General features: G+C 40.3%; 2 protein-coding genes across 5 annotated transcripts; both read left to right on the top strand.

The window, feature by feature from the left end:
- The first annotated feature begins 9,906 nt into the window (after positions 1 to 9,906).
- Positions 9,907 to 20,306, top strand: LOC115788393 (uncharacterized). Of its 3 annotated transcripts, XM_030741397.1 has the most exons (5): positions 9,907 to 10,988; positions 14,850 to 15,350; positions 17,271 to 17,426; positions 18,087 to 18,183; positions 18,899 to 19,514. In XM_030741397.1, the coding sequence occupies exons 2-4, from the start codon at positions 14,856 to 14,858 to the stop codon at positions 18,171 to 18,173; spliced, it is 738 nt and encodes a 245-aa protein (XP_030597257.1). In that variant the 5' UTR covers positions 9,907 to 10,988; positions 14,850 to 14,855; the 3' UTR covers positions 18,174 to 18,183; positions 18,899 to 19,514. The 3 variants fall into 3 exon arrangements, with proteins under 3 accessions (XP_030597257.1, XP_030597256.1, XP_030597254.1); XM_030741396.1 differs by lacking the exons at positions 9,907 to 10,988; positions 18,899 to 19,514 and adding an exon at positions 19,915 to 20,306 and having other exon boundaries at positions 14,772 to 15,350; XM_030741394.1 differs by lacking the exon at positions 9,907 to 10,988 and having other exon boundaries at positions 14,772 to 15,350.
- Positions 20,307 to 27,217: 6,911 nt separating this feature from the next.
- LOC115788158 (terminal nucleotidyltransferase 5C-like) lies at positions 27,218 to 39,071 on the top strand. 2 transcript variants are annotated; one of them, XM_030741098.1, is made up of 3 exons: positions 27,218 to 27,664; positions 36,587 to 37,324; positions 37,400 to 39,071. In XM_030741098.1, exons 1-3 carry the CDS (start codon positions 27,341 to 27,343, stop codon positions 37,610 to 37,612), a joined length of 1,275 nt encoding a protein of 424 aa, XP_030596958.1. In that variant the 5' UTR covers positions 27,218 to 27,340; the 3' UTR covers positions 37,613 to 39,071. The 2 variants fall into 2 exon arrangements, with proteins under 2 accessions (XP_030596958.1, XP_030596957.1); XM_030741097.1 differs by having other exon boundaries at positions 27,220 to 27,664; positions 36,587 to 39,071.
- The last annotated feature ends 33,018 nt before the right edge of the window (positions 39,072 to 72,089 follow it).

Here is a 72,089-nt window from a genome sequence, read left to right on the forward strand (position 1 = left end):
GAGGACAATATACAGGAAAAAGCATGGCGTAAATTATTGGGGATAACTCTGGTTTCACTTGGCCTATCAATGTAATTTAAAAACTGGTACATAGTTTGAAGTCTGCACTTTCGATTCATGGCAGCAGCGTCCCGATGCTACGTCATCTAAAATCGGCGATGTGCGCGTCCGTGCACTCCGGAGGGTTAAGCCAGTCTTTGCTGGGTCATCGAGCCAAAGTTGTGAAAACTACATTTTCCCATGACGAGGTGCAAAATGACTCCGCGCATGCGCACAGCAGATCGGACAGTGGAACCGCTCGTCAACAACGTCAGCTCAGGTCCTGCTGAATAATTATATTTCTATACAGATCTTATAGTTAAACCTACTTAAACAAAAAGTCTGCATCAATGGAAAAGTCCAAATATATTGAAGGGGTGATGAAAAATTTACTACCAAGTCAAATTCTGTTTACTACCTTTTACTAGCCTTAATTTGACCTCATTTTACTACCCTGCGGCAACCCTGATCAGGACTCGGTTTGGACACAAACCACATATAAAAAAACAAGATACTTCACACATGAATGGCAAGTTTGACCTGCTAACAGCTAAAACTGTCATGTGCTGCAGGTTCAAGCTCAGTAGGTCAGACTCAATTTGTACACCTTTTGCACAGGAATGAACCAGAGTAGAAGCTAAAGAAACTTCCAGAATGTATTTAACATATTTCTTTCTCCTTACAATGCAGCTATAAAGACTCATTTAAAAGGCCACCTTTAAAGCTGGACCCGATTTCCAGTCAGTCTCCTTTCTCTTGTGGTAATGGATTCAGGAGGTAGTGCAATTTGCATCCACACCAGGGATTTTGTCCAGACAATGTAGGGATGCAGCACCATGGCAACAAAGAAAAACTGAGCTATCTGCTGAAAATCAGCAACCTCTCACGTGATATGTAGCAGACACTGATCAATTTATCAGTTATTTTTAATTTAATTATCATTTGTCTTTTATTCAAATATGGCTTTTATGTTCATTGAATTTTTTTGTCATTGTTTTCAAAGTTCCGAGACACTCCACAACTCCAGATTTGAGTCACATAATTACCTATTAAAAATATACATTTTCATAAGCCCTTAGGCCTTTCCCCATAACTACACAAATAACTGGACTCTATTGACTGTATTTTTTTCATTTTTTTTGCTTTTTTTAAATTTATTGTAGTCATTACAGCTGTAGTATAAACAAAACAGATTATAGAAAACTTTGTTTTGTTAATAAAATCTGAAATGTGCAGCTTAATTCAACAATGCCAGTTCACAGCAACAGTTATATGGCAAAGTAAAGACCTTGCCATATAACTGTTGTTGTGAATATTGTAGAAAAACCCCAACAATCATATGATCCCCTCTGAGCAAGCACATGGCAACAGTGGGGAGGAAAAACTCCCTTTTTAATAGGAAGAGACCTCCAGCAGAACCAGGCTCAGGAGGGGCAGCCATCTGCCAAGACCGGTTGGGGGTAAAATAAATATACATGTATATTTATTTTACACAATAGATTTTGACACATAAATGCTTCAAATCAGGCGGGGAACATAAGGAGGGACTGGAATGTATTTCCTCTTGGAAATGTGTGGAAGGGGTGCAGGTTTGGCAGCCTTTGGTTGATGGCAGGGAGGGTGGTGACTCGTTTGGCAATGCCAGGTAAATCCTTTATTCCAGACGTCTTCCTGGCTTGTCCTTTAACTCCTGCTTTTACTTGCTGTCTGCCGGCGTGTTCCTCATAATGGTTGAAATGAGTGCGGCCAGGAGCAATTTTGGGCAGAGGAGCTTGGGACTTTATGTTCAAGCAGTTTGGACACATGCAATTTGGACACTTGCCGTCTAAACGGAGGCCGTGCCTTCCCACATTAGTGTTTAAAGTGGGAAGATTTTCATGTGCAACATTGAGTGGGGAGGCCGTATCGTCATGCCAGTACGGTTTCTCGGCAGACTGTCGCTGAGACTCTAAAAGACACCACTCTCTTTGAGAGCGCTTCTCAAGCTCAGCTCGGGCACGACTTTCTTTAGCCATGGCCAAATTGGCCTTACTGACTTCAATGTTTTTTTTCACGCATCTTTTGAGCGACTTCCTTTTGGTGCAGGACATACATCATGTGAGCCTTCCTGTCAAAGTCAGCCCACTCCTGTTCTTTCCTTTGTTCGGCCTGCTTCCTCTCCTCTTTCATTCTGATTGTTTTCTGTCTGCCCTCGTGTACAGACAGAAGTCTTGCGGCTTTTTCGCTCTCCTCCTTAGTGCGCCTTTTCTCTGCCTCTTCGGCTTGTTTTTGCAAGAATTGCTCTATGGACAGATTCTCCTTCTTCAGTGCCATCTTGGCAGCCTGTTCTTTCTGTGGCGCTAATTTGTTTGCTTCCCTTTCTGCGGTTATTTGGCGTTTTCTCACTTTATTCATGGTGTGAGCCATGGTTAGCCCCATCTTTCTGTCTACTTCAGCTTGAAGAAGTAGCCTCTGTTCATAGTCCGCCGCCTCTTTCTGCTTTTGCAGTTCTCTCTGCTGCGCTCTCACAGCATTCGCTTCAAGCTGTTCTTTCAAGAGCTGCTTCTTAACCTGTGGCATTTTTTCTTTTTGGTACCTTGCCTCCTTCTTTTTCATTAGTTTTTCTTTTTCTATGAGTTCATTTTTCTGCCACATTTGTTCTTTCTGGAACCCTGAAACTGCCCTCCTGTCACGCAGTTTCTGACGAGCAAGTTCTTGATCTCTAGCCAATGTATGGATCATGTCCTCATCAAAGTTTCGCGCTATTTTTTTTCCCTCTTGTTTTTTATTTGTCCTTGCCTGTGGTGCTTGGTAAGGACTTTGAGTCCTGGTGAAATGGAGGTCCTGGCTGAAGTTTTGAACAGAAGTGTTCTGTTGAAACCTCAGATTACCTCCTTTAAGCTCTAGCTGTGTTTGCCTCTGGTGTAATTCCACCGGCTTTCCTTCAAGCAGGAGCTCGTGTTCCTCTTTCACTCGGAGGTATTTTCTTAAGCCACTGTCAGTTGTAGAAACTGACATGTACGTTGAAGTGTGGCTTCTTCCACGGGGTGTACTCCGAAAGGCCATTTCTAACAAACAGTGGAGAAAGTTTTTCTGAAATTTCTCTTGAGCGTGTTTGTATATTGTTTGCTCGTCTGTTGAATGTACTGTCTTGCTTAAACTAATTCCACCCCTATCTAAGTGATTGCATGTGACGTCATTTCTAAAGTCCTTAATGTGTGAAAATTCTAGACTTTGATGTGTGAACGTTGCCGCATTTCTTGCGGTAGGTATCCTTTGATTTCTGAACATTCTAAAGGCCCCGCCCACTGTGTAGCTCTGCGTGTATTCTATGTTATGACAATTATTTAAATATGTCGGCAATGTGACTAATAATAATCATAATCATCTCCAATAAATGTCCTTGGCTCTGTAAACCTCCGAACGTGTGGAACACCACAGCATTTGTCAAAAGTGCCGCCTTTCGCGGATTTACAAATACCGTAAAACCCCTATACGGATGTGAAGTGCAATTTCCGAGCGTTCAGGAGCCGATCGAATTTTTCCGATAGGACAAACGGTTGCTGAGTTACGGCAAAAAGCCAGCTGATCAAAGTTCCTGTGATCAGCCGACTCGGCGGTGATATGCTACATTTTAACCAGCTGTTCGGCAAGTAGGGTCATGTGTGGAACTGATAACCCCAAGCCAGGGTTCGGAACGGATCACACGGTTACTGTACCGTCTGTGTTTTAGCCCTGTTTACCCCAAAGCTGCCGTCACCCCGGCCAATGTATGGATCGAGCTAATGCTAATGCTAGCAAGCTAATGCTAACCGCAGCTTTTAGCAGTTAGCATTAGCTTTCTAATTAGCGTTAGCATTTCTGGCTAGAACGCTGTTGTGTTAACTTCTCTTTCCAGGCCTGGAAACAAGAATCATCAAACCATATAAGGTGAGCCATATTTGCTTCATAAAGGAATTGCTTAATATCATAAAGCTTCTAATTTAGAAAAAAAAAAAAGTTAAATGCACAATGAATATGCTATATTGATAATATATGAAATACGAGTGGTCTAAACTAATTCATATAGGCTCTATAAATAACATTATTTTAATTTACAGTAAAAGGAATAATAAGTGGGTGGTGACAGAACGAAATGAAATGAATTTCCTCCAAAGGGTCGATGGGCTCTCCCTCAGAGATGAGGTCAGATGCTCAGTCATCAAGGAGAGGCTGAGAGTAGAGCTGTTGCTCCTCCACATCCAGTGGAGACAGTTAAGGTGGCTTGGGCATCTGATTAGGATGCCTCCCTGGAGAGGCTTTCTGGGCACGTACGGCCAGGAGGAGGCTATTGTTGGAATATTCATGGTATATGCCACTTATATATCTTACATACATTTACTTCCCTGAGAAATTTGTCTGGAAAATAACTTAACTGATTAAAAATACAGAAGCTTATAATGTTCCGTGTGATCATGAACTTTGTGTTCTGACTGTACAACGAACCACACTGATGAATACTAAACAATGATAGAAGTGGAGACATCGAGGTCACCCTGTTGTTGAATTTCTCTGTTATCCGATGGTGATGAGTCCAAGGATCGTCTGATCAGCAGTCCGAATTAATACCCTTTTCAGGGGGTTTTTAGGTTTAGAGGGCCTTTGGTTTTTCTGAAGTGAACTGGCCATTTGCCTTTTACCAATGTCCTCCCGTATAGAGAGGTTGGTCTAGCGCGTAAAGACATAGCACTCCTGGTAGAAGTTGACAAGAGTAATAGCTTATGGTTATATGGTTCTTTGATAAGAACCTTCACTTCAGAAATCCATAAAAGCAACTAAAACCCTTTAAAAGCCTCAAAAGATAGAGATAAAGAAAAAAGAATAAAGAAAAAGTAAAAGAATACAGAGAAATGAAGAAATAAAGAGATAAAGAGAAAAAAGAGTTTTTGTAATAAAAGTAAAAATCCTAAAAAAAGAAAATATAAATGGTACCTTGCTAATATTGTTTTTGTTCTTGCAGTTTGGACAGACTGACTGACAAAATGACTGACGACACTGGGTGTAGAAAAGGGGCTCCGATTAAAAAGAGGGTGAAACTTCAAAAATAACTGGTGATGTAAAATGATTTTAGTGTAAACTTCCAAGCACAGATATTAAGCTGAAAGCTAAGTTTAAAGGAGAAATCTCTCCATCCAAATCAGGTCAAGTTGATCTTTGGGTCAAAAACTTTGACTCACCCACCTGAAGTAAGCAATCCCAAAATTAGGTCACTTGGGAAAGAAAAATCTACAGCAATAATGAATATTGAAAAAAAAAAAATCTAATCGATGCTTGAATGTGTGTCTGTGCGTGTGTAAGGAGGCCTCCACGTGTCTGTCTGTGTGACTGAGTACTGCTGTGTATTTGTATTGTCGTGTGTTTCAGAGAGAAATAGGAAGTAAGGACAAAATATTTGGAGGTGAATGTCTTTGCAAAGTATGGTGTTATTTGTTTTTTAAAAGAAATAGGACAATCTTCCAGCGGTCAATATTAGCTGTTTTGTAATCCATTGCTCTGTGTGTGTGTGTGTGTGTGCATTTTTATCTCAAGGATGAGTGCGTGTGGATCAGAGTTATAGCCCTAAGTTTTTTCTCTTCCTTTTTTTAAAAATTTGGATAGATATGGTTGAAGATAAGGTAATACTGGTCAAAAATTCTCGGAAGGAAGGTTTCACTTCCGATACATATGAGAGATAAGCCAACCACAGATGGATAAAAAGACAAAAAAAATTTAAAAATCACAAAAAAAAGGGAGTCAGGAGTTTATTGCTTTAAAAATAAATAATGAATAAACAAAGCCACTAAAATAGATGCCTTGAAAATCTCAGGTTGAAGTATTTTTTGCAAATTATTAGAGGTCATTTTTCCAGAAGATTGTTGTTAAATTTCAAAAAAAGTTTACATGAGGAACTCAGTTTTAGTAAAACCTCAAAAGAAAGGTTAGAAAAAAAAAAAAACAGTGCATGCAAATACTTTGTGAAACAGCTGAATTTGAGACCCAAAACAAAGTGCCAAACTTTGAGCTGCCGCTCTGCTACAAAGCAAAATATAGAGAACTAAAAAACCTATTTATTTGCCCATGCAGGATAAAATACAAGATACTGATTTACACTTTTGTGCATTTACATTTATTTGGTAGATTTGTTTAAAGCTAAGATTATAAGAGAAAAGCAGAGAACATTTGAATTTTGAATGTCTGAACAAGTTGATATTGAATCCAGGAAAAATCCCAGAAGCTAATAATATAAAAATCAGGATGCCTTTTAGATAAATAAGCTAAATTAAGGTAAATTATTGAGACAAAAAATAGAGTTTATGTCTCAAAGGAGGGAGAAGAGTAAAGATTTTTAACTAATAAAGATTTCTCAGTTTCATTGTAACAGGAGCCTGAACAACCAACATCACCGGGGCTGCAGGAGACTGGATCAGCTACCAATAAAGAAACTGGTGCAGATCGAGGTGTTCAAGCTCATCCTAAGACCTCCTGAACGGACTGAGAGCTCCATAAACTCATATAAAAAGGCTCCTGGTGCTCAAGAAGGAGGAGGAGGCCAACCATCTCATGAACAGGTGACCTGAGAGTTCTTGACCGATGATCTTTGTGCACAAGTCTGAGCCCAGGAGGACAGTCATCAACAGGAGGTGTCCTCGGCGTGGGGATTGATAACAACAGGTGCAATCAGTCACAGGGTCAGTGAAGAACCAGAGCACATTAGAGGGTCAAAGGTCAAAGAACTCCCAGGCAGAAAGCAATTGATTTCAAGATTTTAATTTCAGTTATGCTATATTCAGTAGTATGACTCAACTACTATTGTAAGGCCACCCCTACAGGGGCCAGACTTTTGTGGTTTTAAGAGTATAATTTGTTTAATGCTTCCTCCAACACTAACTATTGTTCTCTTATAAATTCCCATGAGGCCTAAGGGGGACACGCCCTGATTTCAGTTTAGACGACCAAAGATGACAAACCTGCAGTGAGCTGCATGTAAGGTCAACAAACAATGGTGTTGTGAGTATGACCTCTGACCCCAAAAGTATCTACGTTTTGACTAAAGACTGTCCATAACATTTGTATTTTTATTTTTGTTTGTGGTGAAAATCCTAGTGCAGGGGTTTAGATTTAAAAGCACAGAATTACACAAAATGAAAAGAAAAAAATAGTTAAAGCCTCTATTTTACTGCTGAACTAGTAACAACTGCTGATGTTGTTTTAGGTCAAGGTTATGCATTTTTCCCTTTACAATTCAGTGACTTGAGGTTTATGAAGCCATATTTTGTCTGCTATAATTATGTTTTTTGGGGTATAGACCCTTACAGAATAAATATAATTTTGAGTACAGTATAATCCTTTGAAATAAGTTTGATTGTCAATCTCTCTAAGATATTTTATTTCCCCAGATTTTCATGCCAAAGGAGTCTGAATTGAACAGTAATTTTACAGGTACAGACAGAGTTATCCAAGAGCTGTTTAAGATTAGAGAACTTTAAAATGATTATTTTTAGATATTTTAAGAATCATCCCACATTTTGTTTTTGTTTTCTTGTGTTCTTTTGTTCCACTCTAGCTTACATAGAAGGTGTGTCAAATTTTAACTTAAGGATATTAATTTTGTGTTTTGAATTTTCTGATGAGTTTGAGACCAAAATGCAAAAGTTAACTTTACAATTGGATGAAAAATGAGAGAGCTGACACTGAGCTTGTACAAAAACACAAACACTTGCAATGAAGAAGCAGCTTACACTCACACACTCACTCAAACACACTCACCCACTCATAGACAGACAGAAGCTCAAATGAGCTTTTTGCTTGATCTGACATTTAACTCTAGGTGCATTAAATCAGGTTCACTTTTGGTGGATTGAATCCACTTACTTAGTAAATTAGCAAACTAGTGGTATATGAAAATTGCAAGCCAATTTTTCTCAGGCTGATAAACAAAATAAAACTGTAACTTGAATTAGAAAGCGCCAGTACTTCATGTCATCTCACGGCATGCAGTCCTGACCCAGATATCTGACTGTTTGAAAATGGCTTTATTAAATTTAATAATTGGACTCCTTATTCTGATTGTCTTATGTCATTCCTGTTCGATGAAACGAACATGCAGAAACATAAAGGCTTAAACAGCAAACACTCTTCCTCTTATTATTTATAATTTCTTCACTCAATCAGCAACCTCTCACGTGATATGTAGCAGACACTGATGAATTTATCAGTTATTTTTAATTTAATTCTCATTTGACTCCACAACTCCAGATTTGAGTCACATAATTACCTATTTAAAAATATACATTTTCATAAGCCCTTAGGCCTTTCCCCATAACTACACAAATAACTGGACTCTATTAGCTGTATTTTTTTTCTTTTTTTTTTTGCTTTTTTTAATTTAATTAATTTTTTAATTTAATTTTAATTTTTTTTTTTTAATTTTTTTGCCTTTTTAATAGGAAGAGACCTCCAGCAGAACCAGGCTCAGGAGGGGCAGCCATCTGCCAAGACCGGTTGGGGGTAAAATAAATATACATGTATATTTATTTTACACAATAGATTTTGACACATAAATGCTTCAAATCAGGCGGGGAACATAAGGAGGGACTGGAATGTATTTCCTCTTGGAAATGTGTGGAAGGGGTGCAGGTTTGGCAGCCTTTGGTTGATGGCAGGGAGGGTGGTGACTCGTTTGGCAATGCCAGGTAAATCCTTTATTCCAGACGTCTTCCTGGCTTGTCCTTTAACTCCTGCTTTTACTTGCTGTCTGCCGGCGTGTTCCTCATAATGGTTGAAATGAGTGCGGCCAGGAGCAATTTTGGGCAGAGGAGCTTGGGACTTTATGTTCAAGCAGTTTGGACACATGCAATTTGGACACTTGCCGTCTAAACGGAGGCCGTGCCTTCCCACATTAGTGTTTAAAGTGGGAAGATTTTCATGTGCAACATTGAGTGGGGAGGCCGTATCGTCATGCCAGTACGGTTTCTCGGCAGACTGTCGCTGAGACTCTAAAAGACACCACTCTCTTTGAGAGCGCTTCTCAAGCTCAGCTCGGGCACGACTTTCTTTAGCCATGGCCAAATTGGCCTTACTGACTTCAATGTTTTTTTCACGCATCTTTTGAGCGACTTCCTTTTGGTGCAGGACATACATCATGTGAGCCTTCCTGTCAAAGTCAGCCCACTCCTGTTCTTTCCTTTGTTCGGCCTGCTTCCTCTCCTCTTTCATTCTGATTGTTTTCTGTCTGCCCTCGTGTACAGACAGAAGTCTTGCGGCTTTTTCGCTCTCCTCCTTAGTGCGCCTTTTCTCTGCCTCTTCGGCTTGTTTTTGCAAGAATTGCTCTATGGACAGATTCTCCTTCTTCAGTGCCATCTTGGCAGCCTGTTCTTTCTGTGGCGCTAATTTGTTTGCTTCCCTTTCTGCGGTTATTTGGCGTTTTCTCACTTTATTCATGGTGTGAGCCATGGTTAGCCCCATCTTTCTGTCTACTTCAGCTTGAAGAAGTAGCCTCTGTTCATAGTCCGCTGCCTCTTTCTGCTTTTGCAGTTCTCTCTGCTGCGCTCTCACAGCATTCGCTTCAAGCTGTTCTTTCAAGAGCTGCTTCTTAACCTGTGGCATTTTTTCTTTTTGGTACCTTGCCTCCTTCTTTTTCATTAGTTTTTCTTTTTCTATGAGTTCATTTTTCTGCCACATTTGTTCTTTCTGGAACCCTGAAACTGCCCTCCTGTCACGCAGTTTCTGATGAGCACGTTCTTGATCTCTAGCCAATGTATGGATCATGTCCTCATCAAAGTTTCGCGCTATTTTTTTTCCCTCTTGTTTTTTATTTGTCCTTGCCTGTGGTGCTTGGTAAGGACTTTGAGGCCTGGTGAAATGGAGGTCCTGGCTGAAGTTTTGAACAGAAGTGTTCTGTTGAAACCTCAGATTACCTCCTTTAAGCTCTAGCTGTGTTTGCCTCTGGTGTAATTCCACCGGCTTTCCTTCAAGCAGGAGCTCGTGTTCCTCTTTCACTCGGAGGTATTTTCTTAAGCCACTGTCAGTTGTAGAAACTGACATGTACGTTGAAGTGTGGCTTCTTCCACGGGGTGTACTCCGAAAGGCCATTTCTAACAAACAGTGGAGAAAGTTTTTCTGAAATTTCTCTTGAGCGTGTTTGTATATTGTTTGCTCGTCTGTTGAATGTACTGTCTTGCTTAAACTAATTCCACCCCTATCTAAGTGATTGCATGTGACGTCATTTCTAAAGTCCTTAATGTGTGAAAATTCTAGACTTTGATGTGTGAACGTTGCCGCATTTCTTGCGGTATCCTTTGATTTCTGAACATTCTAAAGGCCCCGCCCACTGTGTAGCTCTGCGTGTATTCTATGTTATGACAATTATTTAAATATGTCGGCAATGTGACTAATAATAATCATAATCATCTCCAATAAATGTCCTTGGCTCTGTAAACCTCCGAACGTGTGGAACACCACAGCATTTGTCAAAAGTGCCGCCTTTCGCGGATTTACAAATACCGTAAAACCCCTATACGGATGTGAAGTGCAATTTCCGAGCGTTCAGGAGCCGATCGAATTTTTCCGATAGGACAAACGGTTGCTGAGTTACGGCAAAAAGCCAGCTGATCAAAGTTCCTGTGATCAGCCGACTCGGCGGTGATATGCTACATTTTAACCAGCTGTTCGGCAAGTAGGGTCATGTGTGGAACTGATAACCCCAAGCCAGGGTTCGGAACGGATCACACGGTTACTGTACCGTCTGTGTTTTAGCCCTGTGTACCCCAAAGCTGCCGTCACCCCGGCCAATGTATGGATCGAGCTAATGCTAATGCAAGCAAGCTAATGCTAACCGCAGCTTTTAGCAGTTAGCATTAGCTTTCCAATTAGCGTTAGCATTTCTGGCTAGAACGCTGTTGTGTTAACTTCTCTTTCCAGGCCTGGAAACAAGAATCATCAAACCATATAAGGTGAGCCATATTTGCTTCATAAAGGAATTGCTTAATATCATAAAGCTTCTAATTTAGAAAAAAAAAAAAAGTTAAATGCACAATGAATATGCTATATTGATAATATATGAAATACGAGTGGTCTAAACTAATTCATATAGGCTCTATAAATAACATTATTTTAATTTACAGTAAAAGGAATAATAAGTGGGTGGTGACAGAACGAAATGAAATGAATTTCCTCCAAAGGGTCGATGGGCTCTCCCTCAGAGATGAGGTCAGATGCTCAGTCATCAAGGAGAGGCTGAGAGTAGAGTTGTTGCTCCTCCACATCCAGTGGAGACAGTTAAGGTGGCTTGGGCATCTGATTAGGATGCCTCCCTGGAGAGGTTTTCTGGGCACGTACGCCAGGAGGAGGCCAAAGTAGAGGGACTGTCACTCAGCTGGCCTGCAAAGTTTTCAGTATTCACACAGGTAGGGAGGTGGCTAGGGAGAGGGAAGCTGCCCTCACAACCCCACCCTTGATTAAGCAGTGGAGAATTGATTATAGTCAAATAAGCATTTTTTTTCCCACCAATATCTAAAGTTATTGTAATTTCTAACACTAAAGAGTGGACAGATATAAAATAAGAATGGAAATGTCATTTATTGTCCCTCTGTGGGAAAATTCCAGTGCAACAGCAGAAAGTGACAGGCTATTTATTCACACAAACACACATACATACATGTGTGTGCATATACAGACCCATTTCAAAAAATTAGAATGTCATGGAAAAGTTGGTTAATTTCCTAATTCCATTCAAAAAGTTAAACTTTCATAGATTATTGATCCAGGGCCCACAATTTAAACAATTTCAAGTATTTATTTGTTTATTTTTACATAATTTGGGCTTCCAGCTCATAAAGCCCACGAAAACAGGATTTCAAAAAATTAGAATACTGTCGAGAAATCAGCCCAAATTTTGCAGGGCATGATTGTTTTAAACTGAGTGTGACACATTAATCATCTACTAAACTCAAAGCACCTGCACAGGTTTCCCCAGGTGTCATTAAATTGCTTCAGCTTGGTTCAAATGTCAGTTCGGTTCAATGTGGGGAATAACTGAGAGAGACTTTTTTTCAATATCTCAAGAACAAAGAAACTGTCACGTGTGTGTTTCAGGACTGTGTTTATCAAACAAATATTTACGAGAACTACAAAAGTCATAAATACAGAAAACATTCTGACACTAGTAATGCATTTAAGACTGGGATTACTGAAAAAAAGACAATTAGACTGTGGTGAAGAATTGTGTGCTAGTTTTGATACTGATATTTTTGATCAGGAAAGTACTGTACAAGCCAATCCAGATCACACATTTAACAAGAATGATTCTGAAAACTTAGAGAGATATTGAACTTTAACTTGCATCAGTTCTTCTAAAGTTAGAAAGTAGTTTTCTTGTGTCAAATGCAGCTATTGATGAACTATTGCAGGAGTTAAACTATTTAATTGGCTCTTTGTCCCTGCCAGTTACATGCAGAACTATATAAGTCATTCCAGTATGTATCAATCCTAAAGTCTTTGCAGCAAGTTCTTGATTGTGAGGTTATCTTGGATCAGACTGATAATTTAAATTGTGTGAATAAACTACTACAAAGAAGTAGTGTTCATACATATAGGTCTTTCTATGATGGGTCATTTTTCAGTGAAAACAAGCTTTTGTGTAAGGAGGAGAGCATTTCATTAACATTGTATATTGATGATTTTGAAATATGCAACCCTCTTGGTACATCTAAATGGAAGCATAAAATTTGTGGCTTAAACTGGATTCTTGGTAATTTGCCACAGGGGTGTAATTCTAACTTGTCTTCCATTTAGCTGGCTGCTTTAATCAAAACCAATGATTTGAAGTGCTATGGTCACAAGAAGGTTTTAGAACCTTTACTTAATGAGCTTGTGATTTTGGAACAAGAAGGGGTCTTTGTGTCAAAATTGGGTAGAGCTGTAAAAGGCACAGTTCAGTGCGTGGTTGCAGATAATCTTGCTGCCCACAGTATCAGTAGCTTTGTAGAAAACTTCACAGGGTCATACATATGTAGGTTTTGTCTGGCAGTTAAAACAGACATTCAAACTACAGAGGTTAGAAGTGGTGCATTTACCCTGAGAACCAAAAGCATTCATGCAGATCACTTAAAAATTCTCGAGGAACGTGAATTGCCAAGTTATCAGGGTGTGAAATCAGCTTCAATTTTATCGCATTTGTTGTATTTTGACATTACCACAGGTCTTCCTCCAGACATTGTACATGACTTTTTTGAAGGAGTTGTTCCTTTTGAACTAGCTTTGTGCCTGGTGTTTTGATTAAGAAAAATTATTTCACATTCGTATCACTGAATGACGCAATAGTATCTTTTAACTTTAAGGGGATAATAAAACTAATCAACCTAATCCAATTGCTCTTAATTTTGAAGCCAAAAAAAGTGTTGGGGGTAATGCACATGAGAATTGGAGTTTGATCAGACTTTTACCTTTGTTGATTGGACACAGAGTGCAACATGGGAAGCCAGCTTGGCAGATCTTAACAGACTTAAGAGACATTGTTGATCTTGTGGTCTGTCCCATTCACACAGAGGACTCTATTGCCTACCTTGACTTTAAGATCTCAGAGCACAGAACAGAATTCCAGGAGGTTTTTCCTAATTGTGACCTTAAACCAAAACACCATTTCTTGGAACATTACCCGCACTTGAGTCGCCAATTTGGTCCTTTAGCAGCCTTATGGTCCATGCGCTTTGAAGCTAAGCATAGCTTTTTTTAAAAGAGTTGCACGAAATATCAAGTGCTTTAAAAATGTCCTCTGTGCCCTTCCAGAGAGACACCAGTATCTGATGGCACATCATTTGCATTCATGTGGTTTTCCTAAACCACATGAAGTTACAAATGTTTCCACAGTAACAACTGATGTTCTTGACAAGGGAATTGTAAATGCTCTCAAACAGAATTTTTCAAATCTGGCACAGTGTGCATGAGTAAAGGTGCAACATTTAATAGACTAAAGTACAGATACGGGATGATCTTGATCCATGGCTCATTGGGAGGATTACCAGAGTTAATTGAAATCATCCAAATGGTGATCCTGGCAAACCAGTTATTCTTTCTGGTCAGAAAACTTGAGGGGTGGTAATTTGAGCATTACAGATCTTACGATCTCAAAACATCATCAGACAAAGAACTGAAACTGGTTGAGCTACAATACCTAACGGACGTGCATCCGCTGGAAGACTACAAAATTAGAGGAATGTGTCTTGGCAGCACGGTGGCGCAGTGGTTAGCACTGCTGCCTCACAGATAGAATACCATCTGGAAGGCCTGGGTTCGATTCCATCTTGGCCCAGGCCTCTCCCTCTCTCTGTGTGGAGTTTGCATGTTCTCCCCGTGCTTGCGTGGGTTTCCTCCGGGTACTCCGGTTTCCTCCCACATTCCAAAGACATGCACTTACTGGGGTTAGGTTAATTGGCTATTCTAAATTGCCCATAGGTGTGAGTGAGAGTGTGAATGTGAGTGTGAAAGGTTGTTCGTCTCTCTGTGTTGGCCCTGTGACAGGCTGGCGACCCTGAACAGGATAAGCGGAAGCGGATGGATATTACTGTGAAAAGATATATCCACGTTTGAGGGTGAGGTAATATAAGATTGTACAAAAAAATGCGTGGTACAACAGATTTTTGTGTTTTTATGGCTGAACTTAAAATACTGTAATATTTTAATAACTACCTTTATTTTTTTTTTGGCCCTCTACAAGCAAATCTCCAAACATTTGACTAATAATGTGTATAAAATATTTTGTAAAGACTTTAAATAGTGACCAGCATTGCTTAGCTCTGTTTGTGCCCTTTTCTCAGATTGCCATGGCAAGTTCAAAACCTGCAAGACTGAAGGTGATTCTAGCAGAGAGCAACACTGAAAAACTGACTCTTCCAAATGACATACCAGACTCTCTGGATGAGCTTCTCAGCAAGGTGAAGGATACCTTTGGTTTAAAGACCAACATCAGATTGCAATATATGGACAAAGACTTTGGTAATGACTTCTTCAACCTCAGCTCAACTTCTAAACTTGAGGACTTGGGAACAGTCAAGGTGATTCAAGAAAAAGCCATTCAAACTTTTGTTGATGTCATTGAAACAGCTCCATCTTCTTCTACAGTTCACTCTGATGACAGCAGTTCTTTAGCCTCAAATGACACTGTGATCCTCTCCTCCCCTGAATCCTTGTCATCGCAAACACAACAATGGCCAGCCAACTTTCCCATTCCCATATTTTCATATCAGGAGGTGGTGAATGAAGAACCTGGTAGAGAGGATTTCAAGGACAGATGGCCTGCTCTGTTCCAACAGAAAGAGGTAGTTATGCAGATTGAAATTAAATGTTTTTAACTTAGACTTTGGGAATGATTGGTGAGTATTTATTTTAAGTCATTTTTTTGAACATACTAAGTTTTATAAGATAAGATAGTGTTTATTTGTCACATGCGCAGTTATACACAGTACAATGCACAGTGAAATGTATTTTGTACCTGCAACCATATATACACACACATATAAATAAGAAGAATAAAAATAAGTAATTCACACTATATACTATACACACTTTTACATGGAATTATAGATAATATTTACATAGTGCAATAATAGTCCAGTTAGGGCTCAGAGTTGAGCAGACGGATGGCTTGTGGGTAAAAAGTCTTCTTCAACCTTTCAGTCTTAGCCCTCAGGCAGCGGTAACGCCGGCCTGATGGGAGCAGGGAGAAGAGAGAGTGTCCGGGGTGGCTGGGCTGTTTTAGGATCTTCATGGCCCTCAGCCTGCACTGCTTGGTGTAAATGTCCTGTAGGTTGGGGAGGGTGGTTCTGATGGGTCCGTTCAGCTGAACGAACCACCCTTTTTAGGGCCACGAAGTCCTGCTTGGTGCAGTTTCCCATCCAGGTGGTGATGCTCCCACGCATGATGCTCTCGATGGTGCAGGTGTAAAAGTTCCTGAGCATCTTGAGTGGGAGCTTGAAGTCTCTCAGCCGCCTGAGGAGGTAGAGACGCTGTCTGGCCTTCTTCACAGTGATGTTTATATGATGAGTCCAGGACAGGTCCTGTGAGATGGTCACTCCCAGGTATTTGAAAGTGTCCACTCCTTCCACCTCAGCACCACTGATGACAAGTGGATGGTAGTCCCTCTGCTGCTTCCTGCTGAAGTCCACGATCAGTTCCTTTGTTTTGCTGACGTTGAGCAGAAGGTGGTTCTCCCGGCACCAGTTCTCCAGGCGGGAGACCTCTCTTCTGTAGGCTGTCTCTTCATTGTGGGAGATCAGTCCCACAACAGCAGTGTCGTCAGCAAACTTGATGATGACATTAGACTCTGACGTGGCCTCGCAGTCATGGGTGTACAGTGTATACAGCAGAGGGCTGAGCACACAACCTTGGGGGGATCCAGTGTTGAGGGAGGATGAGGTGAGGTGACCCACTCGTACCACCTGTGGTCTGCTGGTCAGGAAGCTGTGAACCCACCTGCACAGTGATGGGCCAGCAGCTTAGAGACCAGCCTGGAGGGAACTATGGTGTTGAATGCTGAGCTGTAATCTACAAACAGCACTCTCACATAGTTCCCCTTACCGGTGTCTATGTGTGAAAGGGTCTTGTGGAGGAGGAAGGTTATGGCGTCATCTGTGGATCTGTCTGGCCGGTATGCAAACTGTAGTGGGTCGAGGGTGGTGGGCAGTGAGGAGGTGATGAATTTTATATAAAGAGTCTCTCAAAGCATTTCATCACCACAGAGGTGAGTGCTATGGGCCTGAAGTCATTGGGGCTGCTGGGGTGTGGTTTCTTTGGGACAGGGACAATGATGGACTTTTTAAAGCAGGTGGGAATCACACACAGTTTCAGTGAGAGGTTGAATATCAGTGTAAACACAGGTGCCAGCTGGTCAGCGCAGGTCTTAAGGACACGTCCACTAATACCGTCTGGTCCAGCCGCTTTCCTGGTGTTTACACTTCTAAACACCCTCCTCACGTCGCGCTCCGTCACAGTGAGTGTCTCCGCCCCTCCGGCCAGGAGCGCAGCGGGCTGTCGGCTTCCCGACTCGAAGCGCGCAAAGAAGTTGTTGAGTTCATCAGCCAGAGAAGCATCGGCACTCACTGGGGGTGTGTGTGGTGCTTTGTAGTCCGTGATGGTGCGTAGTCCCTGCCACAGTCCCCTGGAGTCAGACTGTTGTAGTTGCTGTTCTAGTCTGCGGCCGTAGCGATGTTTAGCCTCTTTCACCGCTCTGTGTTTCTCAGATTAATGCAGAGTTCCAGAGGCTCATGGCTCTTCCCCTTGAGCAGACTTCCTTGGCCCAGTTGGACAGGCACTCAAGTCAGCTGATTGAAGTCATCCAGGCCAAAGGAGGAGCAACACGTGCAAAAATGGTTGGCATCATGAGAAGTTATGATGAGGTATGGATATCATCAATAGGGACGCTGAGTGAACTAAGCTATGGTCATTTACTTTTTTCCATTTAAAACAGAGAACTTAAAGTCACTAGTTACTTTCAGACTCTTTGTTTTAATTATCAATACTTGATACACTTTTTGTGCAAAGCTGATATCATTCGAAGAAAAGCAAGTTTGCCTGTCTTATGTATTTCTGCTGCATTTAGTCGTTATAGTAAGTCTGTATTGTGGTTCATTCATGAATTCAATAAAATACACTTTTCTATCCAACTTGCCAGAAACAGTGCAATTTAGCCAAATTTTTGAGCTTCTGTTGCTTTTAAATTTTAAGATTTTTAAATGTTAGACTTGTATCAATTCTATGCTGTAAGATATCTCTTTAATGGCAAATGATATTCACTAGTTCTGGTAGATTGTGCTAAGAAAAAGCCTTAATCTTAACAATACAGTCTAGTTTCACAAATTGAGACTTGAAGGATTAAAATGTGGCACAGGTGGAATTTGCGTAATTTAGAAGTGCAGCATTAAAACCCAGTGGACATGTGGACTGCACATTATGGCATCTGATAGTCCTTTGCTGTTGTGAACAGGCCAAATATATTACTGTTATATCATGAATCTCTTCAGAGATATGAAATATTGATAATGATAACTTTTCTCCAGGTTTTCTCCAGACATTGGGATTCGAAGGGAATGTGTTCTGAAAGGGCTCATCACCTTTGTTGGAGAGAATGCAAAAGACCTTATTAAGGAATACTGTGTAAGTTTTTTAAAGGTTTAAATCTGCATCTCATCCCATTCAGGCAAATGGACAAATTCAATGTCAATTGTTTTTACCTTCTTAAGTTATTTATGGACTGGCTTTTCTAAATGTGAACATCTGTTTGAATACAGGGGGCAGATTTGGTGTCAGAATTATAAATTTAACATGGCCGTGTCCTGCTTAAATCCAGAAATGGTGTGCTTTGCTGTTCAGCAGAGGGCATTCTCTAACTTCATTATCAACTTCATTTCCTGTTTACCAATATGCCAAACAAGTTAATAAGAATATATGTTTTAGAGTCATGCTATTTTGATACCAGCTCCAAAATATCTGACAAGCAACACAAATATGCATTTTGTGCTGAGTTCCACCCTGGATGATCATTGGCTGGATCTGTATTCTGCTTTGATGTCAAATTTAAGAATTTGGTTTTTAAGCTAAAACCTGCAATATGACGGAACATTTATAAAGCTATATACATGCATTATCTTTTCAAAAACATTAAAAATCACCCTTTGAGTTATTCAATTTGTAATGCAACTTCGAACCAGGAAAATTGATCAAGGATATTTCAAATGCCGTAAACCACTCTCTTCAATTCACAAGCTGTACATCTTATATTTGGTGCTTGCATTTACAAGGGTTTTATTTTCCAAATTCTGTAGTGAGAGATTAGTCTTCAAGTTTTACCATATTGTTGACCTCACTACAGGGCAGCAGCAGAGATAATGTCCAGATGGAACTCGAACAACTCACCATGGCAGTGTTTGATTTGGAAGGAGGGAGAGGGATTGAAAGAACCCCCAGAAGACATTGGCATCGTCATTGAGGGAGTGGAGGTGTTGCATGGCCTGATTTCAGTTGCCTCAGAATGTGCCCTGCTTCTGGGTTTGATATATGCCCTTAACCTGGTTTATCCAAAGGCTCTGCGCTTCACATTTGAAGTGTTCCAAAAAATCTTCATGCAGCTTGAGCAGCACAAGATGTCTCCCAAAGTTCAGAATTTGTTTGGAAGACTTCAGACCTCACAGTAAAGACACTGGCATATTGTGCAGCAGCACAGATTACCTCCTGTCTTCTTTGTTTAAACAGAAGAGTGCCATGTTTTGGACTTTTTGAAGTTCTTTTGGGACAGTGTGCATATTAAAGCCACAAGTAATACAGTTTAATGGATAACAATTGTGACTGGTATTTCTGGAGGATGTTTACTGATGAGTATTATCGTTCTGGGAGTAGGTCTTTTTTGTTGTTGACATTTCATAAAGTTAGATGGTTTATCTCTTTGGTATTGTGTGGGAAAAAAAAATACAGGTCAAGACCACAATGAAAGCAAGAGCAATACCTAAAAAATATTTAGGCCAGGAATCCTCAAATCCAGGCCTTAAGTTCCAGTGTCCTGCATGTTTTAGATGTGTCCCTGATCCAGCACACCTGATTCAAATGGCTGAATTACCTCCTCAGCATGCAGTTAAGTTCTCCAGAGTCCTGCTAATGACTTCTATATTTGACTCAGGTGTGTTGGATCAGGGACACATCTAAAACCTGCAGGACACCGCACCTCGAGGCCTGGATTTGAGAATCCCTGGCCTAAATATTTTTTAGGTATTGCTCTTGCTTTCATTGTGGTCTTGAAGATGTTAAAAATAGTCACTCGTGTTAATACGTTTTATGTCAAAAACATGTCCTTAGCAAATGTTATGGTTTAGGAGTGTGGATTTTCTTTTTTAGGAGGACTTGTGTTAAGTCTGAAAAACCTCATTTTTTTCCTGAGGAATACTTCTGGATTCTACAACCTCACACAGGGCAGGGGTGTCCAAGTCTTGTCCAGGAGAGCTACCATTGTGCGACTTTCAGATGGACCCTATTTCGATACTACCTGAATCAAATTCCTGAATTCACACACCAGCAGACATTCAGCTCAGCAGAGGCGTGGTAATGAGCAGTTCATTTGATTCAGATGTGTCGGAGATGGGATGCATCTGAAAGTTGCAGGATGGTAGCGCTCTAGAACTGGACTTGGGCACCCCTGATCTAGCAGGTTGCTGACCAAAAAGGTAAGTATTCAAAAATACAACCCCAATTAAACAGAAAAGCAATATCCCTTATGAAGTTTCAAAAGATCTGTGTAGTATGTTTAAAGCATAATATTTTGTGAAAAACCTGTAAGTTTGTGATGTTTTCACAATAAAATTTAAAATGTTCCATTTGTGCAATGTAGATTTATTTTAACCAAGTTGACTTTGAGTAGCATAAAGGTATTTTACTCCTATTTGGAAAAACTAAAATAACATGCTAAAACACTTTTAAAATATAGCTTACATTTAAATCATTTTAAGTATAATGTGAGTGATAATGTAATTTGGGGTAGTTTTGTTTTGAGTGTTTATTTTGAGTTGACTTTCTATTAAAATTAAGTAAGAGGGATTTAAAATTCTTATTTGCAGTAAAGTAAATGAATTGAGTAAGACTGACTTAAATTTGTCAAGTTAAACTTAATAAATTAAGTTGGATAGTTAATTGAATTACTTGTTACCAATTGAAGCAGTTCAATTAAGTTGGATCAACTATTTTCTTTTTTTTTTTTTTTAGTGTAGGCCTTTCCCCATAACTGCAATAGTAATTGGACTCACTGTTTTTATTATGAACAAAAGATTATATAAACACAACTTAGTTTTGTTAATAAAATCTGAAATGTGTCCCCATTCAGTTTCATCTAATTCAACAATGTCAGTTATATGGCAAAATAAAGACCTTGCCATATAACTGTTGTTGTGAATATTGTAGAAAAACCCCAACAATCATATGACCCCTCTGAGCAAGCACATGGCAACGGTGGTGAAGAAAAGCTTTTTAATAGGAAGAGACCTACAGCAGAGTCAGACTCAGGAGGGGCAGCCATCTGCTGAGACCAGTTGGGGGTAAAATAAATAAAAGTGTGGCTGTCACAGGAAAGCAACTCAGGCTGGGACCGCAGGAGCCCCTCTCACCTGTTGATAAGACACATTTACACCCACCGTTCTAATAGAATCAACTAATTAACTGAATCTTCATGTCTTTGGACTGCATGAGGAAATCAAAACACACAGTGAGAACATGCCAGTCATCAGGTTCAATTCAAAAACCTTCTTTCCTGGAGCTGACAGTGCTAACCACTCTACTACTCCACTAAGACTGTTACAAATAAAGTTTTGAAAAAGTAGCTCACATGCACCCCATAGCATACCATTTTTTGTGCACATTATATTTTGACATATTTTCACAATATCAGCACTTATCAACAAATCAAGAATAAAAATGTCCCTGTTAATTAAATATTTTACAATATTTTAGCTTTTATTCCCAAGCGAGTGTAGGCTGTGCCCTCTGGTGGATAAATTATGCAATGTCGTCACAACTTAGTTGAAGGGTATTTGTTTTTTTTTTTTCTTTTGTTTTTTGTTACTTTTTAAATTCTCATTTATTAAATGTCCAGAGTGTATTTGATGTACATAATTCTCCTTACAATGGAGCTATGAAGATTTATTTAAAAGGCCAACTTTTAAGCTGTGCATAATTTCCTGTCAGTCTCAGATCAGCTGGTTGTTGTGGCTTTTGCTGCCAAACGTGTGATGCTAACAGAGAAATTAGAAAACTTGATTCAAAACTTCAGTGGCATTAGTTAGATATTTCTCTCAGATATTTCTCTTGTTCAAGATTGAGATGGAACTAAAAGAAGAGAAATAAAAGTTCTCAGGTCAGTAACTCAACTTAAAGCCAAAGTAAAAGTTGCTTCCTGTCTTACACAACTATGCTAATTAATACTACTTGATACCTTGTTATCCATAAACTTACTGAGCACTACCTCAACATGACAGACAAAAGAATTTAATTATTCCTTTTTAAAAGTCATCTGATTGACTTTATTATCAGGTCACCAGTAAGTCAGATACAGAGCACAGTGAATGACAAGCTTATAGCGTCACGGTTTGTTGAATCATGTTCAGCATAGTCTCCTGCAAGCCAAATGTATGATAAAGCTTGCTGTCAAGCTCCAGGTAATCTTCCTTTTGAAGCTCTTGGGTTTAAATCTACCTTGTTTTGATGTTTGAACAAAGCAGTTTTCAATGATTCCCTCAAGTGGATGAATGACAGCAAGCCTTATATACCCTGGGGGGAATTTTTTTCTCATACTGAATTAGAGAAGTGGAAGAGAATGGTTGATTGGACACTTTCTAAAAGCAACTAGACAAAGTCAGAGGATGTTTTTGAGCAGAATTAGAACAATGAGTAAAACAGGAATTCTGCAGTGTAATGGCCAGTGTGAGTGCTGTCACGCACAGAACTATGTACCAAATGAAGGCGCTGCCCTTTTGATGCCAGTGTTTAAATTACAGCCAGTTAATGATTGCATTACTCCATCCTCCACTATAAAACTAATCCCATCTAAATAGGGCTGTAATGTGACAGAAAGCCCTAAAAACCAGGGCATTTGCAACAGCAAACCCCACAGGTGGTTACGATATCAAACCCTAGGTGTTTTGAGTAATTGGGTGGAAATCCTGACGCAAGCCACACATAATATCCACTGGAGATAGGACCAAAAGCAGTGCTTCGGCTTCTTCAAAGGCTTTGGCAGGTGTGCCCGGATCAGCCTCCAGCATCAGCTACTCAGCACTGGGGTGAAGCTGTAGCAGCAAGAGGTCAAACTAGGCCTCTTGGTTGTTTGATGCTATAGAGAAAATTGGTTTACTCCTCATGGAGCATTCATTAGTTTTTACTGGCACATCACACCTCATAAAGCATGTTTTGATCTCTACTCATCGTGTGGAGTGAAGGGCATTCTCTGTGTTTTGGCCCATTTATAGTTAATCTGGTTTTACCCAGAACATTTATGCATGTTCAAATTCAATAACTTCTGTTTGTGTGATGAGCTTCATCTACAGGATGCTTCTAACCGGTGAACAAACTGAACTGGGTCCACGCTCAGAAATGTCCATTTCTGTCTCCACATGTATTAATTTTAGTGTTGGATTTTAAGGTTGGATTAGTTAATTTGAATGAAAAAAGACTCAGCTTGTATAGAAGTCTATGAGAAAGCTGCACTTGCTTCCCTTGCTTCCATGGATCAGACTTGTTTGTCCAGCTCATCCCCACAGATGCTCGATTGGATTGCAATCTGGGGGAATCTGGATGCCAAGTCAACACCTCAAACTTGTTGTCCTCCTCAGACCATTCCTGATCCATTTTTCCTTTGTGGCAAGGTGCATTATACTGCTGAAAGAGGCCACAGTCATCATGGTATACCGTTTCCATGAAAGAGTGTATATGGTCTGCAACGGTGCTCAGGTATGTGTCAAAGTAACATCCACGTGGATGCCAGGACCCAAAGTTTCCCCCAGTAGAACATTCAAAGATAAAATGCTCTTGAGAAAGCATTTTAGTTGTATGGGAATGTAACCAGCAGCCTACAGATTGTAACCATGCTGATGAGAGTGGTGCAACCAAAGCAACACAATGCAGTTGTGGTGTATAAACAAACTGGAAGACACTACACCCTTGTTTGCTTGATGGTTGACTCATGACTATTAAGATTAGCCATTGTAACAGAATTTCCAGTAACCCCGGTTTTAGCTGTGAGCGATTAGAGTCTTTCTTGAGTTATTTTTTTTCAGCCACTCCTTGAAAGGATATCAATAGAATTAAAATTCCTACATTTATATATAGTCTGCCTGAATATAGATTTGTTGCGTCAAAACTTGTGAGATATTTTTTTTTAACCAGCCTAAGAATGAGGCCTAACAGCTCTTTGTCTGAGGTCCTCGGAAAATTGTTTGTGACATAGTGCACTTCCACAAATGTGTGTTATGTAGATCAAATTTGAACCCTGTGATGTGTAAGTCGGGCCTTGAAGCCCACCTCTTCATCCTCTTGAGGATATTTGAGTGTGTGTGGGAGTTTGCCCATCCAGTCTACATGTGTTTTGTGGACCTGGAGAAGGCATTGGACCGCGTTCCTTGAGGTATCCTATGCTGCAGGAGTGTGGGGTGTCTAGCTCGTTGTTGTGGGCCAGAGCGCTAGAGCTTGGTCTGTATTGCTGGCCATAAGTCAGACTCATTTCCTTTTTTTTTTTTTTTTTTAAATAAAAAAGCCAGCGAGTTGAGGATTAGTGGTGAGTGTTAAGTAACACTGATGAAATGATGACCTGTTAGGGGTTTTAAATATGAGGCCTTCTTGCGTTTACTATATGGCTCAGGTGTAGGAATAGCGAACATACTGATCAGAGCTGACAGCAAGGTGAAACAAGGGAAGTTACTGAGAAACTGTATCTCTTTGTCTCGCTTTGTCACTGCCTGGGCAGGTTATTTTTGCTGAAGGCTTTAAGGAAACACCTCAGAGCTTACAGGATCATGTAAAATGACAAGAAACTGATAGAGGATCTCATTGTTCATAACAGAGACACTATGTACTTCTTATAAAATAAATGGGCAGGAAACATCACTTGGTCTTCAAAGCAGTCAGGCAAAGAAAAGGTGCTGAGTCACTGGTTTGTTTGCATTACATGCAGCTTTATGTAACTGGGACATCCACAGCATGTGCTACCCAACAACATTTATGCCAATAATTTATGAAATCATACCAGGCTGCTTGTATTACTCATGTTGTAGAAATGTACCCAGTTTATTGTTCAGTATCTTTGTGTTTGTGTGTCACTGATGGGAGCTGTTTTTTTCCTCTTTGCCACAGGCATGGCGTGCAAACTCATGTTGAGATAATGGAGGGGTGGACAGTGTGACAGTTGCAGGTTTGTTTTTCATGGCTTTAGGGTATTTCAAGGGTAAAGCATCAACATCCCAAACAAGAAACTTCTGAAAAATCTGAATCTGTGATAAAACCCTGGCTCAGATGTTTCTGCATTATTATGATAATGAACTCTACATGAGGATAACTGATTTTTGAAGGATAAATCATGACTGACAGGTCAGTGATAATGATATTTGCTAACATAAATGTTAGTCAAAGTGGATATCAGTGTGAAGAGATAAGGGGATCTGCATTTGTTACATTTAACAAAAGGCTCGTTTAAAATGCCATCGTTTAACCTATCAACACAGTATTCTGCAGTACCCCCCCCCCCCCCCACACACACACACACACATTTTTTCTTTCAGGGATGCAGAGGAGACCCTGTGGGGTTATGTGGAAGAGTGACAAGCCTGCCAATTAGGGCAGGCAGACGCTGCATGGAGGACAAATGCAAATGAACTGAGATGACACACTTGATCTGCGTGTGTTCTCACAGCACTGAACTATGACTTCATATAAAATATAAATTGGTGCTTCTGTTAAATTTAATAGCACCACTTATGTAAGTTTAGTCAGGTATAAAAGAGCCAGAGCAAAAACACAAATGCCTTCAGTTCATTTGTAACACATTTATCATTGCTTTTTGTTTTTTTTTTTGTTGCAGTTTACAAAAATCAATACTTTTTGTAGAGTTGGGCTACTGTAACAGTACAGTGTGTGGTATTTCTGAGTCAGTGTGGGGTAACAGAGCATTTGCAACATCCACATGATGTGCAAACTATGACAATATTTTGCATGCTGTCATTCTGTTTTAAAATGACACTGGGGCTTCCCCACGCTTTTTCTGCCACAGCAGGAGACACGCAAACTCCTCTCATTTAAACAATGACAAAACAACATATGGTCAGCCAGACAGATGATTTCCTCTCATTCCACAGGGGTCAAAAACGATCATGGATGTTCCGTAATCTAACACAGGTCTGTTGGTCAACCACAGCATCCAGGAATGAGTGAGTCTTCATTGATGACCTTATGTGGTACATAATAGCGTCACCAAGTGAATTAGGTCATTTTCCTTTGAGCATGTAGTAGAAAAATGGACATGTCTTCTACTGAGTAAAGCACTTTCCACATTTTCTCTGGTTCTCTATTCTGTGTTTGCAGATGAAAGCAATCGATCCCTCTGTGGAAAAACAGTGTTGCCATAATTCTGTAGATGGTGGTTGGAATCACCATATCATTTTCATGAAATGAATCAGATGATAAGTTTCTGTCTGGGAACAAAGGTGGGCTAGTGAGGGGGAGCAGATCGCCTCGTTGGCAATTATGACATGGAGGAGCATTGGACTTTCTCCCAAAGCCACATCTAGGATGAAGTTTCTGCTATTAGTTGAGAAATTACTGAACAGCTTTTGGATGGATTGCCTTGAAAATGTGTGCATATACTTTGGGGCCACTATAGAATAAATGGTTTAGGGTTTTTCTTTGATCTCCAGATGTTTGAAAGAGAAGAAGAAGGAAAGAAACTATATAATGTCCACAAAAAAAAAAAGAGGTTGGAGTGGATGAATGGGCCTCCAAAATGTCTGGCTATTGAAGACATAACAATGTCAATAACAATAACTGTGATGTAACCATAATAACAATGTTTCTGTAACTTTAATATAGTAGTAATTTGATGATGCTGATTTTTATGTGTGTGTGTGTGTATATATATATATATATATATATATATATATATATATATATATATATATATATATATATATATATATGCTTTTTGCTCAGAAACTTCCACCATTTTCAAAGTAAAACGTTTGCCGTGAGGAAAACAGACACTTCCCCCATCAAATAGTATTTGATTTCATGTATTTTCTGTGTGCATGTATTTACTTATTTTATCTTTTCAATCATTTCTCCCCTTTTGTAAAATGCACGCTGAAATACTCTTTGTCTCTTCTGCTTCGTATAAAACAGAGCAGTGTTGCTCCAGGTCCTGGACACCGCTGGGACAAAGTCTTGGAGCCTCACGCGAGTAGTTCAAGGCAGGATGCGTTTTTTTTTTTTTTATTTGCACATAGTAATTACCATACTTCCTACAGTCATTGAACATGCCATCTGACGCATGGGAAGTAGGTGTCAGTATATGTGCGTCTATGTGTAAGCGGACTGCAGTCCTCTGTATGTTGGAGCATTATTAAGGCTCTGGGCAGCCAAACGGGGCGGTGCGTGTTAATCCCAGCTCGGTTAAAACCCCGTGTGAGTCCAGAGGAGGCTCTAAACTGAACAGAGTGAGCGGACACAGAGAGGGACACAGGCACGGGGTGCTGGAAGTTTAACCACCGCTTTAACGCATTTTGGAGCTTTCTGAATGTTCTTCCACAAGCGGAGACCGAGAGAGAGACGCACTGGGACAGTTTCTCAGCTCATCCACGGTCATCCTAACATCACCGACTCTTCTCGTACGAGGAGAATTGTTTTAAGTTGTTCTAATAGTGCAGCGACACGTTCTCTGGACATCCCGTTGACTCCGGTCGTCATGTCCTCCGGTGATGCCTCGGAGCAGAGTCGGCGGGTGAGCGTGCTGTCTTGGGATCAGGTGCGGCGTTTGGACTCCATCCTTGGAGAGAGCGTACCGATCCACGGCCGAGGAAACTTCCCCACGCTGTCAGTGCAGCCCCGGCAGATCGTTCAGGTGAGACCACGCTTCATCCTCTCTCTCTTTCTGCTATGAAATAAAGTGCAGGGAAAATAGAGCATCTTCTCTCAGTTTCACGCAAAAACGATTTAATGAAAAACGTAAGGTAATTAATTTGTCATATTGTGGTGTGTTAGTGCATTACTTTTTTGTGTGTGTGTGACAGACATTTTTAATGCACTCAATAAGAGGACATTCCTGTAATCCTGCGTCATATGTCAAGTATATAAAAACTTAGTAATGACAAAGCGGCAGTTCACGGTAGTCGCTGACACTGGATGATTACTGTATGTGGAAGCTGCAGTGGTTGTGGAGTTAAATTCTGAACTCACTCTGAACAAGTTAAACTGATGACAATTCACTTGTTGCTCCAAAAATACTGACTAAGGTAACTTCTAAATAATATATACAAGATATACAAGATATACAAAATCAGTCCTGCATATTCACATGTTATGTTTACACAACACTGCTGCAGTTTTTCTGCAGTGGTGAGGATTTGTGGAGCTGATAAGGCTTCAAAAGTTATTTGATCACTCATACTCAGGCACACTTGTGGAGATGATCTAACACTATGACTGCAGTTTTCCACTAGCTCACTAATACTTCTGCGCTCCAAGTCGTTTTTTAACAGCTCTGAGAGATAATGACCACACTGCAGTGTATTTATTAGGACTGAAACATATGCGGATTGGCGTGGGCTGTAATTTTCCCGGACATGAATTAAATGCCAGTAATCCTGGTTTATATTTCACTAGTGTGATTCATATTTTCTGCAGTGATCATATGGGAGGAGGAAAGACCCTTAAACATGCACACACACATACAACATTTCAAGGGCCCCTATAATCAAAGAGGCCTACTACTGTATACAGTCCTCTAGGCACAGGGGCCCTTACCAATTTTTTTTTTTACAGTCAGCGAACCCACAATATGGTGTACTTATATGGTGCTACTAGCCCACCACTTATTTAGAATATTCTGTATCAGTCCTATTTGAACACAAACACACACACACACACACACACACACACACACACACACACACATACATATATATATATATATATATATATATATATATATATATATATATATAAAATGTGAACAAAGAGAGAGGAAAAAATAAAATACACTCCCTGAATGTTTTCTTGTGCTTGTCATGCTAGACCTCAGTGCAGCGTTTGATACTAATGACCATAATATTTTATTATAGAGATTAGAACATACTGTAGGTATTAAAGGAGTTCCACATGGTTCTATGCTGGGACCAATTCTATTTACACTCTACATGCTTCACTTGGGTACAATTATTAGAAGGCATAGCATACATTATCACTGCTACGCAGATGGTACCCAGCTTTTAAAATTAGTCTTAAAACTTACCTTTTGGATCAAGCTTAAAGTTGGGGCTGGATCAGGTGACCCTGAACCCTCCCTTAGTTATGCTGTAATAGGCCTAGACTGCTCGGGGCTTCCCATGATTCACTGTTTCTTCTTCAGTCACCTCTTTTTCACTTTCCACGTGTTTATACAACACCAAACTCCGGCTCTGTCCCATGTGTGTTTTTTGTCGTGTCTCTCTCTGCTCGCGTCTCTTTCCCCTTATCCCCAACCAGTTTTGGCAGATGGCTGCCCTTCCCTAAACCTGGTTCTGCCAGAGGTTTCTTTGTGTTAAAAAAGCAGTTTTTCTTTCCCACTGTTGCCAAGTATTTGCTCATAGGTGGGGGGGGTCATCTGATTGTTGGGATTTCTTTCTAATATTGTAGGGTTTTGTGTTCACAAAGTGACCTGATGTTGGTGGGAAATATCACTGTTTCAATTTAGGTTTGTGGGTAGAGTAGTTATTTTCTGCAACATTGCAAATAAAACCCTTTGTTGTTAAAACAAGGTTGATATCATACAGACATGATTTCTACACAAACACATACCAATGTTTCACAATCTCATAGGTCATAGTAAGAGTGCTTAGGATGGTTACAAGATCTGTTACTCCTTTTTAAAAATGTTGTAACATAAAATGCAGTGGAAACCTTTTTATACAAAAGCTAGAGTTGTTAAGTTGGATATTATTGGCCTACTGTTGGCATTAGCAGTTTTACACATAAAAATCAAACCAACCAAGCCAAAGATAACCTAATTTACAAAAGAAACGAGGAAAAAAAATCAAACATAAACCGTCCAAAGGGATCATGAACTCTCAAATATAAATTATTCTCAAAACCAAAAGTAAACAAATGCAAAACCTCCAAACTGAGCCGCCGAGACCCAGGCACCATGACATATTTGGAGGAGTAAAGGTGAGGCTTTCAAACCTAAGAACACTGTCCCAATTGTCAAGCATGGTGGTGGTACCATTATTTGGGGCTGTTTTGCTGCTAGTGGTACTGGTACATTGCACATTTGAAATACTTCCAGATTCTTCAAGTTCACTTCAAATTAACAGCAAGCTGGTTAAAACTTGGGCACAACTGGGTATTCCAACAGGATAGTGATCCCAAATACATCAAAACTGGTTCTGGAATTGATAAAGCAGGCTAACATTAAGCTTACGGAAAGGCCTTCCCAAAGCCCTGACCTCAATTCTATTAAAATTTGTAGACTATCCTTAAAAGGCTGGCCCGTTCCTGGAAACCAACCAGTTTAAACAAAGTCTCCCAATTCTGCCAAGAACAGTGACCAAATATCCAGCCAGAATTATGCCAGAAGCTTGGTGCTGGCTACCAAAAGCGTCAACAAGCCTGGTAAGGGACAAGTTGCACTTGGTAAGTGCAACTTGGTAAGGAACATTCAACCAAATATTCATGGGGTGTATGTATAATTTTGAGACTGTATGTGTAATTTGGAGCCTGTGTGGATTGGAGAAAATCCAAAATACAGACCAACTATTAAACACATTCTTTGATAATCTTTTTTTTTTTTTTTTTTCTTTTCCATCCATCTATTCACTTCCGCTTATCGTGTTCAGGGTTGCTGGAGCCTATCCTAGCTGACATAGGGCGAGAGGCAGGGTACACCCTGTACAGGTCGCCAGCCTGTCACAGGGCCAGCACAGAGAGACAGACAACCATTCACACTCTCATCCACACCTATGGGCAATTTAGAGTGGCCAATTAACCTAACCCCAATAAGTGCACGTCTTTGGACTGTGGGAGGAAACCAGAGTGCCCAGAGAAAACCCACGCAGACACGGGGAGAGCATGTAAACTCCACAGAGAGAGAGGGGGGGGCCCGGGCCAAGGTGGAATCGAACCCAGGCCCTCCAGATGGTATTCTAACTTTGAGGCAGCGGTGCTAAACGCCGCGCCACCGTACTGCCAAGTCTTTTTTTTTTTATAGTGCTCAAAAAAAACTGGAACTATATGCACAATTCTGAAACCACGAAGCTCATGTATCTACAACTCTAATTCTAATTCCATAGATCTCACTTAAATATAATTAATTCAAAGTCATCATCATCAATTAGCACATTTTGGCCACCTAGAAATACTGGCCTTCAAAATGCAGCACACTGATCACCGGTTAGTCTCAGTCATGTTGCACTTAAGTATTTATTTTATTACCTGTTTGTATCTGTGCACTGATTTTTCTTTCTAGTGTTTCTCATTCCTCATAGGTGAAAGTACTGAGTTTTACTACTTATCATAGGTGAAATAGGTAAGATTTATGTTGCATTTACATATAGTACAGTAAATGCTATTTTGGGACAAAAACTCTATACTTCTTATTTCCACACACTTGCGTGCATTTGAATATGTAACATTACCTAAACATAAACACTCTTGATGCCAGTGTTTTGAATTTTATTTATTGGATAGTCTGTTAGACATAAGCATATAATATCTGTGTGTATTGTTTTGGTGTAAGGAATCAGCTTTGAGAAGAGAGAACATGATTCTGAGTGCTGTGTTTCATTTTGTGAGAGATGTGTCGAGTTTTGGCAAACTCTTTGTGATTAGAGTTTTAAGACATGCCACAGTTTCTGGATGTGTTTTAAGAAATCTGGGAAAAACTGCAAATGCCACTGCAGTATGTGGCACTTTGCTCCATGAATGGCAACGTTTAAACGTGTGGTCAGCTAGTCACACACATCCCTAATAAACAACAAAAAAAAAAAACAGCTCAAAAATACAAAAAAGAAGTTTAAAAAAGGAGCAAGAACCAGCTGATATCCCCCATTAATGTCCACTAAATACAGAGAAGTGTGGGTTCGAGCTTTTTTTTTTTTTTTTTTTTCGCCAAATGTGAAATATTACAGTATCTTACTGGTACAAGCTGTAAAGTGAGTCAACAGCTCCACTGTTTCATCTGTTACTCATGGACTGAGCGACCTACATTAACTGAGTGCAACAGTAAACCCCCCACAACCACCGCCCTGCCAGGGTTAATCTTTCTGGTGGAAACCCTGAAGGCACTGTAAGCATAGACTGCTTTGAACATTAATTCTGTACCATCATGGTGAAAAACAGTATTGCGACAAAAGATTTAAGTCAGACACTATGCTCCCCGTTATGGAACGAATTGTTTTGAATGTCTGCAAGTTGATTTTTATACCATGTGGACATAAATGGAAACCGGTGGCAGTCTGGAGCAGGAAAATAATTTTGAGATTGAAGCGACTACCAAAAGATTGACATTAATGTGAGGTGTTTGTGATTCACAGCAAATGCGCGTAAACATGCAAAACCACTAGTTTGCCACTTTCTCACTTTTTCCTTCCCACCATACAGAGTCATCCACCTAAGATGTGATTTTGTAGCCACTTGTGTTGTCATACTGAGTGAGGTAACTGATAGATCACACTCCCAAATAGTCGCAGGAGTGGAATTTGTGGATTTGTCTAATATGCACATTAAAATAACATCTGTTTGTGGTCTGGTTGTGAGTGAGCCATGGGGACAGTGAAGGAAAATATTTGTTGTTACTGACATGTCTGTACTTGCTTTCAGCGAACGCTGACAGCCATCAGCCCACAGCCAGATTCTGTGATAGCTTCCCTCCCAGTGGGCTGAACCCACAGAGACCCCGTGTAAAACATACCAAGGAGCATCACACCACATGATGACAAAGACAGCTAGACTACGTGATGAATGCGTCATAGGTTGCGTAATTTATTGAGTGTTTTTCATGTGTGGGGGTAGAAGTATGATTTTTCTTTTTCAAATCTTGAAACAGTACTCCACTTTACGGACAGCAGCGAATGTCCTGGATTTGAGGCCAAATATGAGGATGGGATTAGCGCCTGTAATAACACTAGGCTTGTGGGTTGGGCGTGACAAAGTGTTACCGTGGTAAGTGGAGAGTAAGTCGATTGAGCCACTGATGCCACTGCCAGACTGTAAACCGGCTCCTCACTAGGCTATTGTTGGGGCTGAGCAACATGAAGACACCACATGCTCCCAGTTCTTGTAGAGGAGGTAACCTGAGAACAGTCATTTCTAGGCTGCATGTTTTTGTTTTTAGCGCTGATGGTATCTCTTTGGCTGGATTTTCTGTTCATGACTTGGATTTTCTGTCTGTTCATTTGAATTTCAAATTAAAAGTTCACACTTTGAACATTCGAAAACAGTTTTGCTCAAATGGCTTTGCCGTTTCCCAGACGGTGATTGTAAATAAGACGCGTTCTGATTCATTACCAGGTTAAATATAGGTTACATTGGCTCATTGAACCATCTTGGGGTACAAATTGGTATTACATGAAGATAAGCCTGGCCCAAATGAACTCCATCAAGTGGAAAAATGAAAAAGTTTGATTTTAAACTGAATAAACAGCCACGGGGCGCCCGGGTGGCTTGGTGGTGAAGACGGCGACCACATGCGTATGCCACGCGTTGCGGTGCGGGCGGCGTGGGTTCGAGTCTCGGCCTGTTGCCAGTTTGCCCGCATGTCTTCCCCCCCATTTCCTGTCTCTCTCCACTACTAACAAAAGCTGCTCTGGCCAAAAAAAAAAAACTGAATAAACAGCCCAGGTGTGAAAACACAATACAATGCAGTTGATTCTTTACATTCTGTAGCTTTAGCTAATTTTAAAGCTAACTAATTTTTAAACACACAAATACATTGAGAACTTTAAAGTATAATTATATTAAAACCAGCAGAAAACATTATAGTGTCAGTTCTGTTTCAGAGCTATATGGGAGTAATTTAATTTGTGATTTTTTTAAATCCAATATTTTATATCAGACAAGTAGGATGGTTGCAGGGGGAGTAAGACTGGTTTTACTAATAAAGCCAAATACACTATCATAGAGTGCTTCTCACCACTTTTATCTTACATGGCTGGCAGAGATGTGTAATATAACAACACTGTTCCCAAATGGGTCCTTTGGATATAATCCAGTAAAATAAAGTTTAAGTGGATTAAAACTGAAGTTTATCCCTGAAGCAGAATCCTTCTTTGAAAACATCTATCGCAAGAGCATCATGTTTCAGCCCATGACTCATTCTTGTCTAAGTGCACAGATGAAATGAGCACCCGTGCACAAGAAATTCAAGGAAGCATTTCAAATCAGAGGAAAAACCATCATCAGGATCCCCCCCTCTGCCTGCCAAGCTACTGTACGGCTGACTGGCTGGGTGAGTTTTGGAGTGGATGTGAAGGTCAGGGACTCATAACTCCACATTTGCTGTCGCCATTTGCTTGGCACAGGGCTGATCTGACTCACTGCCCAGAGCTCTCATTGGCATTCAGGGGACTATGGGCTGGTAACTGGCTGGGTCATTTCAAATGGCCATAATAAAAACACTCTCTGTCCACAGCTTAAATGAAATAGTCAAGGAACCTATTAAGACTGCACAAGGAAAGTGGAGAGACTGTTAAGTGCCGCCAAGGCGTTGTCAACACCAGACAGTCTGGTGTGTTTGCGGCTCTTTTTATAGTGCTTTTTTTTTTTGCTCCAACATCACTGAAAGTGTCACCCCTTGCACTGCTCATCAGGTGCTGGTGAGTCATTTGGGAAATGTACTAGCCTATTTTATGAGTGGTAAAGGATGCATACTGTGGGGGGAGCAGAGCTGTACTTCCACATACGCTACTTTTGGGACCCACAGACAGACACATTATAGTGTGCTATTAACTCAGACCAGCTGTTTAAGTGTGAGGTCAGAGCAAATACTTTCTGTGCGTTTCTCTTGATGGATAGTTTTAAAAAAAATCTCTGCAGTCTTCTCCATTGGACTGTGAAATCCTGTGGAATTTCTCTCTGCAAGAATATTGTACCTTTCCTTTTACCTTAGTATAACCACTGTATTTAGTGGTTCCATAGTGTAGTGGTTTACTCATTTGATGAACAAGCAAAAATTCCCTGGTTTGTTTCTGGGACGAGAAGCAGATCTCTTGAAGGTTGGGTTAAAAAGGGTATCTGGTGTAAAAGTGCCTACTCAAACATGCAGAGTTACCTACTGTGGTAACCCCATGTGAATAATTTAAGAGCTGAAATGAACTTTCTTATTTAATCATCATATTTCATCTGTTTAATCCCCCAAACAAACAAAAATATGGAAAATGCCAGTTTGGGGTTTTAGGTGTAAACAACAGTTTACTCGTCCAGTTTTTCTTGTATGATCTCCAGCTAATGTTCAGATTACCAGATGTGGTCGTTAATCACTGATTTCATTACTAAACCTAATTACATTTTTGGGGAATAAACAACATAACCAGCAGCTTCTGGTGCACTCTCCTGGATCATTCATGGAGAAAAAAATGATCACCACGTACTTTCAAAAAGAGGGACTTTTTAAAACTCTCAACATCTACCAGGTCATCAGCAACCCATGTAGGTTCAGGGTTAGTGGTGGGGTTCCCACTCTGTGAATATCTACATGATTTTGAAAAGCTTTTAACAAAAAACTGTAAAACCAGATTTTATGATACTTAATTTCAATTTTCTGAAACTCTGCCTATCTAGTATGTGGCTAAGCCAAAACAGCCCTAACTGTGACCTGCTGGATGTTAAGACAACATAAATAACTGCAGGTCTCAAGTAGTATGTATGCATTCCTAAAGTTAAACCCAGAATCATAGTTATCTCTCAGTATATAGGATTACCCAACTAGATAGATGTCTCTCCACATTCAGCGATACTGTTGAACAATAACATCAGATTCCCAGAACACAATGATAGTCTTTGAATGAACTGTGAACAGCTGTGTTTCGGATTTCTTCAGAATTGGCCTTGTCAGTTGCTTTCACCCCGAGAGTGTGATCCGAGTGACGCATCAGACAGGAAGCGCAAACATCTCAACTATCTGTAGTTCTGCAGTAACAACTGCAGTATCATAAGTTTAAAAGTTCACAGCTCAACAGTTCTTTTTATGGGTGCCTAACAGCAGTCAAGCACAGACATGCCATTTTCCACATCTTATCTCTGTGGTGCAGCTAATTTTTATACTTACGATAAAAATAAGTCTGCCAAATATGGTGTTCACTTTATAATGTAAATGGTGGTCACCCTCATGGTGCCTTCCAGAATAATTTAAAAGTCAGAATTTCCAAGTCTCCAGTCAGAACTTTTTTCTGTACTGCCACCGTTATGTATTTGTGACTCACCAAATACGCCATACGCAGAGCACTGCAAATACTTTATTATGCTAGGAAGTATTTTTTTAATCATTATCAAACTTGTAAAGTTTTATTTTTCCCAGACTCTCAGTAGATGATTTTAAATTTTACATTTTTCTTCCATCAAACTCAGTTATAATAGAATATTCATGCCTTATCATGCATTCTGCTTTTATATCTACTTAGTTTCATTCTCATGTTATATGTTGAAATGGCATAGATTATTGTTTGAAGCAGCAAGCACAAGCAGCTCCATTTGCATGTATGAGCTTGTGTTTGTGGTGTCAGCGCTCCTGAACCTTACCTTTTTTTGCATCCCCCTCACTCAGCTTTTCTCCTCTTTGTGTCTTTATCTTCAGGTGGTCAGGGCTCGACTGGAGGAGCATGGCGTGGTGGTACGTGATGTTAAGCTGAACGGTTCAGCAGCTAGCCATGTACTTCACGAGGACAACGGCCTTGGCTACAAAGACTTAGACCTGATCTTTGGCCTGAATCTGACTGATGACAAAACCTTCCGGCTGGTGAAGGATGTGGTGCTGGACTGCCTGGTGGACTTCTTACCTGAAGGGGTGTGCAGAGAGCGAATCACAGCCCTTGCCCTAAAGGAGGCGTATGTGCAGAAGTTGGTGAAAGTTTGCAATGAGACAGACCGCTGGAGCCTCATCTCACTGTCCAACAACACCGGCAAAAACGTGGAACTGAAGTTTGTGGACACCCTGAGAAGGCAGTTTGAGTTCAGCGTCGACTCCTTCCAGATCACTCTGGACTCACTGCTGCTTTTTGACCGCTGCTCGAAGACAGCCATGTCCGAGTCCTTCCACCCTACAGTGCAGGGGGAGAGTATGTATGGAGACTTTGAGGAAGCTCTGGATCATCTTCGCTCCAAGACTATCGCCACGCGCAGCCCAGAAGAGATCCGGGGTGGAGGGCTGCTCAAGTACTGCCACCTGCTGGTGAGAGGTTTCCGGCCATCTTCTGCAGCTCAGATGAAACAGATGCAGCGCTACATGTGCTCGCGCTTCTTCATCGACTTCCCCGACATAAGTGAGCAGCAGAGAAAATTGGAGGGATATCTGCAGAACCACTTTGCAGGCATGGAGCACAAGCGCTACGACTATCTGGTGACTCTGAGGCAAGTGGTGGATGAAAGCACTGTGTGCCTGATGGGACACGAGCGCCGACAAACGCTTGCACTTATTTCTGCCCTGGCACTGCGCGTAATGGCCGAACAGAATGCTATCCCTGCTCTGTCCAACATCACCTGCTACTACCAGCCTGCTCCCTATGTCAGAGACGTCAACTTCAACAATTACTACGTGGCACAGGTTCAGTCACCCATGGCTACGTGCAGTAACTCTTATCAAACGTGGCTGCCTTGCAGCTGAGCAGTGTCTTTACCGATGTTTGCAAAGTTTTCTTTTTTTAAATCTTTATTTTGATGTAAGCTGAACATTCATTACCAAAAATGTCCACGGTAAGGGGTCAGTATTGCATTCGGGCACAGTCATTGCTGCAGGAGATGAGAGCCATTCTACCCAGCATGAAGCTTTTCACTGGGTCTGTGAGCTTCACATCTCAAGCTTCCAGCTCTGCTGTTTTCTTGGAATAGGTCTTCTTTTGCTAGACAATCTTGCATCTCTAAAACATGAAATTCTTTTTTGAATGTGTGCCTGTAATTACTTTTAAATTTGATAGGGAAAGTGAAGATTGCAAGGAAAGAAAGCAGGTCAATTATATGTAGCAAAGGTTTGGCCAGACAGGAATCAAACTGCCAACTCAATGCTCAGGGCACTTGTATCCAGTATAGTATGTGCCCTAACCATTCAGTTTCTGGGCCACACAGTTAGCAACAGTTATGCTCAAATTTAATTTGTTATTAACCCAACACATAAACAGCTTGTTTTTAATTAATGTAAAAGAATCTTCTCTGTTCAGCTCTCTCTGATCATTTGTATTGTTACAGTACAGCTGAATTCACTACCTTATTGTTTTGTTTGCATATTTTTCTTTATCTGTTCAATGATAGTTGCTAACATGCCGTTATAATAATTTTTTAAATGGATGATGACAGAAAAAGCTATTGCACAAATTTACATATATTCAAGCACCTAAACCTGCTATAAGTGGGAGATGTTAGCAAATGGATGGAACTGTATTAGAAATGTGACAGCTGAAGGGCTAAAGCAGTTGTAGTAGTTATTATAGCAGTGATGGAGCTGTGAGTGAGCCTGAACACAGCCAGAGCTTAGTCAGAACATGACGTATCCTGATCCAGAAGGATTTGGGGAGATAATTGCTTGGTATCTCTGTAGCTATGTGGCTTTGTTGTTTTCATACCCAACCACATTTTCTTTGCAAATCTTATATAAAAAATATTCCACTAAGTTATATCGATTAATACTGCTGTAAAATTTTTTTAAATTTGAGCCATTATAATTATACCTTTTTTCTTCTGTCATTTCATAACCAATGTGGATACATATGGAAAAATATGAAGGCTTGATACATGAACTTTTCCAGTTCTGCTTGGTGTAGATTCACATCTTACTGAAATGTAAATACTTGGTACAAAGCCAAACTTTTTTTTTTTTTTTGACATTTGTTTTGTTCTGTCTGTGGTTTCAGCTGACCTGACTGGGAGGGAAAAGGACCAAAGAATTTCTTTATTGTGTAGCATGACAAACAAAGACTGTATGGATTCAAGTGCCTGAATATGACAAACACCTTTGTAGTAGTTGTTATGTATGATCTGTTTTTGAATCTTTTTCATTCAGGTTACTGTAAATTTCTATATCTAGGGTCAGGGTACTTGTTTCATTAAAAAAAAAATATCAAAAGTTGAAAGATGGTGGTACTTGGGTCTTTCTTTTTGTCTCATGGTCTTATTTGTTTGAGCTCTGTGCATTTTGCCTCCCCAAGCAATGTGTTCCCCCGAGCCTGAGCCTGTACATTGGTCACTTCCCTCCAGTTGTGCATCCAACAAAGGTTTTCCTTTCCTCATAGCCTCAGAAAGGGGAGATCTGACTGTCTTGGATGAGCTTACTGTAAAAGGGGCCGCTGAGGGCCAGGTGGTAAAATGAAACAGATGTCTTTTCAGACAATGTCACGTTGTATTCCAACACTTTACTTCCTTGATGATGAGAATGCTTTTTATGTATTTATCCACATTAATATTTCTCCCCTGTGACATTTTATCCTGATTACTTTTGCATAACTGGGGATGACTTCTTGGTATTTAGTTGAGCATGAAATGGCATGAAGTTGGGACGCACCTGCTTCATATTTCTGTCTAATCAAGACATTGGTCATTAAGTGCTGGAACACATGAGTGAAGTGCTTGGTTATTTCCTTATTAAAAGTTCAAGTGGAAGACAAGCGTCTGTCAGAGTGATTAAAGAGGCGAGGTATAAATGCAACAAGGGAAATTTCCCTCACTGGATTAGCTGTCAGTTTTCTCCAAACTGCTAGACAAACACTTAAGCAAACATGTAGTAGGACATCCATAGAGAGTTCCACAGGGATAAACATGCCTTAATGCAACAACTGAGACAGAGCTTGTGCTACCTTTAACAACCCAATGATTTCTGCGTCTGGTGGCCAGATCTCAAGAGTGTTTTAGAAAGCATGGAGGAAATGTCTAAAAATGAATGAACTACAGCAAGTTTTAAGTTGTGTTAAAGTTTAATTTGCTCAAGATTACAATTGAAATAAAAGCCTTGCAAACATGGCTCTGCTGATGACAATGGAAGCCTGTCAGGCCACTGCTGATGGATTGCTCTGAAACTTGATGCGTAAATTCATGGACCCTACAGCATCTAAATTTGGCTCTATGCCGTCCCGGAGGTTGACTTTTTTTTTAGTATGAATAATCTGCTGTGACTGGATAGTTTGTTGTAAATTTTAGTAGAAAATGCCATGTCCATCTCTGTGATGATTCTTAGAGCTGGGGATCTAATAATTATTCATCTAGAACCAGGATGATGGCAGAAACTTAATTGGTCCAAAAACAATACCAAAGAAATCACATTAGTGTACCTATGAGGATGAGGAACACAATCAGACTTATAAAATTAAATGCTATCTTGTTGGATTCTTTGGCCACCTTTGATCTGGATTTTTAGTGACAAAAAAGAGACTTATGACTAGTCATCATTTAGTTTGTCAAAAGGATAGGATTTGCCAGAATTTATGCCAAAACTTTGGCCCAGACCTGAAATCTCAGAATCAAGCGGTATCTGTATTGGTGAAATTGTAGGAACCAGTCAGAAGCTTGCTAACTAGCCTTAACAATTCTTAAACTTTGCTGAGTTGTTAACTACTAGTTGGCTTGCCATTAAAACTTGTTGATGCACTGATGTTAGCCATCATTGTAGCAGAGTCAGCAAATATTCGACAGTCTCAAAGTTTACTTACCATGTGAACATGAATATGCTAAGACTGTGTGACGTATGTTTTAGCATCCTGATGTTAGCGTTGAAGTCCAGTGCTTCTTTGCCTTGTGAGTGTTTGCAGATAAGTTGGTGTTGTCCATACAAAAGACTAGCGACCATGGCAACCTGCTAGTGACCAAAGCAATCATCACGAGGTTTTCGGTGCAGCACTGTATAACCCTCTGCATCCAATTTCATGTTAGGAACTGCTAGCAAGCAGTCACCAATTATTTGGGGGATACACAATTTCTTATAGTGACTGGTGGTTACCAGGGGGTCACTGACCGGTCTCTTGGTATGCATAAATGGGGCATTAGCAAACAATTTCACAGCGACTGCCAGCCATCACTCAAACAGTCAGGGAATAGACATTTTTCCACCAGTGCTTGCTGAATGATCAGTGACAGGTTTCTAAGCGTGTGTGACTGACTTCTAAGTATAACAGATCAAGCATGAGCTGTTGGATCTAAATGTCCTTGGACTTTGCACTGAGAGTAAATGTCATGTAACTATCAATCTGCAACCTCTGATTGGAGAGTGCCAGTGAAGTGAAGTTATAGCCTGGTGCTTTCTGTGCAAATTACACCAGGATGCTAAAAATAACCCTCTTCAATACTAAACGCCTTAACCTGGGATAGGTTTAATTAAAATAGATCATCCATGGTGCAAGTCGTTGCCTCTTTTCCAAACTTCTTTCTCACATGAAATTCCTAGAGACACCTGTTGAGCTGGTTTCCTCATATAATTGTTTCAGCTGTTTCAGTGTGATGAAACCAGCATTGAAACCAGCAACTGGCTACAATCCAGTATGTTAGTCACAACACCCCCATTTCACTGCTTCACCTACTGTACATCATCCAAATTAGCAGGTAGACCTTCAGTGTGCCAAGACCTGCTCCTTGGTATTTGTTGGTGAACTTGCACAGTTAAAATATGGTCTTTTTATTTTGACATAAAATGCTACACATGATTAAGTTATCATGGAAAATGTTCGTATAATTTTAAAGCTTGTAGTTATACAAGGAAGTTCATTTATTCAGCATCAACAGCCAGCAACTTTGTTCAAGAGGAGCTGAAAAATCACACACCTGAGATTTAAGGCAGTGTAACCACAGCTGTGTTTTTCCTGGACAAAGACCACAGATAAATCTGACACTGTGGAAAGCACTGTGGTTTAGTGTTCCACAGCACCCACCAGCTCTAAGCAGCTTGGCCTTTCTTAGCTCTGTTTTCTCCAGTCTACGTGGGTGGGCCTCCTGGGTTGAACTCTTACCACAGACGCTGGAACTTAAGAGGTCTTGTTATCATTTTTTTCCCTTCCCCTCATGTGTCAGTCTGCTGCAGAGAGTAATCTCTGTCTGACAATCGCAGTGTGAATGTTACTCAGAAATGCAGAAGGTTTGCTGATTAGATTATGGGAATGTCTTCTTTAGTGGTGACAGACACCGCCTGCGGGTTGATGGGAAGGGTCAAGACAAGAGTGGTCCCCAGTGTAAGAAAATGTTTCATTGTTGTCAACTCTCAGCTCCGTATCTGGATATATTGGTTGCCTGGGGAGATTGTAAAAGAAAAACAAATTTGTCCTCAGATAAAATGCTACATGGGCGACTGAATCCCCTCAAAGATGCATGCAGTGAACTTGAAGGAGGAAGCTAAAGGAACATTTATCATGGGAGGAGGAGTTTGGGGAAATAGGAGGAAGTCAACAAATCAAAAGTGCTTCGCCTGTTTCAACTGTTGCATTCCAAATTAAGCTCCATAAAAATACAGCATGTACAAACAGCTGCAATTGTGACATAAGAAAAAAAAAATACAATTCTTTTATTTGGGAATGATTGAACTGGACTTATACTCATTTCAGTCTTTTACAGCTAAAGAATGAAGGAAGTGGTGCTGAAGTTGTTCTCATAAAGAGGTTTACTGGACTGGGTGGCATTGCTCCATCCATCATCATGTCGTTAGCAAGCGATTCCCAGGAACTCATGAGATTACTATTTGTAGCATTTGTGGATATTTAGAGCAGCTTCACCATGGTGATGTTTATTTGTTGTCCTGAAATGCAAAAGGGATCCCAGGTCCATATATACTGTATAGAAACTATGCATCCACCTTGGTTTCTTGGTATGTTTTTTTCTTCCACAAAATGAGTTAAAAACACTTTTATTGGGGAATTTATGTCAAAAAGACTGTAAATATCTGACATTTATGTACCAATATAAAAATCCAACAAAACTTTTTCACTCCTTTTTGCTCACTTGGTCTAGATGCTCCTATAAACAAGCTATCATTGTACAGATTTTCCTTTATTTACTATTAGTAGTAAGCAGGATGAGGCAAGAGAACATCCTTGCCCGTCTTCCTCCAAACCAAGAGAAAGCATGAATGAAAACTAATTAAGGTAACTTCTGTTACTTTTGCTCCTATAAAACCACACAGTGGTAAAGTTAATAGAATATAATAATAGTGCCAAACTCCCCGTAAAGACCAGTTTAGTGATGATTCAATCACCAAGTCAAGCAAGTCATAATTTTCCTAGTGACACATGTTGTATAATTCCTTCAGTAGCCAGATTTATTCTTCCAAAACAAGCAGAACACAATTCTCCTGCTGTGAATCCTCAGCTCTCACCACTTTATTTGTACAAATTAGTGAGTGACCTGTAATTTACAACATCACAGACGGTAAGAGGACGCCTCTTTCTGTGTTTTCATGACAAAAAAAAAAAGAGCTGGAACACAGACAGGCTGAAAGCTGAATTTTGTTGAGTCACTCTCAGACTGCAAATAATGAACTGTATTTTTAAGAGAGTCCCAGACCATTGAGGGTGTAGACTATAAACAAAAACGAGACTCCGTGTGAGTGAACGGCAACGTTTTGGGAAAGATTTGCTGAATGGAAATGACACGTCTCGGAATGGCGCAGAGAGTTTTCTTTTAATATGACATGGATGCTCGCAGCTCACAGGCGTTCACAAGGCTGTGCATGTGAAAGTAACAGTATGATACCAACATCTGTTTGGACCGAACACCAGCCTGCTTTCATTTGGTTCGGAGGAAGATGGGTGGGGGTGTTCTCTTCCCTTATCCGACTGGTTTCCTGACAGCCACTGTAAACACTGGCCCTCTCAAAGGTCACACTGTTTGTCACTCTTGAGCCCCTGTGAGGAGCTCTCCTCTCATAAATATTAATGACCACTGTACCGAATGGGGCCTCTGACTGTTAATACAGGGTGTAGAGGATGAGAGGGAGGGCTGTTCCTTTTAGTGCTGCAAGAGGCTCCTCCACTGCAGTGCCATGGGAAAACAGAGCGAAAGGGCCTGGAAAAGTCTGGGCCCTGATCATGGCATATGGATCTTCTTAGCTGAAAGTGGCTGGCTCTGATTGCTGGGTGCTCACTTTGGCTCTGAAGGTGTAATCAATAATAGCAGTTTCACCTGAGACTATTCCACCTCTCCCTTTGAATAACCAGAGTCTGTAAATTCTCCCCGAGTGATTGATTACCCTCCAGCCACTCGTCAACACACCAAGCTGAGCTAGTACTGTATAATAAGCCTTATTTATCGGTTGGCCTCAGACAGCTTACATAACACTGTTATGTAACAGCACGAGCCCCAGACACAAGGTATACCATGCATCCGCATTAGGCCCATGCCATATAACACACACAACCTTCAAATAAAGAAAGCCTCAGCACATCTGGTTGTCCATTGATTTCAACCGCAGCCAAATGATATGCAGACAACAGCCAGGATGGGCATGAAAGAAGCTTTGTTTGGATGAAAACAGACCTGAGTCTGTGAAGCAAGGATAAAAATTAGGAAAACTTTGAAGGAGTGCTTGCTTGATTTGGAATCATCCAAGAAAAAAAAAAAAATCCAGTTTATAACATCCTGAGTATAAAATATGCTCTCTGAAACTCAAAAAGAAACCATCAAAACCTGATGGAATTTGTAAATTATAAGATGTGTGAACCAATTCTCATAAAACATCAAGCCTAAGGATATATATATATATTTTTTTAGCCATATTGCAAACGCCTCCTACTTGCTTACACTGGGGCTCATTTTTCTCTCAACTGGATATCTGCACACCGTATATCGAGAATCATAAAAAGAAGCAATATTTCATCAGCAGTGTTTTTGTTTCTTTATGAATTATGGCTTAGCGAGCGATGGCACCAGGACTTCATGCTGAGAAGAAGCCAGGGAGGGTTGATGGATGGGCTTCAGTTTGACTCACTGGAAGCAGTGGGAAATGACACGTGATGTGCTCAGGTGGAAAAGGACAGAATTGCTTTTGTTTCCATCAAATACTCCGCTGGTTCTGGATCAGCATGTGGGGAAAGGTAAATCACATTGTAACTCTTCTGCTCTTGTGTCTCGTAAACTTCAAATTTATCTCTGTATACATGTGGCTGATAGAAAATGATGACTGTCCCCACATAAAAGCAGTTTCATAGATTGTTTCTGCCAAGCAGCACAAGGCACGCAATTATAGAGCCATAAAATTTGTGTAGTGAGGAGATTGGGGTGGATGGATGGTTCAACAGAACACTGGAACAAAAAACTTTGCCATAGCACTAATGGGTTTGGTAGTTTCGTTTACTACAGTTGTATTTAAAAGAAGGTGCGGGTGGTCACCTTCATGAATAACAAATACTGAAGGGTAATTACTTTATCATAACACCAATACAAAGCTTACAAATGTAGTTGTAGTGGAAGTTTACAGTCCTTCATCACCAGAAATAAAGTTGTAAATTAAAGTGAGGAAACTGTAAAATCCAGCAGGCAGTCATAAAGTAAACATCATTATATGCAATCAGTTGTGCACCCAGAAACACACTAGATATAAAAATCTGTTTTGTTTTGTTTTTTGGCTCCTCTAGGAATAGCAAAGATTTATACATACAGATGAACAGTGCTGCACCAGCAGGCTCTGACTGTATGCAAATATCCGTCTGTGGCAAACAAAGAATTATAGTGTTTAGTTTGATTGACAAGTGACCTCTGGGAACAGTACCATGCAAACATTGAAAGTTTTGCATGTTATCCAAGTTAGTCATGTATATGCTCATATTAAACATAGCAAATGGTTTAAATAATGAGGTCAGCATGTGAGCAGGTCATTCACAAACCAGGTTTGTGAGGGGCGGCCAATTAGAAGGAAGCTGACTTTAACAAGAAATGATCTAAAACAGCTTGTTTCAGACAGAGGATGAACAGAGGCGGCTGCACCAATGCCCGAAATAAAAACAAAAATAATGTTTTTTTTTTTAAAACAGTGAATCATTCAAAATCTTCCAAGAATAATTTTTGAGGTGGAAATTAACATAATAGTACATGTTTAGAGAGAGATGTTGGTGTGGGATATTCTTGCATTATATTTTTGTTTGGAATCAGTGGAACAAATGATGGAGCAACTGCAGTGCAATGAAAACGCACTGAAACCAAATAAATAGATCTTCAGTTTTTAATGGAAATACTTTAAAATGAAGTCCATATTTAATCCTTTAAAATCAACTCCAGATGCGTTTTGTCTTTTACACCTTGCTCCACTGCGACCGTAAAAAAATTATGTGAAAGTGTGATTTATACAATAGCGGCTCCTTTCATCTTCAGCCATCCCTACCCTTTTCCTCCTCACCTCACCCTACTCCCCCTTTGCACATTCATCCTCTCTTTTTTTTTTTTTTTTTTTGCCTTTCTCAGATTGATCAAATATTTGCTCTTCACGGGGCCCGAGTCTGTTTATTTTCTGGAGTGCATTTTCAGCAGCGATCCGGCCTGTGCGGTGGCTCAACAGTGCCGTCTCAGACGTCCCGGTGTTTGGCTTAGTGGTTGGGGACGGAGGGAGAGCTGGTGTCCGAGACTCTGAGTGTGTGCCGGCAGCGCTGGCTGTTCTCCTTTTGCAGGGCAAATTGGGACCCGTAAGCCTCACACACACTGTGGCCATTCACTCTCGCAGCACACACAGGATAGAGTATGGATTGTTTGGAGGGCAGTGGCAATGCCAGGAATGCTGAGCCCTAGTTCCTCTCTGGGAAAAAAAAAAAAGAAAAGCTGTTTGGTTCTCTCTCTCTCTCCCTCTCTTTCTTCCTCTCTCTGCCTTTGCCTTTGAAAAGTTGCAGCAGTTTGATGAGAGGGATCACTAGGTGCATAAGCTGACCTGTTTCCTCTTTCTTACAGATTCCAGCCAAGCCAGTCAGAAAGGGCCTCCCAGCCAGAGGAATCCTAAGGAGAGTCATTGCCTTCCACATTGGTATTTCCTGACCCAGTCCCACATCCCAAGTGGCTCATTGCATTTAAAAAAAACAAAAAAACAGAGCATTATATAGAGACGCCCCTATCCTTAACTCAACATTGTTAATAAACACCGCTTTCCCGATAGAAGTGAATTCACGTAATTTCTAATTTTAACAACCTTTCTTACCTGCTTTTTAGCATTTCATATTAGTGAAGTATCCAGTTGCTTATTGGCTCATAGCACCTTTGCTCCTAATCATGTCTGTAAGTGTGTATTATCATTTTCATTAGCCTCAGTCAGCGCAGGCTGGGGATGACCTTTCATGGCTTAAACACTTTCTCCACATGCGGAACCACGATCGCCAAGGCGTGCGGACACCTCCATCCCTGCAGTTCTAATTTGACCAATTTCAAACCCCCAGAGCGTGTGCGTGACTGTGTGTCCACTTAACAACTCAAGCCACTGTGAGTGTAATAACAGCTGATGGGTCACAGAGGATGTGAAGCGTACCTCAAAAGTCATCAGAGGAGGGATAATAAATCCTGAGATGTTGAAAAGCAGAAAGGGGTGAACACTTATTTATTAAACACAATGGAGACGCTCTGAGGTACAACCGCTATTAGGTCGGGATTTTCCTTCAGCTGTGAAAGTTAGACAATTTTGCTGCAATATCCCTTCCAGAGTGGTGAAAGCCAGCCATGGAAGGTAGCCATAGACAGTTAAAAGAAGATTTCCTTAAAAAAAATCAAGAAATGGAGGAATCAAGGGCCCGGGTGGAGAAATCGGCAGCATTTAGCCCCATTTGGTTTAATCAGAATCATTTTGCACCAATAAAATATGATAATAGTGTTGTTAAATCTTCAAGGAGGCAAATATATCTAAGAAGGAAAAACTTAACCAGTCCTTTCGGGGCTGTTGTCAGCCTCTTGTGAAATTCAGCTCTCCGTGTGTCTACACATGCCAGAGGAGATCCCCAGGGTGAAATCCCATCCATTGCTCTCCATGGAGTTCTTGCACTGACTTCTGGGAACATTCTCAGAAAGCTATAATGAGCAGATAACTTCTGTGTTTCTGTGATCTCACCACAAGATGTCTTCTGTTTTTTTTTTTTTCTTTTAGCACTTTAGCCCAACAAAAACGAGTCAGAAGGATGAACTTTTTCTCTGAAAGCGAGACAGAATTGGTCATAATTGGCCAATTAAAACCAAAACAGTTTCATTCCCTTGGGAAACAAGCAGCAGTGAAAACACTAAAAGGAAAAACAAAACAAAAACAAATCACTTACATGGATAAATTTATATATACTGTGTCAGAAAAGAGGTCATTTCCTTTTCTAGTGGTGTATCTGGTTCTGTAAAGGAAATTTGATTTGCTTCGATTCTTGCTGGGTTTGCACTGTTTAGGTGAGGTTGTTGTCAGTTGAATGATCCGGTATTCTCACCAAGTCTGTTTCCAGTCCCAGACTCCTGTTCTTTTTGAGCATAATGTAAAATGCATGAGTCCTGTCCAGCGATAACTTTAGTCAAAGCTAGCAGTTAACTTAACTACTGCAGCATTTAGCAGCTAAAGCATTCAATGGATAGATAGATAGATAGATAGATAGATAGATGGATGGATGGATGGATGGATGGATGGATGGATGGATGGATGGATGGATGGATGATGGATGGATGGATAGATAGATAGATAGATAGATAGATAGATAGATAGATAGATAGATAGATAGATAGATAGATGGATGGATGGATGGATGGATGGATGGATGGATGGATGGATGGATGGATGGATGGATGGATGGATGGATAGATAGATAGATAGATAGATAGATAGATAGATAGATAGATAGATAGATAGATAGATAGATGGATAGATAGATAGATAGATAGATAGATAGATGGATGGATGGATGGATGGATGGATGGATGGACGGACGGACGGACGGACGGACGGACGGACGGACGGACGGACAGACAGACAGATAGACAGACAGACAGATAGATAGATAGATACACACACACACACAAGTATAAAGGTAAACTTTGCCATCTAAAGAAAAGTCAGGATCATCATCATCTTTTGGTGACTATATGACAGTCTTGGTAAAACCTTGGTAAAATATGAATCTGCTATGCTCACCTAATTAACAAAATCCTATCTGGATATTTTTCCTTTCAGATGTTAACTCATCCCCTCCCATAAAAAAAGGAAAAAAAAAAAAGAAAAAGTAAGAAGAAAATGGACAGGTGGAGTTCCTCCATGCATGCACTACATTCTGAATAAACATGCCCACATGCTAGCCATGAAGTAACTAAATGCAGGAAGTCTGATCCTACATTTTCTGTGTATGGTCACAGACAGGGGACTAGATATTCTCTAACCCAACAAGAATGAATTTCACAGTGTGGAGCCTTTCCACTGCTCAGGAACACTGTCATTATACTCAAACGTGATACTTTGCAAAGTTGGATGAGATGTTCTAATGCCAGCAAAGGGAAAGAGGAGAGCATTTCTCCTGTGTTTGGCTTCAAGAAGGAACAGGTTATCTTTAAACTCACTGTGGGTGATGTTTTGATAATGTTGCACAGTTTTTAAAGATGTTATAAGACATACAAATATATGTCAGTATGGGAGATATGCCTCACATTAAGAAAATGTATTTGAATTAATGTGGTTCTGGCCAACTTTGTATTATTCTAGGTGAATTGGTCTATACCTGTTCTTTAGTTATGGCTAACCAATGGCCCAAATGAAAGGAAAGGGAGGATAAACACTCTTGACTCAGACCTTTGGTTCTCCCCTCCATTAAGCGATCTCCACGCCCTCTGCCACCACAACCACACATCCATCTTCCTAACCGTTTACATCTTGACCTTCTAGCAGGCTCCCCACATCACCAGTGACATGAAAGCAACAATTATTTTCTCTTAGCACGCTTTAATTACTTGCCGTCTTTTAACCTAAACCTCGCCACACATCCCACCTAAAGAGAAAATCGGGCAGCTCCAGAGCAGAAACATCCTCACTTTTTTCAAGTTGAGGAAGATTGGCGAAAAATAACTGTATTCCTGCCATCTAGAGTATTAAACAAAGTGCCAAGTCTTGCACTGGTTTATATATCACTACAGAATTTGGGGAGTTATTTGGGGATGAAGTCTATTTTACTTTTATGGTTTCCCCTCTGTGTCTCATTATGACTTTTTTCTACATTAGTGCTTAATTTCCTACATTTGTTTTAAAAAACACAGCCACTTGTGTTATGTCTGCAGCCCTAGCCACTCAGTTGAACCAGCTGTACATGAAAAATAGGTATACGATTTGTCCTTGAACTCCACAAGAAGCCCAAGAAAAAAGTGAAAGTGATCAAATAGTTTTAGCACTAAAGAAATATTTTAGTGATAGTTTGGAGCACCGAGGAATCCAAAAGTATAATTGAAATGCTGCTTATGTAGTAAATCATTAATTATTATTAATCTCTGGCTCTCTTCCACAGCATGTCTTTCTCTCCCCTCAGCCCAACCGGTCGCGGCAGATGACCCCCCCCTCCCTGAGCCTGGTTCTGCTGGAGGTTTCTTCCTGTTAAAAGGGAGTTTTTCCTTTCCACTGTCGCCAAGTGCTGCTCATAGGGGGTCGTTTTGACTGTTGGGTTTTCTCTGTATTATTGTAGGGTCTTTACCCACAATACAAAGCACCTTGAGGCGACAGTTTGTTGTGATTTGGCGCTATATAAATAAAATTGAATTGAATTGAATTAAAGCCATTGTCAACCATTTTAGATATTTTCCACTTTCTTGCTTGATGTTGGATGAAAAAAATGATATGACTCCTATACACATGATAGCTGACAGCTGCTTAGCACGCTGGCATTCTTTGTTTTCATTTGGCTATTGTTCTACATTTACATTATTTTAATTTTGGTTATCTTGTAATTGCACTTTTCCAACTTTGTTCCATTTGTTCTTTGCATTTAAATTGTTTGGTGTGTGAAGTGTAATTTAAAATAAATTATAATAAAGTAACAAGAGATCACCATTGTTCAAGGAAAAATGCTGCTTGTGTACTTTGTAAGGAAAAATTACTACACAAGCTGTTTGCATAGCCTGAGTGCAACCTCAGCAAAAATACCCCAAAACAAAAGCAAAAAAAAAAAACCCATAAAATTAAAATAGATGCAAAGTTTCACAATACTCCATTCTCCTCAGAGCTCACAGAGTGGCACAAATGGCAGATCCTTGTCAGGAAGTACACTAGAGGGTTAAGTAAGGGTGGTGGCTGGCACTGCCACTGATTTCCATTGGTTTGGATGAAAACTGACTGGCTTTTTATAGCACAGAGTCCAGGCGGGGTCACAGAGTATGTGTGGCTCAGAGCATTCACTATGTGGGAGTGCGGCACTTGTTCAGACAGAACTGAAAGAGACACGGAGAGAGAGAAAAATAGACAGAGCGGTGGTGGTGGTGGTGATGGAAGGAACGACAGCCAAGACAGACACTGAGATCCAACAAAGAAAAGAAATGCTAATGCATGAGGCATTCTAGTTCAATCTCCCAAGACAGCTCCCCTCTGTCATTTTGGAAAGGTGTCACAGGCACAGGGAGAAGTGCTGATGGGAGTTAAACAAATGGAATGAAACAAATGGACAGAAGGCTGCCAAGCAGTGACAAGCCAAGCCACTCCTCCATCAGAGCCTCAGGAAATATCCTAGTCTCAGTCCCAGATCTTAATTCACCCAGCTTCTCTGAAAGCTTTTCATGTGCGAATGTGCACGTCTACATGTGCATGTGGGCATGTTTGTTATCTTCAGACAAGTCAAACAGTTGGAGAGATTTATGCTGGAGGACAGTCTGGTTTGCAGAACTCTGTGTTTTCCCATGCCAATATCAGCAGCATCACAGATGACAGAGAGCTCGGAGGGATAGATGGCTGCATGGCCAAACGCAAGTTAACACATGAGCTCTTCTGTGTCATTCCAGGGATTCCTCTGCTCAGCAGCTGGATGTCGAAGACCTGAGCACCAAGGAGGCCCTGTCATCCAGGGCAATATAAATATAAAAATGGCTCAGAGGGTCATTTTTTTTTAAGTTAAAAGGGAATCATAGGGATCTTCATTAATAAAGGCCAAGTAATATTTCTACTGAAAAGAAAAAGTGGAGTTATTATTTGTCAACATATACCACTTTGTGCCATATTTTCATAGTTTCATATCTTGAATCAGAAATGAGAAAACTGCACTCAAAAGAGACAGACAGCTGGGAGCACAGTTATACAACCTATGAAAAAGTTTGACAGGACAACAAAGTCCACAACGCTATGTACATCTAGAAACAGTAGCCATATATTGTGCATCAAAACGCTGGCACTTGTTTTCTGCAGCATTAGCCAAGTTATCGCATTTGCACTGGATCTTGATTGATACTAAAAAGATTATCTGATGATCAGGAAGACAGCTTGTTACATGATTAGCACAGACACTGAACTGTTCCTTTAGAACATGCTTTGCTTCAGCTGGAGGCTACGCCAATTTATTTGAACACATCAGCTGTAGGGTTTCATTTCTGGGAACTGCTTTCAATGAGGTGAGATCCATATAAGTGAAAACATATGGAAACAGGTATGCTTGAGTTGAAATGCCTTTGAACTGGTGACTGACAAAAAAACCGTCTGTAAATGCTGCTAGAATACAAACATTTTTTATGCTCTTTTTGGCAAAAGAATAAAGATTTTTCACATCTAAACTCTGGCTAGCTAGCTGCATACTGTCAGTCAGTCAGTCATGTCCATGCAAATCACTGACAAAAAGACGTGCCCTGTTTTTACCTTCCACAGGCATAGCCAGATCATACAGGGCCCTTAGTGGGAAGGCTTGCCTACATTATAGGATACAATACTGGCAGAAAGAAGGCAGTGGCTTGGGAACAGCTCACTGCTCTAGGGTTTTCACTGGTGGCTCCCTACTGTGTTTCAGTTCCCAGGCTTCTCCATTGTCTCGCTCAGGCAGAGTGCTACCAGGAAACAAGCTGCTTTATGGCACCATGGCTCACAGGATACTGGAAAACATAATACTGGCTCCAAGAAGATACAGTTACAAAACAAGGTGCAAGTTCATCTGAGTTTAGTGAGGAAAGAAACAGAATCTCAGAATGCCACTGCATTAGGTTTAGGGAGGAGGGCTCACATCAGGCCATTGCAAGCTGAGTTTGTTTGTGAATGGGTCATTTAGCTGGAACTTTTTGTGGAATTTAAGCATGTTGATACTGGCACATTCCTTGGCACTCCATAGAGTACAGGCTACAAATATAGACAAGAGAAATCCAGTTTGAGTGGCACAAGTATTCAGTGTTTTGCATCTAAATGCCCATGCTCAAAAAGGAACATTTTATGGTGGCAGGAAAAAAGTTTTCTAAAAGATTTCTATATATGCCACTGAATTGTCACGCAAGTCTTAAAAATAGATAAAGACAACCAAAATATACAAATAACCATAAAAACGAAATTAAAAGATACAACTTTGTCATTTGTCCATTTTCATTGCAGCAACTCAAAATGGTACTCAGTAGTTTGTATGGCCCCCACGTGCTTGTATTTATGCCTGACAACGATGGGGCATACTCCCATGATGGATGGTGCTATTGGATTTAGGTCAGGCAAGTATGGGGGCCAGTCAATGGTATCACTTATTTCATCCTCCAGGAACTGCAGGCATACTCTCGCTATATTGGGCACTGTTGTATGTGGATCCAAGGATCCACAATAATCCATTGTAAGTCAGGTGTAAGGGTGCCGTTGCCAAGCCCATAGAGGTCTGTATATCCCTCCATGCATATGCCTCTCCAGACCATCATTGACCCACTACAAAAGCAGTCATGTTGAACAATATTACAAGCAGCATAACGCTCTCCACGGCTTCTCCAGACGCTTTCACATCTGTCACATATGCTAAGGGTGAACCTGTTCGCATCTGTGAAAAGCACAGACTTCATTTTCATCTATGAAATACACTAAAAAAGGAGCTCAACCAAAAACGGAAGAAGTCATTCAATACATCAAAACCTAAATATGATACAACTAGAACAGTACCCCTCCTGTGGACGGTTGTCAGTCGATGCTGTTAGTAATGGACTGATATGATATCACTCATATGATCACCAGAAGAGCTGCAGTTTTAGACATGGGGATAGTTTTTCAGACCTAGAGACTGCTACTTGATTAAAATTGATGGATTCCATCACTTTTTTTACGCCCAGCTGATTGACAGACTGATGTTCGTACCTGCATCCTTGTTGCCAAGCTTCTATCAAAGCTAAAAAAATAAATGTTTGTGGTCACTATGAATAGGAAATGATCCATTTATTCCAGTTTATTGAAGCCTCTTGTACTTTTAATCAGGATCTGTACATCAAGATTCATGTAGTGAATGTCTTGAACACCAATAAATAAAATGAATTCTGTGACTGCTTCACAAACTGCCATGGGACTTGGTTGGAAGACAAAATCCAAAGGTTTTAAATGGAGCATTGTGGAAGAATCTGTAAACCAAGTGACCCTCCTGCATTTCTGTTTCCATGCCCTCTTCCCACTGAAAGGAACTGCTGTGGATGCAGTCCGTCAGAGATGATCCAAAAAGAGAGCTCCAATGGAAAGAACAGGTGAGCCATCCATCTGTGAGATTCACCATGGAAATACTTGAAAAGACAATTAGACTGCTTGAACAATGAGCCCTTTGTGACTCTCCCACAGTTTCTTCCTAGCTCTGTTTTGATCTCCATGTGAAATAACAGCAGACGTCAGAGAGAAGAAGGTGTTTCCGTACGGCATCAGTACGCAGGCTGGCATAGCAGTGAGGCAGACAGGTGCTGACACAAAGGCTAAGGATAACACATGTCTGACTGCATTGAAAGAATTATCACAATCAGGGTATTCATCACTTTAAATGAGTGGACACACTTCCAAACTGCCTCTGTGAATGGGTGGTTTCCCTCTGTGGCTTTATTTTACACACATTTGAGGCTATAGTCTAATGGAAACTTTTCAAATTAGAGATAACAGACAAGAAACAATTACTTGATCTGCAGAAATAGCTAGAGAGGAAGCTATTTTAAAAAGCCAGCTCCTCACAGGTAATAAAAGTAAAAGTAAAATAAATTCTGAGAACTTCAGAAAGTGAGTCTAGGCAGCAGACATTCATATGTTTGGGGAAATGTTTAGTGAAATCTAGAGCAAGCTTTTTTAAGCTGTTACATCAGAAGGGAATGTAATTGTGGAGGATTTCAGGACCAGGCATTTATTTAGCTGGATAGTTTAATATTTAAGCATTCACCCTTCATGTACTGCACAAGCTGGAGTTCTATTGCAAACTCCCTCCCTCTGTTGTTAATATAAACCCTGTGATATAGCTTCCAGTGTGAGCAACCATTAGGCGCTATTGTGGAGGAGAGAATTTTGTCAACATACACTTTTTTGAGGCCTCCCTGCCGGGCTGACAGCTTCCCTGAGTTCCCAGTACTCACCAGGGGGGAGTTCTTATAATGGCCATGTGGGACAGTTTTATATGAAACACCTCTTTGCCTTCCATGTCCATGGCTGTTAAAGCCCCAGTCCTACCAGCAGTAGTCTAAGCTCCCCACTGGGTTCAGGGGCCGGAGGGTCAGAAGGCTCAGGGAGAAACTGAGGTCTGTAGCCTGACTATAGAAAACCAGTGAGGACATACCAGCTCTCTCTCTCTCTTCAAAGTGTTTACAGAGCAAGGGGCCATGAATGGGACAACTTGTAGGAGCCCTGAGGGGGGAAGTGCAAGTTGTAATTGCCAGTGCCTTTAGGTAATGGTGCTTAAGTTAATAGTCACGTTATCTGAAGTTTAATTTTAAACCATCACAGCGTGTTGTGATGTGGTTTTGAAGTATGCATTAGAAATATATTTCCCCTCATTTTGTACTCAAGAATTGCATCTGGCTGACTACGACACAATAACCACTTGTTCTGACTTTCATTAACTCTATACGAGCCTTTGGTGATTTTTGTGAGCTTAATAATCAGTCTTACAAGAGTGATAATGTCAGATTAATACTGCAGTCTAAGTTTGCCAAAGGATTTGCATTGCCTCTTTTACTAATTAAAAACAAGCCTCCTGCAAATTCCACGCTGTGTCCTGGGCCCTTGCATTCCCAGCGAGAACAAAGTGTGTTAGCCCGTTTTAGCATTACTGCTGCTTATCAGTTTGCCTTGCAGCCAGGCTTTGGGAGGCCGCGTTTACACTGGAAAATAGTTTCTGCCCTGAGCGCTTAACCTAACAAGAGGATTTAAACTGACTGTTCTCAGGCCTCAGGTAGATACAGTGAAAAAAAAAAAAATTTTTTTTTTTTGACAGAGCTGCTAATCAAAAGCACAGCTGGTGTTTAAAGGAAAATGTGCTAGTGTGTCATTAGTGTTAATGCACTTTGTAGAAGCGGACTTGCACTGTAAAAAATGGAAATAAAGGACCGAAAGTTTAGGATTTTTTTTTTTCTTGACTGAAGTTAGTTAAGCAGACTGATACCACTCTTATATTGTTCTGATAAACAGCTTTGTACATAAATAAGACTACTGTGACACTTGTTATTGAAGTTCCATTATAAATCTTTGAGTGTTTTTGAGGCACACTCAAAGACGAATGACTCAGAGCAGTCGAGCTGACAGCTGTTTTCCCATGAACTTCTATACTGTTGCAAATGGCTTGCATGATTTTATTTAAACAAACCTAACAACAGCAACAAAAGCCACTCAATGAAAATGAAGAGGAACTATCCTTCTGCGACTGAAAAAAATGAAGAAGTAATAAAGACGGAAATTGATGAGTGGAGTAGATAATGATTAGTGAATGCTGCTAGTCTAGCCTTAACTGTGGGAGAGAGACACCTGAATAACATAACTTCTGCTAGCATCTTATTATTTCCTTTGTTTAATTTGAAATTTAACATTAGTCAACTAGCAGAGTGCATCTAGTTCTGTTGGTAACAACTTGACTGAGTTGAATGAATGCAGGCTGGTAAATTTTTGCCAAGGGCTCCAACAGATCCTAGAATTGCCACAGTCCATGAGAAAAAACAAATCTCCTATCAGCACCCTGAAAAACTAATATAAATGTAGAACCCAGACAGTCATAGTAGGTGTGTTCTTTTATAAGTCTTTCCTACAAAACAAGTACCTTTTCCTAGCTTGATGAAAAGGTGAATCTTGTAATGCTGACAAAACTTTGAGGTTTGACTGCTCTCCTCCATGCTGTATTACATATGTTACAATCCAGCACAAGTAACTATCTGGTTACATGTTCATGGATGGACTTTGTACCTACACTACGGTAAAGCTAAAGATGAATTTGACTGAAATATGAACTGGAACTGAACTGAACTCACTTAAACTTGCCTCACAATATTCTCCTCATGTGAACAGCAACCATTTTAGGGTTGGTTCAAGTTTGCATTGTCAAGAATGTGATTTTTATTTGGACAAAACCTTTTTGTTCCCTCCAAATGAATACTTAGTATCTACTAAATTCTTAAATACTTAAATATCCACTCACTGAAAAATGCCTCATGATGAGCCTTACATCCCAACAGGAATGAATCATTTTCTGATGAAGATTTGCATTATATTTGTTGGCAGATCTGACCACGCTGTTTGGTTCAAGCTATCAGCCAGGAAACATTTCTTTGGCAGCTGGTTGAAGTTTTCCAGAACTGGAGAGGGCTGAGGCACTGAATGTTGCCTTGGGGAGGAAATCAGCTTCCTATCCAGTCAGCCATAGATGTTATCTAAGGGCTGTGTGAGCTATACTCTGCAGCAGTGGGTCTGGTGGTGGTGGTGGTGAACATCCACCTGAATGTATTTCATCTCTTTGTCCACAGACCAAAGTGAGCTTTCAAGAACAGCTGAGTCTAATAGCTCATACACATCAGTCATTACTGTAGAACGTGATAAGTCCCTGTTGAGCTTCACTGTTTTTCCTTCTCTGTCTTTATGGACTGGTTCTTATATAGCAATTTATGCACGCTTCATTCACTCATTGATACAAACACTTTTTTCAATGCCAAAGTTCTTTCTATATAACATTCACACACATTCACACTCCAACAAACACATCGGGGAACAACTTGGGGTTTGGTATTTTGGCCAAGGATACTCTGGCATGCAGACTGGAGCAGCCAGGGATCGAATCACCAACCTTCACGATTAGTAGGTGATCTGCTCTACCTCCTGAGCTACAGCCACCCCAGATGTGTACTTTCCCCCGTTTTTATCATTTAGCTGTCTCATTCTTGTCCAAAAAAAAAAAAAAAGAAGGAAAGAAAGAAAAAAGAAAGAAAAAATAAATAGATACTAAACTTGCATGAACACAAGAACCCAAATGCTCACTTAATGAAGTCTCACAATCTCACCAGCCATACTTGATGTTAGAACAATGATGGCGACTTCAGGGTTCATCACATTGCACTCTTCCCCCACTGAATAAAAAAGACTCGTCCCCAAATCACAAAGATGACTTCCATTTGTCTTTCTTCTTGAAGGGAGCAGGCTGCTGATGTATCTTCAGTGGAAGGGTGATGATTTGGGCTTGTTTTGCAGCCATAGGACCTGGGCACCTTGCATTCATTGACTATGAACTCCTCTGCATACCAGAATATTATAAAGTCAAACATGAGGCCATTTGTCCAACAGCTAAAACTTTCATGTAACAGAACAATGATCCCAAGCACACCAGCAGATCTACAACAGAATGGCTAAAGAAGAAAAGAATCAATGAGTTATAATGGCCCAGTCAAAGCCCAGACCTCAACCTGACTGAAATGCTGCAGTGGGACCTTGTGAGCTGTGCATAAATAAATACCTGCAAATGTCCACTCCCCAGCCATGCTCTTGGGTAAGACACTCAATGCCAAGTTGCTCTGGAAGGTAGGTGAGCACCATCATCAACAGTCAGTTGTGTGGTGTGTGTGTGTGTGTGTGTGTGTGTGTGTGTGTGTGTGTGTGTGTGTGTGTGGGTGTGTGTGTGTGTGTTTGTTTCACAGGCCTGGCCGTATTCATAATATTTTAGAGTGTGTTTTTTTTTTTTTCCTGTGCACTGTTTTGTATAACAGTGTGACCTGTTGGAATCTCTTTGAGAGTCTCTCTGGCTCTTCTTGATTGCTCAAATGGGCTGCCTGTCGACATGTCATCTTCTGATTGGTCCTATCAACATCTGGCCATTTCAAAAAAACATTTCCAGCAGCACTTCCCTGGCTGCAACTGACAGCAGCATTCTTCTCCTGGCACCGCATCTTTTTTTTTTTTTTTGGTGAAAAGATCCTATGTTTTGCTAGACATTGTGCCTATTAGCTGGTTTGTATATAGTACTCTTTGTAAATCGCCTAACCCACTCATTGTATATATAATGGTCACTGAAGCAGAAGGGGTGAACTGCTCTTTTGTTCTGTAAATTTTTCCTCCTGTTTTTGCTTACTTAGGGAGCTAAGTTTAGCACATATCTTTTGTTTGGTGTTGTCATGTAGGTATTAGATAGCACCACTCCTTATAAGATAGCTGGTTTTATTTGTTATTTCGGCCTTGGTTTACCTTGGGGAGATTTGCTTTAAGTTATTGGTATTGCTTGTAGCCAATATCAGTTATTTGTTCCAAAACGACCTATATGAGCATTTACAAATGAGCACTCCTACATGAGTCTGTGTAGATTCTCAGTCATCCAGGTCATAGTAGTCTCTGGAGCTTGAAAAACATGAGGCTTCATGTGTCATTTCAGTTTTGCCTGCATGCCAAGGCATCCATGGACAAAATACTGAAGTGCTTATATGAATGAGGAATGCTTATAAAGTGCTTTGAGTACAGTAGAAAAGTGCTATTTATTGTTTTAACTTTTCCAGTTGCATCTAATGTCATTTAGTCCTCATAGACTTCAGAAAACTGAGAAAACCCACATTTATGTATTTCTTCAGGATTTGCTCGAGAAAACCGAACACGTTCTTCACATATATACAACTGCTAGAAGTTAATTTTAAAATATAGGCATTGGTCATAAAAATAGGAAAGCATTTTGAATTTTCTATTTTAAAAGTTCCCAGGAGGTGTTAATGAGTATCTCTCAATGAGTTTTAATCATGGTTCTTAAATGTTTAAAATTATGTTTTGTTTTGTTTTGTTTTATCATTTATTGCAATTCAATTGCATGATTTATCCCTTATTAAGGAACTTTTAATCTTTCTTATTTTTTACTTTTCTTCAAAAGCCTCAGGGGTCACATCAGCAAAATTTACATTTTCTCTTTCCCTTTGGAAAGAGGGCACAAAACCTGCAAATCATTGATTTAGTTCATCCTAAAACCTGTGCTTTCGTTAGGAGATACAGTAGTTACCTTCAGTTCTGTGAGTAGTTAGGCATAACATTTGATTATGAATGGGTTTACAGTTACTCTGGTAAAACTTGTGTAGATGTTTCATAACACTGGCATGAAAAAAGAGTCAGAACAGAAGCTCATGCTCTATGCCATGTGTAAATCTGTTGGTACTTCATCACTTCTCCAGAGCTGTCTGCTCTTCGGCTTGTTGCTGATTCCAAATTCATCATGCAGGTCTTTAGGAGGGCTACTGTTTCCCAGCAACAGGTTGCTCTGACTCTCAAACTGAGCCCAGAACCTGTAAACCTGTATTTAGTGTGACAGGAAGACAGTGCCAGCTAATGAGAGTGGATGCATGGGGAAGCATCACCTGGGGCCAGCCAAGTTAATCATGTCTGCTGAGGGCAGTCAGACCTTTGTGATGGATAATAAGCTCTCAGTTGGTGGCATTTTCCCTTTATCAGTCAATTCTCAAGCATGTCTCAACTTAGAGGCAGTGTTCATTGGTACAACAGACACATCATTAAATGTCTTTGGCCTTTTGGTGGGGACAAAGCAACTCACAGTGGCAGTGATGTCTTCGCTGGAACTCTGCCATCTGTGGTCATCTTCTGAATTTCCCGTATATTGAACTGGCACGCTGTCTGGGCCTTTTAAGAAAACAAGAGCGAGCTGTCCCACAGTTACCCAGCCAGGTTTACACAGCCATACTATGGATCAAGGATTTGCAAGAAAATGTCAGTTGTGTGCGTGTTTTTTTTTTCTCCTGTGGTGCACTGGCTGCTCTGGATATGTGGACGGGCCTGCGCTTTCCCAAAGACTTTTCCCCATCGCACCCTTAATTAGGTAGAAACTTTCCGTCCTCTTAAACGCCAATGCAACCATCAAAAGGAGGAATGCTCGGAAACAGGGAGGAAAGCTCCAGGAATCACAATCTTCAGGCTGAAGATTCAGGCCTCACCGATTACTATTTACAGTGTCACAGGCCTGGGAAGCTGGGCAAGAGTGGAAAAATGAAATGAGTTCAGAGTGACGGAATATTTTGTAGAATGTCTGGCCAGACCACCAGTGGGTGGTGACATATAGCAGTTACCCTTTAGCACTGCATATTATATATTATAAGTTACAGCAACCACCACATGGCTATACATTTTCACAACTGGGTTTTCTGGATGTCTGATCAAAGGAACTGGGCACACAAAGAAGGATGTGTTGATGCATTTCTCAGAATGAAGAATCCGTACCTGGAGATTTCAAGCTTCCTGTTTATAAAAATGATCATGATCATGATCTGGCACTGTTGCAACACTGTTGCCAAATTCCCATTCTGTAAAAATGAGCATGAAGTGTAGCAAATTTCATTTCTTTTTGCTCAAGTAGTTAATGACTCATCTGAAATGCACGCAGGTTCAAAAGGGCTGCTTTGGCTTGTGATTTTTGATAAAATACATAAAACCATAAAACACACAAATCTCATTAAACATAATAAATGTTACTCTTTGATATGAATTTAATAAGTTATTTTTACTACTTCTTTTCAGTGCAGGTGGAACAGTGGTGCTGTTCTTAGCACTGGTGCCTCACAGCAAGAAGGTGCAGGGTTTGAATCCAGTCTCAGGCTTTTCTGTGTAGCGTTTGCATGTTTTCCCCTCTATGTGCATGGGTTTTCTATCGATACTCTGGCTTCCTCCCACAGTCCAAAGACATGCATGGATTAGGTTAATTGGTGATTCTAAATTGCTCATAGATGTGAATGTGAGTTGGAATTGTTGGTTGTCTGTCTCTCTGTATTAGCCCTGCGACAGACTGGCGACCTGTCCAGGGTGCACCCTGCCCCTCACCCTGTGGCAGCTGGGATAGACTCCAGTACATGTCTATTAAAAATGATCTTCATCATCTGTACAAGTTTAGAGCTTTGAAAGAAGACCACTCAGTTCTGGCTGATCTGTGCCTTCTCCTGTCCAAGGAGACCTAATTGCTCCTGTCTGGATGCAGATATAATCTTCCAACATGTAATACCAAAATACAGAAACATTTCAAAACAAACTTGTCTCAGCTGCAAATGACGTTTTAAATAAAAGCATGTTGTTGGTACTTGCTGGTCATCTACCAGCTGTGTTCAGCATAGTATGAATTTGGTGTATATGACAATGTGCCCTTTACATAAAACAAAGATATACTTGAATCCTATTAAATTGGGGGCTGCGTGTCTTACTTACAGGAGATACTATAAGTTAACGTCATACGGTAGCATGTCAAAGACTGCTGATTTGTGTTTGTGTTTTCTTCTGAATTCTTTATCTAGAATTGGCTTTGCTAAAGTTATTGCAATAAAATGCAAAGGAATTACAACAGTAGAGAAAGGTACATGTAACTCATTCCTTTTTACCATCTTCATTTTTGAAGCTGGTAACCCAGACCTTCAAATATTGATTTATTTATAATGCTGCAGAGCAGTACAAAACTTTCATACTGTGAGAATAAACACTCAGATTTTAAATACCGTCTAATGGAGCTTTGGCCTCGAAGAACTATGATAAATATGCTTTTGGAAAATGAGAAACACAGAATCCATTGTGAGTGGGAGCAAAATAGTTCTCTGCAGCCAGAGTAGAACAAAACGAACGCAGTGAAAAATGGATGCAGCTTCCAGCTTAAATGCCAAGAGCAGGGATTAGCAAAAAACCCAAAATACAGCAGAGTCAGAACCAAATGACAGAAAGCATGGCTTGTAATTATTTCCTTCACTGTATAATATAATTTGGATCTAACTGTTCTAAAAGAACCTATAGGAGTTTTTAAAGGCTAAAACTACAAGGTAACAATGTCTGCACATATGAAGTCTACAGAGTGAAAGCCTGAAAAACACACCTGTTCACTCTTTTAGAGAGACCAGTCTCATGACCTATGATTCTCAAACTGTGGGGCGGCCTCCAGTGGTGGGCACAGTAGCTGGGGCAGGGACAGGAACTGAAAATAGGAATTTAAAGATGCTATCATGCTGATGTTTGTTTCACTAAAATTAAACTCAGCTTCTTTTACATTGTGCTATTGCATAAGCTTGAACGACACTTGAAGTAATGCTACACATAAGGTACAACAGAGGCTGATGGGAAAGTTATTAATTTTGTACTGTTCAAAAAATACATATGATGAACCCACTGTGACCCACTTACCACTGGGACATAAGCTTCAATACAAGAGCAGTAAATTTAGATCAGAGTAATATGACAAACTTTTTTTACCAGTTTTAATTCACTTGTTATATAAATAAATACATTTATATAAATATCTAACTATGCACTATGACCTCTGAGTAATTTCAAACCAAATTTCTGTTATTTCTGTTATTACTGCGGCCCCCTGGTCATTCCTCCTCCTCTACCAGAAGCCTGGGAGCTTGACTGCACTCTCCTGGACAGAGATCTTGGATGTCGTTCCTGGAATCTGCTGGAGCCACTCTTCCAGATTTGGGGTCACTGCCTCAAGTGTTCCGATTACCACGGGCACCACTGTCACATTCACCTTCCACATCCTCTCTAGCTCTTCTCTCAGCATTTGGTATTTCTCGAGCTTCTTGCGTTCCTTCTTCTTGATGTTGCCGTCGCTTGGTATTTCTACATCTATCACTACAGCTTTCTTCCTCTTCTTGTCCACCACTATTATGTCCAGCTGGTTAGCCATTTCCCATTTGTCTGTCTGTATCTGTAAGTCCATCCTAAGGATCTTAGCTTTCAACCACAGACGGGGGCGTATCCCATTTTGACCTTGGGACTTCCAGGTCATACTCGGCACAGATGTTCCATGCATGTCCTGCTGGTAGCATCTTGCACCCTGCTGTTATGTACTGGATTGTCTCAGGGACATCTCTTCACAGCCTGCACCTGGGGTCTTGCCTTGTTTGACAGACCCCAGCCTCTATTAATCTTGTGCTCAGAGCTTATTGCTGTGCTGCCATGATTAGTGCCTCTGCGCTATCCTTCAGCCGAGCTTTGTGCAGCCATTGGTAGGACTTTTAGATATCAGCCACTTCTTCTATCTGCCGGTGGTACATGCTGTGCAGAGGCCTGTCCTTCCACGATGGCTCCTGTTCTTTCTCCTCTTCTTTCTCAGGTTTCTGCTGCCTGAGTTACTCACTAAGCACATGATCATTTGTGGCCATCTCCTGATCTACTCATGGATCTTTGTTGTTTCATCAGGACAGTGGTTCTGACATTCACTAGTCCTCGGGCTCCTTCCTTCTGCTTAGCGTACAGTCTCAGGGTGCTGGATTTGGGGTGAAACCCTCCATGCATGGTAAGGAGCTTTCTTGTCTTTATATTGGTTAACTTCTTTAGCCTGTAGGTGTGAATCATGTCAGGGCCTGGTTCTCTCTCCAACTCTTCATATTTGAGACTCATTGGCTAGTGGTCTGCTCTTGGATCCACTAGCCAAGATAGTAGACCTCGGAGATTCACTAGAGAACATCTGGTTTATTCTCCTGGCTTCTAGATATAGCTCATCAAGTGGTTAGCCAAGGAAGTGAGTCTTTGCTTGGCAGTTTCTAAGGCCTCGGGTATTAGCCATTAGCCTGTAGGTCATCTTGCTAGTGTTGCTAGTTTCTACAATTCTCCTGTCTTAAATGCTCTTATGTGTATTAGTAGTGCATTAGTAGTAGGTCTTGGTACAGAACAGATTAGCCTTGTATCCATGCAACTACATCTCTTCACTAACCCCACCTGTATATACGATATAATCCCTGTTAACGTCATTAGCCTACTATACCTTTTGGAGGAGGGTGGGGGTGAGTGCTTCGACTAGTAGATGATGTGCAATGCTGCTGTGAGCAGTACACATAGAAATATAGAAAGTGAAATTAAATACTTGTTTAACACATAAATTCATACAGTATAAAAGACAGGTGAAAAACTGCCAGTTAAGCACTTTTAAATAGAGTTCCTACTAGGTCTTAGTATGAATAATATTTTTTTAGTTTACAGTAGGCATTTACAGTTTCCCAAAAGGCATTTTTAATTGACCTTTTTTATAATTTTACTGGCATAACTTCATGGGTGAAAGAAAAGGAAAATACTAATTACTGAAATAAGCACAGAGCTTGCACATCATTGAGAGACAACATGAGGGAATCTCTCCATCTGTTTACATCTTAAATGATCTTTCAGTATTTTAGCTGTCAACTAAAAAGAAAACAAACAAGAAACTCAAAGGTGATGGCACAGGTTTCAGTGACTTCTCAAATATCCACTTGACTTTATTGTATCACCATTTCCGATGTTTGCACAATTCCCCATTTGCCTTCGATCAGCAGCCCTTTCATTAAAATTCCTTGGATTTTTTTGACGCGATCTAAACTTAGGAATGTTTGCTGAAGCAGACGAGAGCCCACTCATATGGCTTACATAAGAAGAATAGAGCGGGCTTGATTTCCTAAATGGGAAGGACCACTCTCACCACTTAATACTGTTAAGTGGTGAGAGTGGTCCACCACTCCTTATGTGAGGTTCAACTCTATATCACATACATCTGTGCCTCCCTGCCATGCCAAATTGTAGAAATTCACTTTGAAGGGCTTGCAGGTGTGGAAAAGGCAGCAGGGAAGGTTGCGTCATGGCGCCAGAAACAGAGGCATCGGTGGCAGCGTCATGCTGTGTGTCCATGAAGAGGAAAATAAGTAAGGCTGAGCCACAGATCTGTAGAGACTCTTAAATCTGTCTCCTCTCACAACTGTAGAGCTGATTTGATGATTTATGACTGGCTCTGGCAGATGATGACTGCATTGGTCACGTTGCAAGAACATTCACCGTATGTTAGCATTTATTGCTCCCTTTCTGCAGTCTGCTAACTACTGCGGGGTGATATGACTGACAGACATTAAAGGTTCAGTTCATTTAAATCACAAAAACACATATTTTCCCCACTTACTCCTATTGGTATGCACTGTTTGGCCAAGATTTAAGGTATCGGCCACAGAGATTTCTGGCCTCACCCTGATAATGGAGCTGAATGGAATTCCATTCAGCTCAAAGCTTTGGAAACAGCAGATAAGCTTTTTAGAAGAAGACAGCAGTATATTATATTTTCCTATCAAAAGTAAAATGGCCAGTAACTTTTGTTTATATTGGCCAAAATGACAAATTTCCCTTAAATTGATTTACAATCTGTATAAAGTCCTTCTGTCTGGACAGAGGGGGGAAGTCCAGGTGTTGACCTATCTCGTGTAGCCAGGATGGCTTATGCTGTTGAGTTTTAATAACAATTCAAATAATTTAAGTTTTTCATCATTATCTGCTTTTTTTTTCTTATAATTTCCATGAACTAACCTTTTAACATGAGTTACACAACATTGTGGCCAGCTTTTTTTGACAGGAGATGTATAGTTGACACTCGTGCATACTTGGGCAAGATACTGAACCCCGAGTTGCTCTCTGATGTGTTCATCGGAGTGTGAATGTTAGGTAGAAAGCACTGAGGCACAGAAAAAAAAATGCTTGTGTGAATGGAGGAATCGCGCTTTGAGTGCTCAAGTAAAGTACAAAAGCTTTATATAAGAACCAGCCCATTTTCCATACAGTAGAAATAGCTTAGTGTACATTTATCTGCAGTCATCTAAGCAGAGAAGCCCAGACTTCACTCTCCCTAGCCACTTCCTCCAGCTCACGACGGGGAACACAAGGCATTCCCAAGCCAGCTGAGAGATAATCTCTCCAGCATGTCCTGGGGCATTTGAAATGGACTGCCAAGTTTTAAGACGAGGCAAAGATGTCTTTGAACAGACCAAACTTGTTAAATTCCTTTGTGATACTTTTTAAAACTTTCAACACCACAAGTTTGGATTTTTAATTGTACTATGTACTAATGTACTATAAAACAGTACATTTCTATAATTTATTCTTTAAAACAGTCCTTGTTTATGGCCAGCAGAGCAGAGATATTAATGCCTTATAATGGCAATATGAAGAGAAAAGTTGGGAGTCATGCTTGTACTTTTTTACTCTGTTTTAATGTTTTGGTCTCTGCTACCTCCAAAGAAAAACATCTCACTTGTCACTTGCTAATTTGTTCCGCCTTGTTCACTAGGTAATTAAGTACCTCAAGTGGCAGAGAGCAGGCAGTTTTTCTCTTTGTAAAACAGCTACGTTGAGCCAAAAACATTGAGCTAAAAGATGTCATTCCATTGCTAGTGGCTGCGGCTTAAGAGGTAGAGCAGGTCATCTACTAACTGGAAGTTTGGTGAGTCAATCCCTGGCTGCTCCAGTCTGCACACCAAAGTATCCTCGGGCAAGGCACAAAATCATACACAAAATCACACTCAGATGAACAACTTGCTCCTGATGCGCTCATCGGAGTGTAGTTTTGTGTGTGAATGTTAGATAGAAAGCATTTAGATGCAGAAAAAAGTGTGTGTGTATGAAGACGTGTTGTACAAAGGGCTTTGAATGAGCAAAAAAGCACTATATATGAACCAGGTTATTTACCATTCTTTACCAGCTCTCCAGTGGAGCAGACGCCTCCATGGACATGGATCAAGTCACCGCATTAAGCATTTAGCAGAAGTTTTTCTTTGATATTTCTGTGCAGGCTTGTTATGCAAATTTAAAAAAAGGTGCATGGCTATGCACCTAATAAGATAATTAGGGCTCGAGCATGAAACGTGTGGAGGCCCTGTTGTAATCACTCTGTTTATTCTCTTTGGATTTATCACTACAAATAGCCCTGTTTGATCAATAAGGTAATTTGATCCATTGTTTGTGCAAAATAGTGATTAGCAGCTTCTCTTTTTTTTTTTTTTTACCATCTTCATATTTTTTGTATTGTTATTAATTGTTAATTGTTATTAATTGTAATTCATTCCTTGGATCTGCTGCTTTTCCAGCAATTCCAGAATACTACCTGAACTCTGGAAGTCACAGGGACCACCAAATATCCTCCTAGTTTGTAGACACATTAAATGCATAATTTGATAAAATCTACTATTTTCCCTTGACTCTGAACCAGACACATTTACACTTTCAGCTACAGTGCACACATAACTATTTTGCTCATGTTCCACTGTGTCAAGATCATTTAAGGGAATGTTTTTCCTCAAACTTAATGTGAGGCAGTTATCAGAGAGCCTTTTTTTGTATTTTACTTGATTAGACAGCTTAATGAGAAATGCCAAAGCATGAAGATCGTCAGTTTAACAAATGACTGAAGCTGCCCTGATAGGTACAATATATCTTCTTTTTGAATATCACTGAGCCTAAAACTGTGGTAATTAAGAACAGACAATATAAATTGAGCTAAACAAATGACTTATCAATAACCTTTTTTAAAGCCAAGGTGACATTCAGCCATATTTTTCACATGAGCATAAAATCACTAAGCTCACATTCACCAGCACATGATTGCCCACAAAAGACATGCAGTCTGAAGCTTTTATTTATGGCTCTGGCGCTACAGGAGCATTGGATATAGTATGGTGGAAAAACCATAGTCCTGGTTTCCTGGATTAATATGGAGCAAATATAAAATGTCAGCTTCAATTTGGGTATTTATGTGAAAAGTGGTTGATGTTTAGTCAAAGTACAGAACAGCATGATACACTTATGAAAAGGATTTTTGCTTTTACTGGCTGTACCAGTAGTTGTGACTAGTAGTGTGTCACGCCTGCCAACACAAGACTATGATTAAGATGGTTTATGCAGCAATCTGCAACAATTTAACGTTTCAGAGGATTAGGATTGACATGACAGGCGCAAAGTACAATTGTTCTTCTAAGTGGATGGCATAGCTGGATGATAGCATAAGGTGTGTTGTTTGTGGCCAACATATACAGTATATATGCTTCAAACGATATATGCTTTGTTTTAGCAAAGCTCTTAATGCCATAAAGTGCATGTGAGGAAAAAAATGATTTGAATGAATCATTAACGAACAGAAGAACTTAACATTAAACTATATGTATTTATTGTCTAAAGAGTCAAGGCAATGTTCAACAATCAGTTTGATTTATGACATACTGGATATCCTTCTTATTTTTCCTTGTGTCAGTGTGATATAAATATTTTTTTATATTAAACTAGACACCCATCTCATTTTTAACCACTTATCAGTTCAAGGTGACTCAAGTGTGAAACCTATCCCAGCTGTCATGGGGTGGAAAGTGGGATACACCCTGGACAAGTCACGAGGCTCTCTCAGTGCTCACACTGATACCTAAGGCCGGTTAACCTGGCAACTGTGTCTTTAGACTGTGAAATAGCAGGAGCACTAAACACTGCACCACAGCACCACACTAAACAAGTCATGTGACCCATTATTCATTTGAAAATAACTGTATCAGATCGATGGCTGTGTCACCTTGAATGTATTCCAAACCCTTTCACTGGATACATGATAACAGATGTCACAGACCTTTAACTGTATTATGTGGAAATTAGTCATGGCTGACTTCACAATCTACTGCCCGTGTGTTGTCAACACTGGTGCACGTATACGATGCCTCAAGGACAGACTTGGGCCCTGTAGTGACGTTGTTGATGCTGGAAGTTTATCCCCCTCTAAGCTCTATCCCATTCATATGGCAACCACAGGGAGAGGCATTGTCTTTGGGTCTGCTCAGCAGAGTCACACTGATCTTTAGTCTAATCTGTATCTATTTTCACTGCTGTGTCACAGCGTCAGGTTGTTCTATGTTGTTGACTGAAATCCAGTTTTTAATTGAGTGTGCAAGAGACAGAAACCTGAATAAAGTTTGAACCACTTTTATTTTCTTGCTTTGCTGCAGTCAAACTCTAATAGCCCGCAACTCTTCGGGGATTTGGAGTGAAAATGCTTGTGTATGTTTTATTCTCTGTAGTGTGCTTTAGCGGAAAATGTATTTTTGAATGATCTTGGATGCCTCATGAAAACCCATGGCAAAAATGACTGGCATTTGTACAGCACAGTGCCTTTAAACTCCATATGAGTAATTCTAAAACCAACCACCTGATATTTAAATGCCACTGAGCTGAATTAGAACCAGTCTAATCATTCGTCATATTCGAGTTAATATCATACTTTGGAAAAAAAAGATCCTGGATCTGCCATTAATGATCCAATCCCTGCTGACATGGAGTAAAAACAGTCACTTTCACCACTCCCAACCTTTTAGAAACTGAAATTGAAGCTCATTGTAGCCAAAACTGTAGAACTCATAAATTAACTTTCCTTGTATTTATATATGAATGAAGTCCTGTGTTGGAGCCCCAAAGCTGGCAGGAGATAGGTGGAGGCGAGACAAAACAAAGTTCCTGACAGCATCTTAAGTGGATCAGTGTCCGTTTCCCCATGGGGAAGATAAGTCGTCTTGGGAAATGAGCACAAGTAGGTATTAGCACAGTGACACAGCTACTCTCCTCCCACTTACGCACAACTCTGTGTAGAGATTCTCGGCCTCTGCACGGCTTCGGTTTGAAAATGCAAGCTGTTACAGGCTTAGACTTTTTGGACAGTTTGTTATGAGTGGAGATTTATATGCAGGCAGGCCGATTACCGAAGTACATGTCAAGTATGTTTATTAATTGCAGCTGATGTGATCAGTGCTGTTAATTTTGCCCTGGAAGATGGTAAACAGACAGAAGCTCAAACGGTAAAGAGACGAGAAACTATATGGCCCAGAAAGTAGACAGATGTCAAATGAAAACAGAATAGAACTGTGGCCTCAAAAAGAATTTCTATACAATACAACAGATTAGATATACCACAGCTGAGCCATACATTCACATTCACTAGAGAACTGAATATGATGTACAAAAAAAATCACAGAAACACCCATGGGTGGTACTTCAACCACAGAAGCAGTGTTAAAGCCAGGTCTTTATTTCTAATTCTCCTTTGATGTGTTACTACATTACACTGCTAACACAGATGCAACAAGGGCTTAGGTTTGGTATTAACACTGGTAGGCACATGAACCCAATGCCAAGCCCCAGTGGCGCCACCTTCAGATCAACGTCATTTTGTTGTGTTTTACATCATTTTTTGCTCAATTGTGTTCCACCGATGGTATCCGTCATCTCAGTGCAAACATTTAAAGTCTGAAGTTAGGAATAATTCAAAAATATTAATAATATGCAATTAATTTGCAAATCTTCCATGAGATGATTAACCCATTCAATTTGCAAATGTGTTTTACAAGTGAGAACCCATTGATTGTCATGAAGAAGTGCTTCTGTCCCTCATAAATAGAAGGAAAACACATCCAAACACTTGGCAGTGACAGAGGGAGCAGGTTATTTTCTGTGTCACCCTTAACTAGTTTGAGAATGCTAGTTTACACTGATCTGTGACTGATCTAACAGCAAAACAGGACGGGGTCTCTACAACTTTTTTTGTGACACACTGACAGGTTACTTCTTGGCAGGAGGATGATCTGAATTCTGATTGGTTGTTGCTGTATTATTGCAATTTTGTTGTCAAGAAGAATTGAGAAAATGTATTTCTTCAATTCAGAACATGCTTATTGACTTCTGTAATGTTAAATGAAACAAAAGACAGATAAGGTGGTTTGAAATAAAGAGATTATTTACATTGTTATACTGCCTTATATTTCCTTTCCAGTATACCTATACTTTTATACTAGGGCTGCATAAAACGATTATTTTAGTAATCGAGTATTCTATCGATTATTCCAGCGATTAATCGAGTAATCGGATAAGAAATACTTTTTTTTATTAACAGTTTATCTGCATATTTTAACTTCCATAATGCAGTTTCTCGCCATGTGAACAAACAGCGGTGAATGGAGCAGCTACAAAGTTCTCTTTTCTTCACCTTAACACTTGCTGATCAGGTGCTTGATGAAGGACC

The sequence above is a fragment of the Archocentrus centrarchus genome, chromosome 11, assembly GCF_007364275.1.
Source record: "Archocentrus centrarchus isolate MPI-CPG fArcCen1 chromosome 11, fArcCen1, whole genome shotgun sequence".
Taxonomy (NCBI): Eukaryota; Metazoa; Chordata; class Actinopteri; order Cichliformes; family Cichlidae; genus Archocentrus; species Archocentrus centrarchus.

Excerpts from the sequence above, each read along its gene's own strand:
- LOC115788158 (XM_030741097.1), top strand. The coding sequence starts at position 27,341 with ATGTTCTTCCACAAGCGGAGACCGAGAGAGAGACGCACTGGGACAGTT. Across the intron at positions 27,665-36,586 it reads AGCCCCGGCAGATCGTTCAG|GTGGTCAGGGCTCGACTGGA; the intron begins GTGAGACCACGC and ends CTTTATCTTCAG.
- LOC115788393 (XM_030741396.1), top strand. The coding sequence starts at position 14,775 with ATGTGTATAAAATATTTTGTAAAGACTTTAAATAGTGACCAGCATTGC. Across the intron at positions 15,351-17,270 it reads CTCTGTTCCAACAGAAAGAG|ATTAATGCAGAGTTCCAGAG; the intron begins GTAGTTATGCAG and ends TGTGTTTCTCAG. Across the intron at positions 17,427-18,086 it reads TCATGAGAAGTTATGATGAG|GTTTTCTCCAGACATTGGGA; the intron begins GTATGGATATCA and ends ACTTTTCTCCAG.